This window comes from Nyctereutes procyonoides, unplaced genomic scaffold (assembly GCF_905146905.1).
Source record: "Nyctereutes procyonoides isolate TBG_1078 unplaced genomic scaffold, NYPRO_anot_genome, whole genome shotgun sequence".
NCBI classification, from domain to species: domain Eukaryota; kingdom Metazoa; phylum Chordata; class Mammalia; order Carnivora; family Canidae; genus Nyctereutes; species Nyctereutes procyonoides.
In genome coordinates, this window is record NW_026575160.1 from 12,345,823 (window position 1) to 12,417,911 (window position 72,089).

Consider the following 72,089-nt stretch of genomic DNA (forward strand, 5'->3'; position numbering starts at 1 on the left):
AAGCACTAGTTCTTCATAGGCAAGGGTCTTATAGGTGGTACCATAGTGTGACCTGGATTTAGCCTCCAGATAAATCCTTCTGGGAGGTGGAACAGTGGAGGGTTGGAGTCCGACACCTAAACTTTGCTCTCTAAGCTGCCTTTATTATTTGAGAGAGAGAGAGAGAGAGAGAGAGAATCTGAAGCAGACTGTGCTAAGTGCAACGAGGGGCTTGATCCCAGGACTGAAGATTATGACCTGAGCTGAAACCAAGAGTTGGATGCTAACCAACTGAGCCACCCAAGCATTCCTTTAAGCTGCCTTTAATGACATGGAACCATTTTGTCTTTCTTGATTAAAGATTCAGAGGTTGGCAGATTGGTATTATCCCAGTAAGTAGGGTACTAACAACTATGTCTGTCAGGATGCCAGAGAAACTGGATACCAGGGTATGAAAATTAGGTGCCCATTCAACTTTATTACATCTCAGATCTCCCTCCAAAAGCCTCTCAAGGTAAATGGATGGATGTTGGACTTCATTGATTTTTGTTCCTGGTCACTAATAAGTAGACATCACCGTTTGAGTTATCAAAATGGTGGACCAGAGTCATAGATACAAACCTCTAATCCCAGGCACTTCTCTTTCATTATACCACTTCAGTTAGAAGAGTCTTCTTGGTCTCGCTTTTGTGCAATCTGTCCAGCTATTAACAAACTGTATTGCCCACCCAGTTCAAAATTAATGTTTGAGAGTGTTTAGAGTGCCAGGCAATGTGCCAAACACATTCTCTTGTTTAATCCTTACAACGACCTTCAGGGCTATTGTAATTAATATCAAATTACAGATGAGTTAACTGTAGGCACAGAAACGTTACTGTGCAGGATTCCACTGAGCAGTGCCAGCAGAGCTCAGGTCCTACCAGTAAGAAATATAGTTTCATGTGACAATATATGTGCCAACTCAGTACAAGGGACTTAGAAAACCTACAGATTTCCCCTATCCTCCTCAAATTGTAATGATTTTTTTTTCTTAGTCCAGATGTATTACCCAGGCCCAGCTACAATTTCATTAAACTAAGAAAAGCTGTAATTTCCAGAACTTAGTGTATTTGTTCTGTTGGGAGTATGGTTCCTACATTGAAATGAAACCGTTTAGCTCTTTGAACTTCTATGGGAGAGGGAGGCAGAAGATAGGGTTGGAAATGGGTGTTATATTGACCATGCTGGAGTGACATCTGGAGCTCTTGACATAATTGAACGTTCTGAACGATATCTTAATTAACAAGGTGGGGGAAGGGCGACGACAAAACCCTTGCTTGAGAGTCAGGAATAATTCATCTCTGAAATGGGGGGCAAGGTCATACATCTACTGTGAGAAGAGGGGAGAGGAGAGGTAAGCTGGAGGAGCATGATTTTTTTAAAATTAACCATGAGGAAGACTAGGAAAAAATGGTTATATAAAAGAACAGTTGTGCAGGGTGTCTGCTGGTTCAGTTGAATCAGAGACTTTTAACAGTGCTGCCATTTGGCTGATGTAGATTTTCTCCAGTAATGATCAGATGGGGTGTGGAAGTAGACAAAGCAGACAGCTGGGCTACTCCCAGGCTGGGTGTGTGTAGAGTAGATGCCACAAAAAGGAACAGAGGTGACAAAAGTAGAGGGTGCAGGCAATACTGTGACTGAAAAGATACATGGAGAAGTTGGCTAAGGAAGGAATGCCACAAGGGAATGATCAGGGACTGGAATTCCAAGTTCAAGGAAATAGAACAGATTAAGACATGAGATAATATAAGTTAGTATAATAGGATTTCAAATTTCAGTAGAGTAGTTCTACAGCAACGACAAGTCTAAGTAGCAACCATGGGAAAGAAGCACTAAGAATTAAAATCAAGTAAAAAATTTTGAAAATTGAACACCAATAAAAAAATAAATTTATTCTTTAAAAAAAAAGTAAAAAATTTTGAGGTGATAGTAGTACTAAGGACAGGTCATTCGTTCATTTTTATGTAGCTGTTACCAGTATAATTTTTTTTTAAGTTGGAACAGGGGCACCTCAGTGGCTCAATGGTGGAGTGTCTGCCTTTGGCTCAGGTCATGGTCCTAGGGGTCCTGGCATCAAGTCATGAATCAGGCTCCCCATGGGGAGCCTGCTTTTCCCTCTGCCTCTCATGAATAAAATCTTAAAAAAAAAAAAAAGAATTGGAACAGAGTACATAAATTTTCAATAAATGTAGCGAAGGTCCACCAGTACAGAAAACTGCAAAGGATCCACAAAGATGTCATGAATCTCACACAAGTAGCTCTGCCCGTGTGAGGAAGAGCAATGACCTGGAAAATGCCAAGACCACAACGGCCTCTGCTGTGGACAGTGGGAAAGGACAAGCAGGCTCTACTTATGAGGGTTGCAGAGGTTGAGAGGTCTGGAGAACGTAGTCTTTAGCAAGAAAAGTCTGAGTTCTGTGAAGAGCCCAACAGATAACCAATTTATATGGAGTTTTAGAAGACAGTATAAAAAGGCAAGTCAGTTTATGTGATACTACTCCATAATGCCTGTGTGACCTTTGACAGCAACAACCCCTCTGAGCCTGTTTACTTTTGATATAAAAAAAAGAGACAGTAATTGTTCCATACACCTTATAAGGCAGTGGAGATAAACTGAGAAGTGAATAAACTCTATAAAGCAATCTCAGTTATAGGGCTAGAATTTGGCCAAAATGTCACGTGAAAAAAATGTATTTGGATTGGCAGATTATAGCAAAATGTGTAAGGATTCTATGACGCCTATGTGTTTTATTCCACATTGAGTGCGAAGCTGACTTAAACCAAGGGAGAATAAAATAAGAAGTCAAGGGTGCCAAAAATCCTAGGGATCATCAGAGCTAATTGAGAAAGGAAAAAAAAGAACACTAGATATGACAATTCAGTTACTTCTTTCGAAGAATTTGATGTGGTTATAAAATGAAAAATATTCCAGTGCTCACCAGTTGAGTGCTTTCTGAGATATCAATGCTCTTACAGCCATCTTATAGCCAATTATGGCTAAAATTTAGCCATGTTTCAAGGGCTTAATTGCCAAATGTGATTAGTGGCTACTGTATTGGACAGCACAAGTATAATCCATCATCACAGATTTTTCTAGGCAAAATCTAGAGTATAGGTGGCACTTGGAAGAAACACTCCTTAAAAAAAAAAACACCTCATTTGTGACAGCACCAACCCACCTATAATGGAGCAGTAGGAGTGAAGATGTCTTTTTCTTTTGGGCAGCCCGGGTGGCTTAGTGGCTTAGCGCCGCCTTCAGCCCAGGGTGTGATCCTGCAGTCCCGGGATCAAGTCCCACATCGGGCTTCCTGCATGGGGCCTGCTTTTCCCTCTGCCTGTGTCTCTGCCTCTTTCTGTGTCGCTCATGAATAAATAAGTAAAATCTTTAAAAGAAAAAAAAAGAGTGCTTTTTTTGTCTTCTTTTTTCCTGAGAGCGTATACACCTCAAAGCTGGGAATTTCACATGTTATAAGTAATGCACCGGAGGCACTTAGTGAGTACAACTGGACTGGAACACAGCAGGTACTTAGTAATTATCTCTGCCAACACAGGCTTTAGTTAACGTAGGAGGCAGAGAAGTAAATCAATTTCCTGGTCTCCATATCTTCCCATGATCATCTACAATTCTTAGAAGGTAAATCGCTATACTGTCTCTGAATACCACTATCTTCTGCAGTTACCAAGTTCTCTGTTACAAAGGCTTTTCCCTGAATTACAACAGGTTTCCTGATTTCTTTGCTTACTTACAATTCTCCAATGATCGAAAATAAGATTCACCAATTACAAACTGCTTTGTCAAGCCTACACAAGCCACCTATTACCCTCATTACCTTTGGAAGCACTGACAAGGCCTCTTCCAGTCTCCTTATTGTCCCAGGGTTGGCTCTCATCACCACCAGATTTCTTTCACTGAGAATCTCATCACCATCTCCATTAAAATTTCCAGGGCCTACTCTAAATCTTATGGCATGGACCATGTATGAAATAACTTGGCATATAAATCATACAGTTATATACCACAAAACTAGGACTAGAAGCACGTTACTCTATCTATATTTGGCATAAACACTCCACTCCTCATTCTGGCCAATAGAAATTCTAAAGATCAATGACTGAAGTGTTGTTCTAATTCACACTGTCCTAGAGGACTAAATAAACAATCAAGTACTATGGCTAGTAACACTGCTCCACCAGTGTTTAGGATCCTTGCACTCAAAATTTCGGCAGTCATTAAATCAAGCACATCAGAAAAAATCATGATCTGTGACTTTGTTTTTAATTATCTTAAACCTTATCACATAATTTACAAATTTGTGCTGATGACGGATCTCCTCTATTTTAACCTTTCTAAGGAGTTGGCAAAAGCACCATTACCAATCATACATACATGGTTAATTCCACATTTGTGTCATTGAATAGCTGTTTAGAAGACAATCCTGAATAATAACTTAGTCTTAGTCAAGAATTCACAAGCCAAGTCTGCTGCTGTATCTCCTCACACTAAATTTTAAAAGCGTCTGACCTTACAGGTGTATAAAACCTAAGTGTTAAAATTTTAATATTACGCACAAACCACACTAAAATGCCTTTCAATTAGCAAAAGGCAACATTTTAGATGCAAAGAATTTTAATTAAATTGGCATAGTTAAGACCAAAAAGATAAAGTGGACACTGCCAGCTTATCTTCAGCCATTGCCTTTAACAGGCTAGGGAACACAACTTGAAACACAGCTGAGTCTTGCTGTTCTGAGAGAGTGAAGGGATTTCCTCAGTATTTAAATATATTAATATAACCCGTTATATAAATCTAAATATAAAACCAATCTATAAATTTAGAGGTGGCATTTACCATCTCTGTGAAAAGCTACACATCTCTAATCAATTCCAATCATATTTTTTAGAAGGGGAAAACAGTGAGAGCACTTGCTGAACCAGAATTACTACCAAAGTTCAAAAAACTGATCATATTCATTTAACCACAAGCCAATCTTATTTAAATCAGGACTGTCCAAGAGAAACCTTCTATCAGCCACTCATGATCTGAATTCTGGTCAATGAGATCAATTTAAATATGGTACACATAAAAAAAAAAGTCATGAGACATTTTTGTTTTGTAATAAATAAGGCGATAGCCAACTATTACTCATTGGTAGCTTTTTTGAGATAAGCTATTAAGTCTGCTCTTTCCCCTGTCTTCTTAATGCCAGCGAAGATCATTTTTGTTCCAGGGATGTACTTCTTGGGATTCTCCAAATACTCCATCAGGGTCTCCTCTCCCCAGGTGATGCCTAAACAAGGAGGGACGTATTGTTAAGTATCTCACACTCCTGATAAAGGGCTTACCATTGGTTATATTCATGAAATTGTGCTTCTGTTATTTAATAACTGATCCCCCACCTCCCAGACCCTTACCTTTGTTCTTGTTGGCATCCGTGTAAGAAAATCCAGGGGCCTGACCGGTCTTCCGCCCAAATAAACCGTGGAGGTTTGGCCCAGTCTTGTGCTTGCCTCCCTTTTCCACAGTATGGCACTGCGCACACTTCTGAACAAAAATCTTCTTGCCCTTCTCAACATCACCCATTTTTCAATCTAAAAATGAAAGACACCATTACTTTTTTCCTCCGAGTAAAAATCCAGTGAAAACCAACCAGTGGTCGCTCCAGGGACTGAATTACTAATCCACTGCAAATCTAGAGTATTAATCACCAGGGCGAAATCTGGTTTTACTTAGTGTGCTTGCGACTGGCTCTCTAGGTACCAAAACCACTAGCTGGAACGACTTTCTTAAATATACATCTGTGTGTACTCGAGTGATAGAACTAAAGCCCAAGTAAGCAAAGTGGGATACCTAGTTCAAAAACGGCTTCAAAAGTTTGAGGTCAAGGTCACAGAAAGTCACAAATCTGAGTCAAGTCGAAAACCATGATTACATCAAACCAAAACTACCAAACTACCAAAACTTTCAGCTTTTAAGAAAGCCCATTTTAATCAGACTGCAATGTGAAGCCACCTCTGATAAGTCAAAATACATTTACAAAACCCAAGTCCTGTGGTTGCTAACAGCCTGCTCAGGCCGGTATAAACGGCCTTGCGGTGCGGGTGGGGGGTCTCCCATGCGTCCTCCAGCTCTGGGCTCTCTGGAGACGCCCACGAGGTCACCCAATCAGGCTTTCAAGGAGACTGATGACACCTGCCTTCCCGAGATGCCTAGGCAGGTTAAGGGGGGAAAAGCGACAAGTGACTCGGAAGAAAAAGGGCTCGTTTTTGCAGGAGGCCGCGAGGCGCTGAGCCGTGAGCCCCCCACATTCCCGCCCTCATCCCGGGAAGTCTGTCACTTCCACAGCCCCTGGGCCCCGGCTACGAGACCCCCGGGCCTCGGTCTGGGTTGCATCAGCATCCAAGGGCCCTGATCGAGCCCACTCCCCGTCCTAGCCGGCGTCCCGCCCCCTCCCGCCCCATCTCCAGCCGTAGCCCACCGGCTTCTGGCCGGCCCCAGGCGGGGGGGGGGTCACCCCGGGCCTTCCGGCCCCAGGTGCGCCCCACTCGCCGAACCCGGGCGCCGGCCTCGGCCAGGGCGCGCACCCCTCGACACAGTCGCGCGTCCCCGTGCTTCGGCTTCCCGCCCGCCGCGGCCTCCGCGCCCGGCGCTCACCGCCTTTCTGTCGCGCGCGCGAAACGAAGAAGCCCGCTCGCAAGCCGGACGTCCCGCTCTCTAAGTCCAAGGACACGCCGGTCCGCGCCTAAGTACCGGTGTCGGCGCAACCGAACTCGATCCGTCCCTTCGCCGCCCGCCCTGCGGCTGCGCGGCCTGCTACGCAGTGACGTCACCGCGCCTCATTGGCTTCAGTCTCCAGGGCCTGCGTTAACGAGCGGCGCGGAGGCCGGCCAGCAGGGTAGGGTGTGCCGCGCGGGTGCCCTTCTGCTCTCTCGCCGGCAGTTACGACAGGCCCCTGGATGTACGACCACGAGGCGGTGCCGGGAAGGGCTGACGTCACCGTCCTGCCTTTCTGCGCATGCGTATCCCCAAGGGGAGGGTGGAGCGGAGTCGCGTGGGGGATGGAGGGCGTTATTGTGCCAAGGTAACTGCTCTTGGGCTCGTTGACGTAATGCGCTTTGGGCGGGGGGGCGTTTTGCCTGCCCGGAGGGGAACGCCCCAACTCTGACGCACGTAGAGGTCCCCTGGCTGCTGTCGGTGCAGCTGGCGGCCTTTCCGCAGTCTCTGTCCTGCTTTCGCGGCTGCCGCCAGCCGCACCCCAAAGCATCGCCTGGAACCCGGAGTTGTGAGAGTTGGACCTGAGCTCCCGACGTGCTGTTTCGCCTTCACTCTGCTACTTCGACATCCCCCCCTTGACGGACACCCCGGGTCTGCAGCAGGGCGGAAGCTGGATTGTAGCTCTGGCCCCACACCTGCCGGCTTTTCCGCCGACACCCGTCTCTCCCTTGCGTTTCTGTGCGGAACAAGGAGGATGTGCAGGCGCTAGCGAGGAGCCTTGTCAAGTGGCTAGAGCATTGTTGGAAATCTAGAGAGGATTTGCATCTCCTCTAACCTAGGCTGAATGTACCTGTTCAAGTAAGATGTAATGCGGTTGGGGTCGTATGACAAAGGCAGGTTTGATAACCACAGCTTCCGGGGATCATCCTTTTCCTCCAGAACTAGCTCTCCTTCCAGACATGCTCAGTTCTGTCCCTGGCAAATATTTTTTTCTGGACTCCCTTGCCCCCGCTAATTCAGCCCCCGAGTTGTGAATGGGGTTTCCCCCTCCTTTCTCATGTTCTAGCACTGCCGTTATTCATTCACAAGTGTTTATTGAATGCATGTTATTTACCTGGAGTGGATCGTGGAGGACTCTTTCTCTGGTGGAGCTTACATTCTAGCCATCTTCTTCCTACTCCCAAGTTAAGCAGTAAACTTAACTGGATTACCTTACACCCCTTCCAGACCACGGGTACCATGATTTCTGCTCCAGACCATCCACCTCTCTATACGACCGGATTATTTTTTTATTGTTTTCTACGCCCTGATTTCGAGTTCCCTCTAATTGCACACACTAGGGCCACAAACGCATCCCGTGAAACAGAAATCACACCTATTATGTTTTATAATATCTATGTATTCAAGTTTGGAAGAGACACACAGTATTTACAGTTTACTCACAATACCTGAGGGAATTAGTTGAGAACAATGATGATTCTGCAGTTGTTCGGTTTTCTATTCTATTCTATTTATCTTTTTTTTTTTCTTCCCAGTTTTATGTTCTATGTTGCATCTGTTCCGTCTACCTCTTATCCCGAGGCTTGATAGTGGCTGGTAAGGGGTGTAACTATGACAAAGCAAATGCCTTAGGTTTTTCCTTCTACCAACATTATAGATGCCGTATTTTTAAAGATCCTTCTTTTTTTATTTTTTTTTATTTATGATAGAGAGAGAGAGAGAGAGAGAGAGAGAGAGAGAGAGAGGCAGAGACATAGGCAGAGGGAGAAGCAGGCTCCATGCACCGGGAGCCTGACGTGGGACTCGATCCCGGGTCTCCAGGATCGCGCCCTAAGCCAAAGGCAGGCGCCAAACCGCTGTGCCACCCAGGAATCCCTTTAAAGACCCTTCTGATGAAAAAGACCTAATGATAAAATACCCTCTTCACCCAGACCAAAACACTTAATGAGGGTCATTAAGAAAGTAAGAGAAATCTGGTTGGAGGCAGGGGTGAGGTGGGGAACAAGAACTGAAAATGAACATGGTAAGCTTAGGCTGACTTTGGGGTACCTTAGGGACTTTTGCTGAAGTAAAAGAGCTTTAGGCTTTAATAGCAGATCAGCAGAATGAAAGTAAAGCTCATAAAAGGTGAGAGGGGGAAGGGAAGGTAACCACAGCCCTTGGATCCCTTTGTTGGGTGAGACTACTGCGTAATGCTGAAACCCTTGAATCCAAAGCTAAAATACAGTCTCTTCACCGGCAGAGGGAATAACCAGGTTAGTCTTGTCTGGCTTGGCCTTGGGTACTGAGTAGAAAGAAGTATCCTTTGAGAATTCATAACTGCAGGTGGGCTCTCATACAGTGTTAGGGTTTGATTATACTTTACCTGCCCGTCTGGGAAACCTCTATCTGGAAAATTAACATAGTAGCTGTGGATGGGCAATGTGTTCTGGTGTCTGGCAGAAGCAAACATAAATCTGCAGAGGAATATTTTAACCCAGGCCTTCAGGATTCCCACACTTAAGAAATGCCAAGCATGAGATCATTACGAAAAACACAAAGAGCAAAATTATACCCGCAAAGGGCCACAGGAGTTGGAATTATTAGATATCAATGGAGAAGTAAAAATCTTAGCAGGATGGGATCCCTGGGTGGCGCAGCGGTTTGGCGCCTGCCTTTGGCTCAGGGCGCGATCCTGGAGACCCGGGATCGAATCCCATATCGGGCTCCCGGTGCATGGAGCCTGCTTCTCCCTCTGCCTGTGTCTCTGTCTCTCTCTCTCTCTCTCTCTCTCTGTGTGTGTGTGAATATCATAAATAAATAAATTAATTAAAAAAAAAACAAGCATTACCTTATAAAAAAAAAATCTTAGCAGGAAAGAGATGTCTCCTCACTTTACTATATTGCGAAAGTAAACTTGTTCATTATTGGGTAAGCACGATAAAGTGGTTGTATATAGGTAGTCTACAAGAAACTACCAAATCAGAATAAAGTCTCATGCAATTTATATAGCTAAATTAATTATAATGCTTTTCTATCATACTGGTTTTAGTTAGCACGTAATAAACGTGAGGCTTTATGATCAATAGTAGCCTATTTCCCTTTTGGCCACACAATTATTGCTTGTTATATGGATTAATGGTAACCAGTTTTCTGTAGGAGGACTTGCCATTACAGTTTGTGGCCAGATCCTTCTCAGTTGAGTTTTTTTCACTTTCTTTTACCCTGAGTTCCCTCAGGAATTGGGGTAGCCATTTGTTTAATTAGTTGTCCTCATCCAAAATAATAATAAAACTTGTTTTCCTGAGAAATAAGTAGTTGTACCTACTTTAGGCTCCTAAGGTGAAGCTCTTGTCTTCCTAGGTTCCTAGGTGTTTACATACCAAAAGGGATAAAGCCCAGACCTCTGAGAAACTTACATTCTTAAAGGCTAGAGTGAGGACTTTGGATTTTCACAGAAAACGTTCTTAAAAGGGGAAACAATGTCATTTTCCTTTATAAACAGAGAAAATTTTTATTTACCTTTCTAATGTATAATACGAAGACATTTAAAACATTTAGACAAAGAAGAAAGCAAAAGCATTTGCAACAAACAAGAGACTATAAAAAAACAGATTTTTAAAAAGAGCCAAAGCTAATTTGTAGAAATAAAAATTATGATCACTGAAATACACTGCATATAGTATGATAAGCAGACGTATTACCTTACAGCTTCTGTGGAAGCAGCTTTGCGTTTTGGTTCTGGCTCAGAGTCTCTTGTGAGTTTGCAGTCAAACTGTTGAAGAGATACAGTTATCTGAGGGCTCAGTTATCTCTAGTCTCTTGGACTAGAGAATCCAAGTCTGAGCTTACTCACATGGTTGTCAGGCCTCAGTTCCTTTTTGGCTCCTAGCTGGAGGCCTGTGAATGGGACTGCTTACCACATGGAACTTGCTTCCCCAAGACAGAGAAGCTAAGACAAATGCCAGTCTTTTATAATCTTAGAAGTGATATACCATTACTTCTGTTACTAGTCACTGATCCTGGTACAGTGTAGAAGGAAATACTAGGTGGAAATACTAGCTGCAGGGACCATTGGACACACTATTTGTCTTTAGATATATAGATATTTATATCTGTATGTAGAAATGTACGTATTTCTATTTATAATATCAGGTCAGGACTTGGAGAGGTTGAGAACCTGGTACCTGGCAAACAACCCTTGCTTTCGGTCAGCATTTCAAAGAGCTGCAGGCTGGAAGTGATAAACTGGAGGAAATACTGATCTTACAAGATCTGTGGCCTGATTTCTTTAGGGAAAATCTTAAATTTTGAACTTGGAATAGGAATTCTGTTGCCTTTAAGCACCTGGTAGAATCAAATGAAAATTCTCTCTGGAAGTAGGTAATATCAGCTTAAGTCTCAGATTATTACTACAAATAAAGTTTTTAAGGTATTCAGCAAAGGGAGAAAGATTATTAGATCCACAATATGAGTGAGAACTAGCATAAGCAACAGTCAAGTAGTAGGGATTCCAGATTTTAAAATCATCAGATAAACTATGAAATATTTATTATGTTCTGTACATAAAAGCCAGGCTTGAACATTTTAGAAGGCGACTGGAAAGTATATATGTGTAAAATAACAGGGGTGCCTAGGTGGCTCAGTCAGTTGAGCGTCTGTCTTTGGCTCAGGTCATGATCTCAGGGTCCTGGGATGGAGCCCCGCATAGGGCTCCCTGCTCGGGGGAATCTGCTTGTCCTTCCCCCTACCCCTGCTGTCTTTTTTCTCACTCTCAAATACATAAAATCTTTTTTAAAAAATAACAGATTTGAACAAGAATCAAATAGACATTCTAAAACTGAAAAATAATCAAAAAAGGATACTGAGATAATGTATAATGTACTTTTAAGTGGAGCCCCAGAAGGAGAGAAGAGAGAATAGGGTAGAAACAATATTTGGGTGGAAGATACCAGTTCATAGATTTAAGAAAATCAGTCATTCCTAACACAATAAAAAAAACTAACAATAAAGACAATGATAATGTAAAAGCAAAATGAGGAAAAATACTGATATTCAAAGAACTCTTGAACTGACCACTGAGTTCTCTACATCAACAGTAGAAGCCAGAGGACAGTATATGGATGTGCTGGAAGAAAATAACTGTCAAATTAAATTCTTTATCTGGCAAAATATTTCTTAAGAAAGGAAGACATTTCAAAAACTGAGTTTGTCACCAGCATATCCACAAGGAAGAAAATTCTAAAGGGTGTTCTTATACAAAAGAATTATTACAGATTAAGAGATCAAAGATAAAGGAAAAATCAAGAGCAACAACATAGATAAATATGTCATTGAATCTAAGTGGACATTGTTCAAATAATGTTTTTTGTAGCTGAAATATATACAAAGTGACACAAGATGGCAGCCACCATGGGCTCAGGAGTAAAAGTCCCTTGCAATTTTTGACTTGGAAGAACTAGAAGGAGGCCAGAAAGGAGTAGGAGATGGTAGTTAGCTGGGTCTAGAAGATGATGAAGACATGACACTTATAAGATGGACAAGGATGATAATTAGGCCTCTAGGAACAATTTATGAAAATCTCATATACAGCCTTAAAATAGAATGTGGAGCTAAATACCCAGAAGATTCCCTTTTGTAAGATTTGTAACAAAAATTAATATGAATGGAGTTAATAGTTCTAATGGAGTGGTGGACCCAAGAACCATGCCAGTGCTAGCAAAATGGCAGGATTCATATAGCATTAAAGTTGTCCTGCAAGAGCTGTGGAGCCTGATGATGGCTAAAGAAAACATGAAACTCCCTCAGCCACTGGAAGGACAGTGTTATAGCAATTGATCAAAAAGAAACTACAGGACCTCTCCCCTCCAGCCTTTGATTTAAGAAGCCCTTATTTTCCATAGTAGTAAATTTTCTAGCTATGTCTTATAGACCTAGAAGTACTGGAAAGGAAGCTCCCCTTCAAAAGCAATTTAAGATACTGTAAATGATACTAATTTTTTGTCCATTTGAAATACATAAGTTGTGCTATAACAAATCCTGTCAAGTGTAATCACTGTCTACATAGTTGAACTTGTGGGATCAAGAAAGTATAAATAGATTGCCATCGAAACCAGTGGGGCACACCTAACTCAACTATGAAAAGACAAATCACACAGTCACCTTGCTGCTGATTACATGGTCTGGGGTCTCTGCCTTCTCCCCTTCTCGTCCCTCACCCCACCCTCAATTCCTTTCTCCCTTCTTCTCTTCATCCCCCCTCCCTGCAACAGCCCTCTAGCTTGGGGTGGCTTGCTAGAGTAGGTGTGAAGGTTTTGGGTCACAGCCTGTGGAGCTATAGCTGCGTGTGTGTGGAGTACTCCATCTGCACTCCGGGTTTCCTTTTTAGTCTTAAATGATGCCCTCCCACTTCCAAGCCATTGTCCTTTCTTCACTTCCCACTACCACCCTTGGCCAAAGCATAGATTGTGACCTCCTCTGCTCCCCTCTGAAGTTGGCCTTTGGTGAGGAATTCAGGGTTTTCTCCATAGCTTTCCCCCTACCTTAATGGTGCTGCTCTTTCTTTCCTTCTCCTCAAGTCCCTTTTTGTACCATTATCACTTAGCACTTTCCATGACACTTCCTTGCTTTGGCTAAAAGCCATCAGGTAAGGTTGGAAAGAGTTTCTGACTTCCCTTATTTAGTTTTGGAATCAATTTACTCATTCTCCAGCAGCCTGGGAATGAATATTAGATCCTTAGCGCTGCCACTCTTTGCTGTCATCATCAGCTGATGGCAGTTTTTCAGCTCAGGTTTTGCTAAAATGAAAAGAACAGCCACCAGAGGCACTCAGACCTGCCAGCTCTCAAAGTTCTTGGTGGTAAAACATGGAGAAAGGCCACAGAAGACATTTGTAAGCACACGTAATTCCTCTGAATGAATTGTTTTCTTTTCCTGTAATTGCTTTTGCTTTTAAAACTTGAGATTTTAAACAGAGTTCTCATTAGGTCATCTTGGAATCCACATGGGTCTCGTTTGGAATCTGACAACTGGAACAAAAAGAACGTTGAATTTGGTGCATTTTTTGTTTTTGATGCTGCTGCTTTATGATCATGGTCCTCAGCAGAGATTAAGAAAGAACTCGGTGTGCACCGCAGATCCCTGAAATTGGTGGGCTTAACTTCCTGGCAAATTGCTGCATTTTTCCACTTTTCTGTGCAGGACCACTAAATGCTGAGATGTGGAAGCATACTGAAATAAAAGTGTTAATTGTGTTCTGAAGTTTTTTTGTTTGTTTTTATTCAGGTTTTATTTGTTTTATTCAGGTAAAACCACCTTTTGAAGCAGTGACTATCAAATCTGAAAAGCAATCACTGTTTTCATTAATCTTTTTCTGGGGAAAACCTTAATTCTAAGGATTTAACATCCTGTAAGTAAAGTTTAACCTAACAGTATTCTATAAGCAGCCTTTTTATTGCCAGACTATTTTAATATAATAAAAAGTATGCATTAATATTAATATATATGGCAACAACTGTAGCATATAAATCACAATAGTAGAGTTAAAATATTCTATCTATATATTGTGCTATTCAGGAAGAGAGTATATTGTAGTTTCTAGGGAAACTAAGAGAATAATAGAAAAGTTCTGTATGTTTTTTCAAAGTAATGGAAAAAATGGAATGTGATTAGTTTTTTAAAAAGGCAAGAAAAGGAAAAACAGGAAGGATAACACACTGTAAGATGGTAGGTTTAAACCCAGAGAGATCAGTTACTACATAAAATGAACTAAATTCTGTTGTTATAACACAGAGATTTTCAAATTGGATTTTTCAAAAACTGAAATATTTGCTCTTTACAAAAGAAGATACATCTAAAACACAAGAATACAAACGGTTTGAAAGTAAGAGAATAGACTAATACAAGAGATAAGTGATAAGAAGGATCAAGAGAAAAGGTACTAAAAATCCATATGAAAAATGACAAATCTTAAAGACATTGTAAAGAAAATAAGCATTACTTTATTAAATATGTAGGAGTGTGTGGGCAGCACAGTCAGTTGAGCCGCTCACTCTTGGTTTTGGCTCAGGTTGTGATCTCGGTATCATGAGATTAAGCCCCAGTGGAGCTCCTTGCCATGCATCAGGCTCAGTGCTCAGCAGGAATTTGCTTAAGACTTTCTCCCTCTCCTTCTACACCTTCCCCCATGCTCATGCACTTTTATGATGTGCAGCGTGTGCCCTCTCCCTCTCTTCAATAAATAAATCTTTAAAAGAGAAAGAAAATGTAGGTCAAATGAAAAGTTCCTTGAAAAATATTATTTATCAAAATTTAGGCAAGGATATCTGAGTGGCTCAGTTGGTTAAGCATTTGATTCTTGATCTCTTGATCTTGGCTCAGGTCTTGGTCTTAGGGTTATGGGTTGAAACCCCACATTGGGCTCCATGTTGGGTGTGGAGCCTACTTAAAAAAAATAAGAATAAATTAAAAAAAAACCCTTAGGGATAAGGAGCAAATGAATAGTATAACTGTTAAAGAAATGGAATTCATAACTTAAAATCTCACATAGAAAACTCTAGATGCTCAGGGCTTCAGTGGTAAATTATACCAAATATTTAAATAAGAGATAATCCCAGTAATTTTAAATTTTCTAGAGGACATAAAAATAGTATATTCTTACTAGATACGGAATAGTAGTTTTATTTAGCATTATCACATTTTAAATTTAAAATAATGTATCTTTATTCTCCCAAATTCATGTATCTTGTGAATAGTCCAAATAGGTGATTTAAGTCGGATAAGAAAAATCACTCCTGGATTTTTCAAGTCTTTGATGGTGGGATTGATACCTTTCTGCTCTCTTTACCTCCTTCCCCTAGATGTGTTATTAACTTTATTTTGCAGGGGTGGGGAACACATGGGGGAAGGTGCTCAGATACTTCCACTGGGCTTTTTCTTATTTAGTGGGTTAGGGAGCCGCAGCAATGTTGTGCCAGTTGCTAAGTGTATCTGTTCCAAGGATACACTCAAGAACTGAGGAAATAGCTATAGCATGTCTGTGTTCCTTTGGCTCCACCAGGAGGCAAACTGGGGTAAAGCTGGCCGAACCTCTCTCCTCTGACCAGTGGATCATGGTGGTCTTCTGGGTCCCAAGGGATTAGTGTTAGGTAAGAACAAATCCTTAACAGTATTAAAATGTGCAGGCATTTTCTTTCTGCAGTGTATAGTTACCCCTTGGATCCCTTTGTGAAAAGCTAGGTGGAAGATTTAGAATGGATCCTTGTTATTTGCAGGTTCTTACCTTATTAATTAATCAGTTTCACCCTCATTAATTGTACTTAAGAATCGTGACTTAAATCAAGTCTGAGTTTTGGCAAGAGATTTTGTCTCTTTTGGTGACTGGTTGGATTATTTTGGGTTATTGTAACTTTTTTTTTGGTTATGCAGATCGTACAGACCTTATCTGTCCTGCTTATCTGTTTTGGTCATAAGTATCCCAAGAACAGTTAGCCACTGCCAAATATCCCTCTGTATCAAACTGCTCTGATTACCCTACCTATTATAATAGTCATTCCCACTTTGCCTCTGACCATTAGGGGTGAGTTTGGCCTTTGCCAGTCAGGTATTCTCTTATTCCCTTTATAACTGGGGGGGGGGGGGTGCCCAGGGACACCTGGTGGCTCAGTTGATTGTCTAACTTTTGCTTTCGGCTCAGGTCCTGATCTCATGGGTTGTGGGGTTGAGCCCCACGTCAGCAGGAGTCTGCTTGCATATTCTTTCCCTCTTGCCTCTTCCCCAGGTCATGCATGTGGGTGCGTTCTCTCTCTCTCAAGTAAATAAATAACTCTTAAAGAAATTAGGGAGCCCATTTCAATGCAGTCTCTCCCTTTAGAGAACAGTTGTTTCACTGTTTCAAAGGAGTTTGTGTTCCTTTCACAAATTTCTTTTTTAATCTTTTTGTTGAGTTATAATTCACATACCATAAGTTTACCCATTTAAAGTGTACAATTTAGTTTTAGTTAGGTTTTTAGTATAGTCACAGATATGTACAATCTTCACAATCTTTTTTATTTTTAAAGATTTTATTCATGATAGACACACACACACACGGAGGCAGAGACATAGACAGAGGGAGAAGCAGGCTACCCACTGGAGCCTGACGTGGGACTCGAACACAGGACTCCAGGACCACAACCTGAGCCAAAGGCAGATGCTTAACCACTGAGCCACCCTGGTGCCCTAATCTTCACAATCATTAGCTTTAGAACATTTTCATCATGTCAAGAAAAAAACCTTTATCTTTAATTATCATCCTTCTATCTCCCCCTGTCCCAACCCCAGCCCTGAACAGCCACTAATCTACTTTCCATAGATTAACCTTAGATTTTTGTATGAATGGAATCACATAGTATGTGGTCTTTTGTGTCTTAATATAATGTTTTCAAGGCTCATCCATATTATAACATGTTTTAGAACTTCGTTTTTTTAAATGACAAAATAATATTTCATCGTATTGATGTACTACATTTTGTTTATTCATTCATCCATTGAAGGACATCTGTGTTTCCAGTTTGGAGCTATTATGAATAAGGCTACTATAAATATTCATATGCTGCTTTTGGTGTGAATAGAAGTCTTCATTTCTGTGAGATAAATGTCTGGGAGTGCAGTTTGTGGATTATATAGAAGTTGCATATTTAGTTTTTACAATACTGCCAAACTGTCTTTTAGAGCTCACTAGTAATGTATGAATGATTTAGTTTCTCCACATCTTCACCAGCATTTGGTGTTTTCTTATTTAGTCATTTTAACAGGTGTGTAGTGATATCTCATTGTGGTTTTAATTTGTACTTTCCTAATGGCTAATGGTGTTGAACATCCTCCTTGTGTTTATTTGCCGTCAGTATATCTTCCTTTGTGGTGAAATGTTTGTCTTTTATCCATTTTCTGATGGGATTTTTTAAACTATTGAATTTTAGATTTGTTGACATATTCTAGATGTTTGTCCTTTGTTAGATATGTGGTTTTTAAAATGTTTTCTTGCAGTCCGTAGCGTAGCTTTTCATCCTCTTAACAAGATCTCTCACACAGCAAAATTTTTAACTTTTAATGAAGTCCATATCATCAGTTTTTTCTTTTATGCATCACACTTTTGGTGTCAAGTGTAAGAACTCATGTCTGAATGAAACACACTTAAACATTTTCTCTGTAAGGTATATCAAAGACTTCTTGCACTTAGGGACATTAAATAGCGCTTCAGGACTGTGCTTGGGGGCCATCTGAAATAGCAAAATCACCAACAAAAGATACAGAAATGTGAACAACGTGGCATGAAGTAGATCGTGAAAAGGACACTTTTTAATATGAGAGCTAAAATAAGAGGGCAGTGTGTGGCCTTGTTCAACCCAGCTGTGAATTCTCTTCTCTCCTGGAGAGTTGATGTATGTCGGTTTTCTGGTAGCCTAGAGTGGAAGAAAGCTATGCCACTTAGCACTGAGGAGTTGGCATTTATAAGATCACTGCTGCTTATTTTCTTCTTGCCTGTCTACATCCATTTTTCACCTTTTTTTGGCCTTAGTACATTAGTATCTAAGAACTACATCACCTGAGCCCCCTAGCTCTCTGGCTTCTGGTTGGGTATGTCAATGGGAAGCACTGTAACACTGGACCCTTTCCTCTCCTAAGGGGTTGGGAGTGGTAAGGCTTCTTGCTGCTGCTGGTTCCTGGCTGCCCCACTATTGGAGGTTCCCTTAACCCTGCCCATATATCTTTGTAAATTGTTCCTTTACTGAACTCCCCTCAGTGGAATCCTTTGAGGGTCTGTTTCCTGCTGGGACCTGATTGATCCAAGTACTTATTCCTCCTGGTTTCAGAACAGCACCCAGGTCTCAGCTATGCCTGGTATTCTCCATGCCAGAAATCCTATTTTATCTTTCGTCAGAAAATTATCCTCTGGACTTCTGCCAGGGTGAGGGAAGGCAGTTGTCTAGCGCTGTGGAGTGAGGCAGGGCAGGGCAGAGAGAGGGTGTAGGGAGCCAGTTGTCTTAGCTCTCAAATAGTCTTCCTTATTCAGCAACCTCCCACCTCCTGCCTTTACTACCAGACCCAAAAGCTCTAGGTATTGAGATCCTGAACCTTTTGAGAAATCTACTATGTAAATCAGGCTGTTTTCCCCACTGCCAGTTTAGGGTTCTTAGTGTCTTCAGTCAGTTAGGATCTATCTTTCATTTATCTCATTTCCAAAATGTTCCTGATGTCTTGGCTCTGTTTCCACTATGACCTGGCTGGTTTATGCTTTTGTGTGTAGGATAAAACAAACAAAAAATACAATAAGAAAAACAAAATAAGTCACCAAGTTTTTTTTTTTTAAGTCACCAAGTTTTAATGTGCTTTTTAGAGTAAATGAAATTAGATGGATAGATTTGGTATATCTTAATCTGGAAGACTCCATAAATATTTTTCAAAATTAAGCTTATGATGAGCATACTTGGAGTATAGGTATTTGCTGTCACCTAGTAAGGCCTTAACAGAGAATTAGATCTGACATCCTGTTAGGAGTATTGAAGAGGGTGACTAAGATCAATGTGTGGAGAGAAGGCTGTGTTACTTCTGCATATAGGTGGGTGGAGTGAATGCTCATAGTCCTAATGCAATTCTGTGTCCCTGCAACCCAGGAGAAAATGTGCAATTAGAACCCCCAATTCCTATACTGCAGACTTGCATTTTCCAGAATTCTTTAGAATTGTAGTCTGATGATAACCTCTATGATAAAAGGATCAGATTTGTTTGAGAAATGAGTATATCCTCCCTACCCCACCCACCTCACATTCCCAAATATGTTTCATATAAAAGGCTAAGGAGAATCCTGTGATTAAATAATGTGATTGGCTTTGCTGCTCCCTGTTTTGTCCAATGTTATTTTACCATGTAAGTTTTTGTATTCCATAATACCTAACATAATATAAAGTAATGCTCTAAAATAGAGATTGGAAAGAATTCCATAATTTTAGTCCAGAATAGTTTTATAGAAGTTATAGTTAAATGAAAATGAACATGGTCATGAAACATAAAAATTAAAAGAAATCTCAAAAAAAAAAAAAAAAAAGGAAAAAAAGAAAAAAAAAAGGGCAGTCCCGGCCCTTCGGCCTAGGGCGGGATCCTGGGGACCCGGGATCCGGTCCCGGTCAGGCTCCCTGTACAGAGCCTTCTTCTCCCTCTGCCTGTGTCTCTGCCCCTCTGTGTCTCTCATGAATAAATAAGTAAAATCTTTAAAAAAAATTAAAAAGAAATCTCAACAAAACACTCCTTATAAATTCCTTATGAACTTTCCATGATAAATTATGTCTAAAATGTGCCTTTTGGCACATTAAATGAGTTGACTTGCATTTGAAGGTTAGCTAAACTCTTGGTAGCCACCTTCCAAAAATGATATTTGGCTTTAGAATAATTGATATCAGGCATCTGCTTTGATTTGAAGGTTTATGTCCCCCCAAATTCATATGTTAAAATCCTAACCCCTGAAGTTTATTAGGAGCTACGTAGGATCTTTGGGAGGTGATTAGTTCATGAAGGTGGATTCCTTATGAATGAGATTAGTGCACTTATAAAAGAGGCCCCAGAGAGATCCGTTGCCCCTTCCACCATGTGAGGTTATAGTTGTCAGTGAGGAAGCGGACATGAAATCTGTCAGTGCTATGACTTTGGACTTCCTAAACTTGAAATGTTATTAGTAAACCAGCTAGTTTATGGTATTTTGTTTTAGCAGCCCAAAGAAGATTAACATCCTTTCTTGCCACAATTAGAACTCAGCAGTTATTAATTAAAGCCATTGCTAGATCTTCACAATAAAATCTTTTTTTTCCTGCATAAAATAAATGGTTATGTTTCTCTATTAGAGGGTTAAAGGAAAAGAAACATCCAACTTTGATGCATGCATGCAAAGCATTTTGGGTTTCATTTTTTCTACTAGCTTTTGCCCACATGTTTACATAAAAAAAAAAACAGGTCCTATATATTTAATTTCTTAAGTTAATGTTTATAAAGCTGTCTCTCAGTTAACTGGGCATGTGGATTTTGTCTTTAGTATTTGATGTTATTTTGTACAAACATTTACAGAAGGAGACAGTGTTCACATACTTATTAAAGTACTGTATTTTGTATAGACATCCACCAATTATTTGGCATATGAATTTCTAATACTCATTTTTATAAAACAGTGATGTAAACTTTGTCAAACATTGTCTTTTAAGATTTTGGAGAACTTCCTTGGAGTATAATATGAAAATGAGATTAAAGACTATAAATTTTTCTGGTTCTAATATTTTATTGAAATTCTTAAACTTATCAAGAACAACATCCTCAGACAAGATCCTAATTTAAATTCCCGAAAACATAAATTTCATTAACAAGATTATTATGGCTCTTCTAGAAAAGAGAATCCAACAACATGGAAGAAATTCTGTTATATTTTTACTTTCCTTACAAGAGGCTGGGTTTTGAAGGAAAGGATGAATATCAATTATAGAAATAATAGGAATTATGGCCATAGAATTGGTGTTTCATCCCTGAATGCACTTTATCCCTGAGGTCTTTATGGTCTTCAAGAATTGATTTATGGAAACGTTTTTGTGCACCAGTTTTTGAAAAAGAGTTCTTAAGCCCCAGCAGGTCAGTCTGAGGCTTGGCCACTCCAGCTCTAGGAATCCAACCCAGAATAGGTCTTGTTTCCTCATTTTCTGTGTTCAAGGACGACTGTTCTTCTGGCTTACTTAAAAAATGTTCTAAATCAAAAGCTCCCAAGTCTCGTTTACTTTCTAAAATACTAGGCTTACTAAGGCTAAGAGAGTTTTGACACATAGTATACTGGTCACCTATGACACATTTAAATCGCTCATATGGAATGTAATGGTTCGGGTTGCAGTAAGGTGTATGTTGGGGTTTTAATGCCAGCTGTCTCCAGTACAAATCTTCTATCTTTTTAGTATCTGTGATTTTTGGAAACGTTTTTATGTCACAAGTGTTATTCAGATCTTTTGTTGGATAACAAGGTGGGGATGCATAGGTAGATAGCAAGCTTTGTTCTTGCTTAATCTTGTCTTCAATTTCCTGCTTTTTATGGGTGACACCTGCCAGTGTGTTATCACAAAGTGCCATCATTTCTGTAGAACTGGGTACAAAGGTATGAAAAGTACACAAAACTCTAGGGGTACAATCTGGACAGGAGGGCTGTCTTTGCTGGACAATAGCCTCTAGAGGACGTCGGTTCTGAATCAGTCGAGCAGTTCGTCCTTCCAAGGGCCTGGAAGGTTTTAAGACAGGATGGAATTTTTCTTGCTGTAGTGGTGGGATAAAAAGGAGAAAATCAGTTAATAAATCTGGCATTGCAAGTTTATTGCTACAAATGGCAGGTTAAATTCATACCCATTTTCACTGAGGAAACACAGGATGGGTGTAGGAGTGCATACTGCAATGTTTGTTTGTTTATAGACCTTGACATTTGTGCTGTAATAAACACGTTTTTCTCTTTGACTGGCTTTTGCTAATATGGAAAGGGGATAGATATTTTTACTGTCTATAGAAATATTCCTCTATATAGGAACTCTTTGCTTTAAAACTTTCAGAGATAAAAAAAATCTCTGAAGCAAAACTGTCATCCCCAATGGATGATGTTAATGGTTATGTGCAGTTGCTTAAATGTCATGAAAGTCTTTTTTATTCGGCCAACCAAGGGGTTCTTAAACCTTGGTTGAATCAGAGTCAGCTTCGGAGAAAATGACATTCTTAAGCTTGATCCTTCGCGATTGTGATTCAGAGGTTTTGCAATGGAACTCATGAATCTGCTTTTTTAACAAGCATCTCAGATGGTGCTGAGGCCACAGATGTGCTATGCTTAGAGACTGGTCTGTGGGGAGCTTGTCATATATGTGTTTTTTGAGATGTTTGACAAATATTGTGAATCCTGCCTGGTAACTGCAAAAGTAATAAGTCTATTTAAAAGGTTATTAATAGATATATGTCTGGAGAGGGGGTCAGGAGGAAGAGGGAGGAGTTGAGCATATGGAAACTTTCTGGGATGGCAGTAATATTCAATAATTCCATAGGTGGTTGGCTTACAAAAGTGTGTGCATTTGTCAAAACTCATTGAATGTATACTTATATTTGTGTCATTCCATTGGGTATGTATTTTGCCTTAAAAGAAAAACTGCAACAAATTGAACTGTTCGATGCTATGCACGCCTAATGTTTAAGGCTGAAGTATCCCGTTGTCAGCAATTTACTCTGAAATGCGTGAAACAGAATAAAGTATTGATGGATGGTTGGAGGGATGGAAAAATGGATAGATTATGTGATAAAAGAAGTATACCAAAAGGCTAATGGTAGAATCTAGGTGGTTAGTCTATGGATGTTAATTGCAAAATTATTTCAACCTTCCATATGTTTGAAAATTTTTATGACAATATGTTGAAGAAAAACTAAAAAAGAATGGGTGGATGGTAAGGATGGAATTGATAGCAGAGATAATACAAATGAGAATGGTGAGAAAATCATAACTGTAGTTTGGATTTAGGAAATAAAATGGACTTAGGAGTGTCTTCTTGGATCCTAATTTGCTCAGGCTTGGAGGAATTAACATCTGTATGAATATGTTTTAACCTTTAGCTAACAAGTTTGAGTAGATACTATAAAGAAAAAAAGAAACCTCAGCTCTCTGAAATACTATGTTAAGTTTGTCACAAACAAAAGTCTAGGGTGTATCATATCCTACTTTACAGTATCCTTTTATGCAAGAAGCAGTTTTTAGTATCCTTATTTCATTCTACTATAAGAAAATATTTAATCGTATTACCACTAAAACATGCCTTCCCAGAGTCTGTTATTTGTGTTTTAGAGACCAGCAAGATTCACTAAAACTTACTTTTAAATCATTTTAGGCTAGTGAAGCTTGCAAATTCCAAAGATAAAGAGAAGATCCTTAAAGCAGCAAGAGACAAGAAGTCCCTGACTTTCATGGGGAGGAATATTAGGGTAACAGCAGACCTCTCCACAGAGACCTGGCAGGCCAGAAAGGGCTGGCAGGATATATTCAGGGTCCTAAATGAGAAGAACATGCAACCAAGAATACTCTATCCAGCAAGGCTCTCATTCAAAATGGAAGGAGAGATAAAGAGCTTCCAAGACAGGCAGGAACTGAAAGAATATGTGACCTCCAAACCAGCTCTGCAAGAAATTTTAAGGGGGACTCTTAAAACTCCCCTTTAAGAAGAAGTTCAGTGGAACAATCCACAAAAACAAGGACTAAATAGATATCATGATGACACTAAACTCATATCTGTCAATAGTAACTCTGAACGTGAATGGGCTTAATGACCCCATCAAAAGGCGCAGGGTTTCAGACTGGATAAAAAAGCAGGACCCACCTATTTGCTGTCTACAAGAGACTCATTTTAGACAGAAGGACACCTACAACCTGAAAATAAAAGGTTGGAGAACCATTTACCATTCAAATGGTTCTCAAAATATACCCTAAAAACTACAGAACACTTCTGAAAGAAATTGAGGAAGACACAAAGAGATGGAAAAATATTCCATGCTCATGGATTGGCAGAATTAATATTGTGAAAATGTCAATGTTACCCAGGGCAATTTACACGTATAATGCAATCCCTATCAAAATACCATGGACTTTCTTCAGAGACTTAGAACAAATTATTTTAAGATCTGTGTGGAATCAGAAAAGACCCCAAACAGCCAGGGGAATTTTAAAAAAGAAAACCATATCTGGGGGCATCACAATGCCAGATTTCAGGTTGTACTACAAAGCTGTGGTCATCAAGACAGTGTGGTACTGGCACAAAAACAGACATATAGATCAATGGAACAGAACAGAGAACCCAGAAGTGGACCCTGAACTTTATGGTCAACTAATATACGATAAAGGAGGAAAGACGATCCACTGGAAGAAAGACACTCTCTTCAATAAATGGTGCTGGGAAAATTGGACATCCACATGCAGAAGAATGAAACTGGACCACTCTCTTGCACCATACACAAAGATAAACTCAAAATAGATGAAAGATCTAAATGTGAGACAAGATTCCATCAAAATCCCAGAGGAGAACTCAGGCAACACCCTTTTTGAACTTGGCCACAGTAACCGGAGAAGGACAAACAGTGTATGTTCTCATTCATTTGGGGAATATGAATAATAGTGAAAGGGAATATAAGGGAAGGGAGAAGAAATGTGTGAGAAATATCAGAAAGGGAGAAAGAACATAAAGACTTCTAACTCTGGGAAATGAACTAGGGGTGGTGGAGGGGGAGGAGGGCGGGGGGTGGGGGTGAATGGGTGACGGGCACTGAGGGGGACACTTGACGGGATGAGCACTGGGTGTTATTCTGTATGTTGGTAAATTGAACACCAATAAAAATTAATTTATAAAAAAATAAATCATTTTAGGCATGTTTTATCTTGTTATTAATAAAAATTCGTTGATTTATTTGCAGAATAATTTTGTTTATAATATACTTGACAGGTATACTTTGTATTACTGTACATGTACTTTTTTGTAAAAATGGTAAAGCTGCTTCTTGAGGGGCTGGACCCTACAGGATCAAATCTGTGGAAATCTGGACAGCTACTGAACATGCTCGACAATATAAGTATATGTATAGTGTTTTCTAGTCTTAGAGAATATTTGCTGCAAGTGAAACAAAGGAAAAACCCTTCAGTAAGTGATAAAGTACAGTCTGTGGAACTACTTAAGGTACTATGATATATATATATTTTTTATCACCTTGGGAAATACTGAAGCCAATGTAAAATAAATGTGTTCAGTCTAAAAAGAGTTCATACTGAAATATCCTACAGTCACTTTTTATGGGTCTTTCTACAGTTCATATCTTTGAAAATACTAGTTTTGTTTTTAAAGACTTTGTAGTTTTATAGGATAAAATCTAGGCCCTAAATAATACGTATACTGTTACATTATTTTATTTCATGTTTGAAGTGAGCCAACAGAAGGGCTTGATCATTTCTTTCAGTGAAAGAATGACATAACCAATTAAGAAATCTGTATTGATATTTGTAGAGAATTTATTGGCTTTCCACTGTAATTCAGTCAACTCTCAATTATGGTAGATATCAGGAAGAAGACTTTATCTCTTCAAAAGCAGTGAAAATGTACAAGATATACAAATCTATAAAGATTTCATAGTTTGTTAAGAATCTCATTAAACTAAAGCATTTCTAAAATGACTCCTTTGTAAATTTTAGAAGAGTAGCCTAGTAGAAAATCTGTTCAAAAAAACCCACAAAACACCAGTGCTGTGAATAGGAAAAGAAACCCTGCCTGTTCTTTGAAATAGTGGACAAGTGTATTCAAACTGATTAAAATCAATTCAGAATTAACTTCTAAGATAAGTTAAATTTTCCCTTTGCTAACCTGGTCACCAGTTCTCATGAAGCAAAGAAAAAGTGGGCAAAGCAAGAAGGAGCCTAACACCTGGATACCTTCCCCCTAAATAACTGAGAGTTAACTGCAATTACTTACAGGCTCTGGGTCAAATCCTATCTGTCCAGTTAACTCTGCTACCTCCTTTTCATGGTAATCATCCAGTTCAAGGGGGTTCATGGGCCCCAGACCTTAATGGAAACATCACATCTTGTTACTTTGTTAGAGCAAATGATGGTTGACACTTAAATGATCTTTTATAGAAAAACTCTTACCCATTTCCCTTTGTAATATAATTAGAATGAATAAACTGAAAACAAATTTTACCTCCCAGTTTCTTACTAGGAGAAGCTTAAGACCCACCCTTATTTGTATTAGTACTTAGATTAAAGAAACAGGGAAAAACACTAGAAGATGCAAGCTTGTAACAGCATTTGCCAAGTATTCCAATTTAGTTCTTTTTATTCATATTAAAGTAAACTCATACCTGTAAAATCATGAGTGTATGAAGGGATCCAGTGGGACCTTTCAAGATTTCTTTGTATGTTGGCTTCTTTTAGAGAGCTAATAGGGTCCCACGAATTTAAAGAAGTGTTAGGAGCGAAGGTTTTAGGAGGTTTTGGGTAGAATACAGGCTTATTTTTCTCAACACATTCAGGAAACTAGAACATAAACACAAGAGTTTGTTGTTAATGTCATCCAGTAGAGTAAGGGCTGATTCACTATGTCAGCAGGAAGAAGGGTAAAGGAAATTCCAAGCTGAAGTCAGATACTATTTTTTTCTTCATTAATTACTAGTATTCTGCAACTTAGCCATATTTAAACACAATATTTTATCAAAGAAATGGTGAGGTCTTTTCTAAAGTTTTTTTGCTTTAGCAGGCACTTTGTCTATAGTGTACATTGGAGAAATGTCCCTCGGAATACTCTACCTCCAACAACATTTTATTAAAGATATAAAGGGCTCTAAGGTACTCTAAGGAGGAAGAGTTTGATTCCATCTGAACAGGGAAGTAGGGCTCAGAACAGAGAAGAAGGGAGGAGACAAGAGGCCATATTATGTCATACTACAGAAATAGGCCTTTAGGACATGCAGAGATGGGGAGGCCAAAGGAACAGTAAGAGCAGGGATATGGATGGCAGTGGAAAGTATGGAATTAACTTTCTTGAACACTATGCACTTGTCCTGACGGTCAGGCCCACCCTTAACATTTGCAGGTCCTGGGGCTAGAGTATAGCGGGAGAACCCACCTTCCATTAGTCTAACTAGTTTAATTTATGAATCAAGGAAATAAGCTGTTAAAGGAATAAAATGTGTTTCATCCTCCTACTTCGATGAAATACCTTCATGAAAACTTGGAAGACCAGGTTCAAATTTAGACTTCTTAGACTATCCTAATTGTGTATTGGGATATGGTAGTTCACAAAGAGCTAGTTGCTGGCCCTTGGCCTCAACATTCCTTACTGCTTTCTTCCTACCCCCAATTCCATCTCAAATGATGAAGTGTCTTGGATATGAGGGTACCCTGGTCCTCAGTTTCAAGATCTATTGTACCTATTACCTCTGCTTCCAGCAAACAGCCATCACTTGGCCATCCCTTTGGCCTAAAGGTAGCTTGGAAGCAGTGTCAACCTCTAGGAGGATGGACCTAGAAAGATACCCTACAAGGGCCTGAGTACTGGGTTCAGAGCCATTTTGTAAAGATTTTCTGCAGTTCGACATCAGGCTGGAGTTGGGAGACTGGGGAGCATGGGTTCTAGATGGACATATCCTCTTGTTCCCATAAACATCCTGCGCCATGGGGAGGGGCACAGCCAGAGGAAGCTAGAGCTGAGCCCTAAGGCATGGGGCCTTCAAATGTTTCTGGATCTCAGGGTGATGCTGAATATAGCAACCCTATGAAGTTTGAATGATCCCCATTTTCCATATATAGGATAGTCATGGTAAAAGACCCTTGACAGAAGACTGTTTTGTGTATTAAGTAACCACCTCTATAAACCTTTAACAAATACGTGGCTTGCTTATTCTTTGTTCTTATCTTTTTTTTTTTAAGATTTTATTTATTCATGATAGTCACACAGAGAGAGAGGCAGAGACACAGGCAGAGGGAGAAGCAGGCTCCATGCAGGGAGCCCGATGTGGGACTTGATCCCGGGTCTCCAGGATCGCGCCCTGGGCCAAAGGCAGGCGCCAAACCGCTGTGCCACCCAGGGATCCCTGTTCTCCTTATCTTGATCATGATTTGCAAAGATAGTTTAGAAATAAGGACTTTTTTTTCCCCCCAAATACTGTTTCAACGGGCTGGGTTAATCCTGTGTCTTAATCTAGCTTAAATAACAGCAGTGACCTACTGAAATGCAGAGGAAGAAAATGGGAGATTTGAGATTTTACTGTAACCTCTGGTGTCTTGAGAAGAATTTAAAGAGTCAGGAATATTTGAGAGTGGAGAGCTGGCTAATTTTCAGTATGTTAAGGTAATGCTATTCTAAGAGGACAATGAGAGAGGGGCTGCTGGTGATCATCCACTCAATAGGAATTCATTGGTTAAATGTACTATTCACAGGGTGACATTTCTGTCTGATATGCAATAGAAGTACAAAAGTAGGAAGGAATTCCGGTTCCTGAGATGTTACTATTTAGGCAGACACTCCAATCTACAGTGATATTAGTTGTTTTAAATTTGAAATACATTTTCAGAGTAGTACCATATAAATTATAATTATACTCCTAGGTAGCCCATAAAATCTATATAACTCATAAGTTGCTTAGTAAACGTTTACTGAATAACTATTACATGCAAAGTATGTGCAAATTTCTAAGGGCCCCGTGATAACTACCAAAACTCTGTAAGTTGCCACAAAATAACAGAGATTAATATTGTTGTAACACATTAAAAAAAAAACCAAGAAATTAAATATAGTTTTTTTTTGTTTTTGTTTTTAGTCTTGAATGATGGGGCTTAATCAGGTTTAATAGGAAAACAAGAACAGGTTTATTTTGGAGACCCCTTTGCCCTTTTGGAGAGCTTAGTACTAGGAACACTGGTTCCTTAGTGGGTCGTGTTTCACTTAATTCTTTTGTATCAGCATCATTTTTACATTAAGAAGTTGCGATTAAGAATTTTTTTTCATTTACATATGAAACATAGCACAAAGGAGAGAGGGTGTAAATAAGAAATGAAAGACTGGCAGAGATATTTTCCTTTGGTATCTAGTTAGGTCTTGGGAAGAAAGAGTTCAAGGGAGAAGAGGATGCACAATGGGAGGAAAGGCTGCCTGAGGTGGAGGAGGAAAAGTGGAGGGGTGGGTGAGACCATAAATGGGGAAACATGCAGGGTAGAGCAGAAACCCACCAGTTTATTTCTCATTCTGGATACGTTAGTTGTTGCTGGAGATGAGCAGGTAGGGGGTGGGGTCCAGGGTGCTGGTGGTGAAGGAGAGGTGAACTGTGGGCAGCCAATTATTTGATAAGATGTTACATTTCTAAAGAAGGTACCTGTGTCCTTGCCAAATTCATTGTGGTTAGTTGAGGGTGAATGTGGATTATGGATTATGGATGCTTTTGTGCAGAGACAGAACTGTTTTAGGAATGAGGAATGTATCTCTAGGAGGGGGATGGAGACTGTACATTAGAAATATGGCAGATAGTTCAAGAAAGAAACCACACTCCTCTGTAAGGATGATATGAGTGGATGCTCTTTCCAAGGGAACCCAAAGTTCTTTCCAAATATTTACAGTTAAGGAAAATTGGATAGTAGGTTCAGTTAGGCTCTGAAAATGGTTTGTTAAAATACTCTAGTCAAAGGTAGAGGTTTATGGCATTTAACCTCTGTGGTTATTATAGCTCATCTTACTCAAAAGATGATTACAAGGGGCACCTGAGTGGCTCAGTTGTTTAAGCATCTGACTCTTTTTTTTTAATTATCAAAAAATTTTTAAGCATCTGATTCTTGATTTTGGCTCAGGTCATGAGATTGAGCCCCTGTGTTGGGCTCTGAGTTGAGCCTGCTCAAGGTTGTCTCTTTTTCTCTGCAAACCCCCGACTCCCTCACACTCTTTCAAAAAATAAGATGATTTAGATTTTATCCTAAAGAGTATTTTCATATTGCAAAAACTAAGAGTTGAGTTCTTGAGAAATAGAATAAAAATCTTAAATAGTTCCAAAAATATATCTCCTGGCTATTAGACAGAAAACCTTTTTAAAAATCTTTGGCCACTTGGGGAGGTAATGACAAAAACAGCCAAAGTATTTTAATCAATTTGTTTGCCAATTATAAAAGGAAAAGGAATGTTCTCATTGGCTTGGTAATGACTAGAAATAGCCAGTGAGAAGAGGTTCCTGAGGGGACCTGTGTATATTTGTAGTTAATATACTATGAATTATAAGAATAGAGTTGGGGGATACATAGTGAAATGCAGCCCTCCACCTTCTTTCAGTGTGGGAACCTTTTTTGTTATAGTTGTGGAAATGTTACATAACTGCCAAAGTATGTGAAATCAACTAAGAAAACAAAAACATGTGAATTATGGTCAAAACCTCAAGATTTTTTTAACCAGATAGAAAATAAAACAATCCATCTTTGGGGTTTTTATAAATGTATAGTGTGAAAACATTTTAAAACTTTGTTTTAAAAACGCAGTTTAAAAGATACTTACATCATAATATACACCCTGACCTGGCCAAGTCAAGGCTTTCTTTTTTGAATCCATTGGAAAATCAAGCAGTTCATATCTGTAAGGATTACCTGAAATTTTCAGGAAAAGCACTGTTATCTGTAATATGCAAGAATAGTTTTCTATGAATAGAGTTCTGGGGTGCAAGAAATAGAAATAAGATGCTAGCCCTGTACTGCACCTCTCTGATTAATGAAAGGGATTCTTAGGTAAGTCATCACTTTTAAATTTAAATTTTCCTGGATCCTCTTTCTGGTCTCTGAAGGCTTGGCAAATACATTTCTATACTACTTGATTTGGGCTTTCTCTGACTAAATATCAAGAAATGGAATTAACACTTGCTTACCAAAAAGGCACTGAAGGAGAACATTTTAAAGATTATACCGTCTTAGGTATTAGTGGTAGTTTGATAAGCTTTATCAAACAGAGCATGGCCTCCTTGGGCCCTATAATAAGTTCCACATTAAATAATGCTCTGTACATCCATCCTTATATGTAATAAGAACAAAGGCTGGCATTTATTGAACATTTACCATATGCCAGTGCTGTACTATGTATTTTATATACATCATCACATTACAATGAGGAAAGTACTACAATTTCCACTTTAATGAATGAAACTGAAGCACAAAGAAAGTAAGCAATTTGCCCAAGATCACACAGCTAGTTAAGTGGAATAATTCAAACTCAGGCAATCTGGTACTAGACCTGCACTCTTAATCCACATACTATCAATTTCTGTTAAAGAAGAGTTAAAGTAAGTGTAAAAAAAAAAGAGTAGAAATACTAATGCAGTAGTAGTTTTTGGAAAGATATTTTTTAAGGGTTATTACAACAAACTTATCCTTTTAAAGTCCTCTAAGAGGGACTTTGCTATGGTTCACGGTGAGTGGTAGAGTGAGAATCCTACCCATGCAGTCTGATTCCATAGTTCTTAAACACTCCATGATTATGTCTCTCAAATTGTTACTGTTTCCTAATAAGGTACTGAAGCTGATGTTGATGATGGCAAACATTTGGGTCCAAATATTTATATACCGAGAAACTGCATTTATAGGACAGTTCTTGGGTCTTACCTACCTCACAGCTTAAATTCATTCAACAGATGGTTTTCTCTACCTACCATGCACCTGTTCTGTCACCTTCAGTTACCTTTTCTCTAGGACCTTCAATCTGTCTCCATAGGTTTCTCCTCTGTTTTAAGGTATCTAGTGTGGGAGAGTCTTGATGATTAGTGTATGGCCTAATAAAACACATCTGGACAGACTCCAAGGCGTGCATCTGAAGAAGATGCCCCAAGTGTTAAGGGGACCTAAACAAACTGTTTCCATTATCTTCTGAGTCTTATTTCAATGACAGTCTTTCAATTTCATCACAACTACTATACCCATATCTAGACCCTGATGCTCTGAACCAAATATCATTGTTGTGCTGATCACCTGAGCTAGGGTGAAATCTTTAAAAGCTAAACCATAAGAGAGAACAGGAAGGAAATGAAAATAGACAATACAGGAAGAATAAACATAATTCTACAATACCTGGTTTCTGATTCTACCATGGGAGAGACTCTATATAAAGAAGAAAAGCTAAGTGCACATGCAGAGAATCTGATTTACTTAGTCTGTGGTTAGGGCCCTGGATGATTCTAAAGTGTGGCCACAGTTAAGAACAACTTTCATAATCTACTGGTGGGTCACACTTTTGTGACTTGAGTTCTCTGCCCTACTTTCTTTAATTTTATTATTCAATAAAATTCAAATATGAGAAGAATCAATACTGTTCTGATATCAAATCACATTTTACCTCTTGTTTTCAAAATCGTTGTATCATAAGCCTTTGTTGGCACAGTGGGAGGAAATGGCTGTTGGTTTCGGGCTTTAATGCCGGTGTAGAGATCCTTAGGTGAGGTAAAGGTCGGGAACATGGCACCACGTGAGATGTGTGTGTGGTACGGGTGTTCAATTGGATATGAAGAACAGATTTCTCTGAGATTTAGTTGAGCAAACAAAAGAGAATAGAAAGAAGTGCAATTGAAAAAAATTAATCATCAGGTATTTATTGGGATTCTTCTTTGTGGCAGGTACTGTTCTAATCCCTGAGGATATGACAGTGAAACAAAGTCCCTATACTCATGGAGTTAGCTTTCTGGTAGAATGTATTCCGTTAAACGTGAAATTTTCTTAACTTTGCTAGACAAATTAATTTTTAAAATAAATCATGCTGAATTCTTTATCTGTGAATAATTTTCACAACATGAAATGTATAGTTTTTAGAATGCTATAGGAAGAATTTCTAGTTGCTTTCACTTCCTACCTCTTATTTTAAGAGGATCCCTGTACTTTATTTTATGGGATCATTTTGGGCATTCAGTACGCAAAGTGATCTCTAACCATCTTGCATTGAACTTTTCAACCCAGGCCATTTGTTTCTTTTAAGCAGTCAACAAAATATACTGCCCGTTTATGTACACAGTACTCTTTGGAAATCAAAAAGCCAAAAATAGCTAGTATGCTAGCTGATGGAAAAAAAAAAGGTTAAAAAAACCCCACAGGGATATAATTTTCCTATGATGTGAAAAACTAACAGAGTTCTTAAAAGAACTAGCAGAGGTTTAAAAAAATTGTGAGTGCTGGCCCAGATCTGGGCCTCTACTGCTTACTTGGCACACTGATGCAAATCTGTACTGAATTCAGCAGCCTTGGCATCTTGATGGGCTCTCTGAAATACCTAGCAGTATAAGATTCATAACAAATTCCTTGTCTCTCATAGATACCACAAGAAGGTTGATTTGTAAGAGAAAAAGTTGACTCCAAGCAAAAGTCATTTATGAGGCCAGCTAATTCATTTGGTTTTTGTGTAAAGTGATTTGGTTTTCCTGCCTTTGTCACACACTCTCTCAGTTGAACACATTTTTTTTTTTTTTGCATTGGGTATAGCATCATTTTATTGCTAATCACTAAACACTTCTCTGATTTATTTACTTTGCTTAAAAAGTACCACATCAATTACTACATGGCTTGGTACAAGGCACAAAGTTGTCAACTCTGTGATGACATGAGAACACAGAATCAAGACATTCATTCCTCAAATCTGACTGCTGTCCCTCATAGTCATAAAAACACTAGCCTAGTAACTACTTTCAGTGAAGAAATACTGGCTGTACCTCATTTTATAGAAGACACAATGATTTCTACTTATTCTAAATATATATTTCCATTGTCTAATTTGATGGATTCCATAGTTAACTATCTTCCTTGAATTAACTTCCCCTTACAAATCCGCTTAAAAATAAGTGATCATTTATAGTTTGAGCAAACTATTTGTGTGAATAAAACAGGAATGAACACATTTTTGCTCATGGAAACATGTCCAGTCTACGTCGGGAAAGGATGGAGTTTACTGAGGTCTAGTAAAAAGCCCGTGTTCTAGAGGAAGTTCTTATACTTTCAGAGCCTTGGGGGCTTGCCTCATTCACTTTCATGAGACTAGACAAGAACAATAGAAACTCTGGGAATAATGAAGAATGGAATGAGAAAGGCAGGGGTTCAAATATTGTCCAACAGTCAGAGAGATTTAGTCACAAAACATACCGGAAAGAATGACCTAGTAAATAGAGTCTAATGATTGTCTCAGTATGTGCTAATTAACTTATCTGGGAAGAAGATTCATCCTGGTTCTCTTGAATTTTTCCCAGTATGTATCAGATTGAGCAAAGATGTAAGAATCAGTGGGAATGAGAAATCAATAAGGGATTAATTTTTAAACTTCCAATACCATTTCCCACAGACTTGATGCAGTTAAAGGAAATGTGGTATGGAGATTTCACAAAATAGTCACCTTTGTCTAATGTTCCCTACAAAATACCTCAGTGGGAGGTTCTGAGACATTGTAACTACTACATGAATAGGAATTCTACTCCAAGGAGGTTGCCTTGAAATATTGTTAACCCCAACAACAAATACAACAACAACAAAGCATTTATGTGCCAGGTCTCTGCTAACTGCTTTATCTGTAATCTTTTTCAGAGGATCATTCAACAAGCTAAATGCTACTAGCATGTTCCCAGAGGTCAGGGCAGGGTGGCCCCATCTTCTAATAATCTGATGTTGGTAAGGACTTCCTGACAAAGGCCATTACATTGGTTTTCATTGTATCTTGTTCTCATCACAAAGACATGACCAGAGAGTAGAGATTGACTTCTTAATTTAGAAGACAAATTCTAAAGGCCAAGATCATGTTAAATCACAAAAAAAGAACAACAAAAATTTTAAAAGCCATTTTTTTACCCCCTAGGGATTGGTCCCCTTGATAGGAAGTCAATTTGCAAAATGACTTTATTGGATCCTTCTGATTTTGTAAACCTGTAGTCAGGATTTTGGCTTTGTGAAGACGGGATAAAAGGTAGAAGTTAGGAAGGCATGGAGAGGCCCTGATTAATTCTGATCATTTGGGATTGAGGCAGAAATATTTTTCCCCTCAGATTCTAGAAACTATTTCCTGGTTAATAATATTAAGTTATATCTGGCAATGATTTAGCAAAGCATATTTTACTTGAAGACCTGTGAGCTATGGACTCTGTCTTGAGGAATCTCATATGAGATTTCATTAAAAATTTTGTATGTATTACAAAGGTTATTTTTGTTAAAACCTGAATAAAGTATAGATTTTAGTTAAAAGTAATGCATCAGTATTGGCTCATGAATTGTGACAAATATACCATACTAATATAGGATGTTAATAGGGAGATTGGGTATGAGGTATATAGGAACTCTGTACTATTTTTCAAATAATTCTGTAAATTTAAACTGTACTTAATTTAAAAAATTTATTTAAAAAAAGGCTAGCAAGGTATTATATAATTAACCAGGCTCCTCCCCCCACTTGTTAAAAATAAAAATCTTTCATAAAAAGGCACATTTATCCTCACACTGAGACATACATATTGCCAATATTTCTTTTCTTGATTATAACAGGGAAGGAAAATGTAAGTATATACTTACCCTACTGTTGAATTAGGTGGTTTGGGCATCCTAGAATAAAAACAGGAAATAAATCCCCGTTTATATTAAAGATTTTTTAAAGCATATGTTCCTATTAGAAGAATAGTGATGTATCTCATTTTCAAACTACAGTGTCTTTAAGATAATATTCTCAATTGATGTTCTGGAACACTGAATATTGACCGGATAGAGAGATAGGATGTCCTCACATCTCAGTTCTAGCGACCAATCTAACTTCAGTCCCATTCAGCACCCATTTTGCATTTCCTACTTGCAGCGCATGTGCAGAACTGACTGTTTCTAACAATACCATGGTTTTGGTTCTGACATTCATCCTCGTAATCAGGCAATAGCCAAAGTTCTCTGTGGCAGCCTGACACCATGCATGTGGTGCAATTACATGACCTAAGGTGACCCGAGTGTGTCTTGATGGGACAAGATATATAAGTACTACGTGTGCTTTGTCCCTTTGCTCAGGATTGCTGATCTCTTGTGATAGTAAATACTGTCCAGATGCCAGAAAGGCTAGAACAAAACTGAACAAGTTCCTGGAGGCCTGGCTTTTCTGAATCAGCTCATTTGAAAGTTGTATACTTACTAATTACTCTGAGCCCTGCCTGCCAAGAAATAATACTGAAGCTGGGGAACAAAGTCCACATGCGAGAAGGACTGTCACCTACTTTTGTTGGATTCAACACTTAGTTTCAGCTGATGCAGACATTTCTGAAATATTTCAGGCATGAAAAATAAATACAATGATATCTGTTGATAGCAAAAATCTATAAAAAGGATTATAAGGTTTAATTTGTACATGTTTATTCAGAAAGTGGTATATAAGCCTTATAATTTTCTGAGTCTACAGTGTATTATAAACACATAATTCGCATTAATTTTAAGTTTTATATATTTATTTGGACTCCCAAGTTTGTAGGCTTGGAATTAAAAAACAAAAACACAAACATGTCTTCCAGTTATATTTGTGGTTGAGTTGGGGAAGGAGGTGGGGGGCAATGAATATGAAGAATCCAGGGGGTCTTGAGTTACTAGATTGGCTATGAAATATGAAATCAGCATCTGAAATTTTTCTCATGTGACAAATTAAGCTATGATATTGACAAGTAATACCTAAAATTTGATTCAAAATAAAAAAAAATTAAATAATTTTTAAAAAAATTGAGCGTTTGAAAGGTTGAATGAAAATTAAAAATGCTCATTGAGACCAGTTCCTTGATGTGAACGAGTCCATTATTTTACTGCTGCACTCTGCAGTTACTTTTCCAAGTTTACTGATCCCAAAGGAATAAACAAACAGGGCCTCACAACTACAAAATTCATGTCTTTTGGGCTCCCTCTCGTGGCTGAACTCTATATTAACATCCTTCCTAAAAGCAGATTCCTGACCGTTCTAATAGTTAAAGAGGTGATATTTTCATTGTTACTTCCGTGTTGTCAGTATTTTATTTTTATCTGAAAATTAAAAAGTATGCTTTTGTAATTATACAAATTGTTTCAAAGAAGAAAAAATAATTTATTATACTAGAAAATAATTCCTCTAAGCAAAGGATAAATTAAAAAGTATTCCTTATCTAAAAAGGAGACTTAGTAATTTTAGCACAAATTATTTGTAGATTGTCATAATGAACCACTGTCCTCATAAATCTTGATGAAAAAATTATGCAGAGCTGCTGGAGCATTTCCTATGAACCTTTTAAGAAATTTAATGGATTCTTACTAGACTAGGTCAGAGGCAGAGAAATGGTCCCAGGTGACTTGTGTGAATTCCTTTGAACATTGCTATTCCGTATTTTGTATTTTTTTCTTTTTAAATGTCACAAACGGTTAGTGGGTTTTGGTTTATTGTTTTATTTTTGTTTCTTTGGTCTTGGTTCCTATTATTAATGATCCCTGTTAAAGAATACTTGTTTTTCTAAAAGTTCCCATTTTGGGGATTTTATATTTCTCATACAACTCATTTTTACTTAAGAAAGTTATTTGGTCCAATATAAGAAAAAGAAATCCCAAACTTACAAAGAATCATTTCCATAGACGTCACTTTTTTTATTCTGCGTCAAATAATAGTATTGTTCAATAGGAAGTTTTCTGTAAAGAAAAGATTAAATTGAACATCTTTTCAAATTAACATAGTTATGAGCAGATAGTAAGAGACAAATAGACTAATACAATCATGTATATATGGAAATTTAGCATATGAAAAGGTGGCATTTTAAATTAGTGGAAAAGGATTTATTTTTCAATAAACAATGCAGGAAAGATTCACTAGCCATTTAAGAAAAGTAGATTTCTATTTCATCCTATGTTTAAAGATAATTTCAGATCGATTAAAAATGTAAAGAATTGAGAAAAACATACAAATATCAAAAGAAAATATACAAGAATTATGTTTTTTTTCTTCATGGTAGGGAAAACTTTTTTTTTCTTAAGCAGGCTCTATGCCCAGGGCAGAGCCCGATTCAGGCTCAATCTCACAATCCTGAGATCATGATCTGAACTGAAATAGTCTGATGTGTAACAGATTGAGCCACACAGGTGCGTCCCATGTGGTGGGGAAAACATTTTAACTTAGATTTTTCTTTTAAACTCAAAATCCAAAAGGAAATTTGATAACATCAGAAGAAAAACTTTTGAAGATAGGATGGAATAAAAAAGCTCAAAGCAAAGTTTGGAAGAAATTTAGCAATAAAGATATATAAAGGATTATCTAGAATATAACTAATAATCTATAACTAAAAGATAATAAAAATGGGCAAAAAATAAGAACAGAAAAGAGAATGTGAATGTCTTATGTATATTTTCCATGCATAAGAAAACATAAACATAAGTACTCAACCAGAGAAATGCATTCTGATAACCAAGATAACCTTTATACTTATTAGGTGAGCAAAAATTATAGTTTGATAATATAACAAAGTTGGCCAAGAGTATCGGGAAATGGATACTTTTACATTCTACCATGAGAATATAAAGCATTTGGGCTATTGTTCTAGAATTGAAAATATTCATATATTATGATCCATAACTTTCACTTAGGATTTTCCCTAGAGAAACATTTGTGTATGAGCTCAAGGAGGCCCATACAAGAATATTCATTACATATAGTTAATGCCAAAAAGTAAAGGAAAACAATATGAAAATGGCTAAATAGTTTATGATGCATCTATATTGTTGAACACAAAGAGAATTAGATAGATCTGTGTTTACAGTCTCTAGATTATACAGAGAAAAAAAAGAACCAAGTTGCCTACAACTATATATCCAGTGATTCCACACATAAACAATATAATACATTTATTTCCAGTGGGTACATGAATAATTATGTAATTGTGTAACAAAAGGTATGAAAGTAGACATACCAAAGTGGTAGCTGTGATTCCCTTTAGGAAGGAAACTGGGATTGGTGGGGTAGTGGTCAAACGAAACTAGACCTTGTGTTTGGTTTCTTTTTAGAAAGACTTATTTTTCTTCGAGCAGTTTTAGGTTCACAGCAAAGTTGAGAGAAGGTAGAGAGATTTCCCGTGTACCCTTTATCCCCACACATGCTTAGCCTCCCTCATTATTAACATCTCACACCGGACTGGTAAATTTGCTACAACTGATGAACCTACATCATTTTCACCTAAAGTTCATAGCTTACATTAGCCTTCACTTTTGGTGCTTGTAATGTTTTAATATACATTGTAGGACTCAACTGTCACTTGGGGCTCCTAGTATCTTTTAAATACCTATCTTTTATCTCATCAACCCAAGATAGATTCTAGAAAACTTGCTTTCTCACCCTCTGAGAATGGTCCTAGAGTGTGAAGGTTATTTTTACAAGAATGCTAACCAAGAGAGCCCTATAGTTGAGGATGTGTTTCGTAATTAGGTAGATTAAGTGACCAACAGTCTGGCTTTCTTCAGTTACTCCAGTGCTTGCTCCGTGGCTTCATAAACTAAGTTATCATGGAGGCAGGGCAGAAATTATGGATAGATTCAGCAACATGAACTTCTCATCAAACTGACCTGGCCACATCTGAGTTTGCCAGCAGAAGTTACTAAACCTACGTATTTCATAGAGAAAAATCTCCCTGGGTGTACTAGTGAGCCAGTTGGTGGGAGGCTGATTACACTGGACCCCTTCCATCATGAAAGAGATTATTTATCCCCACATGAGTAGATACTTAGAAAGATGGATTTCCCTTTCCTTCTCACTCTACATCTGCCACTTACTTCACCAGTGGACTTACTGAATACCTTATGCACTGCATGCCATCTGAAAAAATACAACTTTTGACTAAGGAACTCAATTTACCAAAAAGATGGCACTGACTGGATTTAAAGGATACTCTGGTCTTATCATATTTACAGAATGTAGACCAGCCTAATAAAGATTCATTTGTGGCTGAAGCTGTTCTCAAGAGTGTGGCACATGCTCTGAACCAGTGACCAATAAATGGTTTCTCCCACAGTTGGAATGGATGGTTTAAAAAATGAAAAAAATTTTACTTCCTTCTCAACCACTTGAGTTTTGCTGGTTTTGATGTCAAGGGAGAAATGCTTCATCAGGAAACACACTGGCTCCATTGAATTGGAAGCTGAACTGATGATGTGGTCATTGGGGCTCCTTATGATTGGGGAAAACAGGCAAGAAAAGATTATACCAAGTGGCCTGGGATGATTGATCCTGAATGTCAAGAGTAAGAAGACTGCTGTTATTCAATGATGGGGAAAAGGAGTATTTCTAGACTCTAAAGAATTTTTTGGACACCTCCTAGTATTGTTTCTAGTGGCATAAAGTTAATAGAATACTGGAGCAGCCATACAAAGGCAAAACCACTGACTGCTAGATCTCTCAGGAAGAAAACTGGTGGGGGGGGGAGCTCTATCAGGTAATGAACTCCTACCAGCTCAGGTGCTGGTTGAGGGCAAGGGAACTTGGATGTATATATAATTATATTAACATATATAGTATGTTTTAATATACTATAATATATAATTATATAAAGATCATAACACATTGATTATATTTCTATGTATTAACTAGTTTAATTCTTTTCATTCATCCTTTTCCCTTATTTCCTTATTACTCTATATAGGATATTGGTGATGGTTTACTTCATTAAGTGCACAGCTGAGGGCTATGAGGACAAGCTTAGGACTGAACTAGAGAGGAGAACATCACCCAGAGATCTTGGACTTGGAGCTGGATGCAGGACCTAATGCATCTAAACTCTTGAGTTTCCCCTTTTGGGGGAGGTGAGTGCATTTTCATTTATATGAAAAAGGCTTGCATTTTCTTATATTGGCAGCGATTCTCAAACTTTGCTACATGTTAGAATTACCTTAGGGATTTTCTTGAAATGCAGATTCTGTCTCAGTCAATCTGGGGTGGGGTCCAAGATTTTGCATTCACCATTTCCTAGATGCTGCTTGTCCATGGAACTCATGTTGAATAGAAAAGTGTATTATTTTTGTTGCTGCTGTTATTTAGCATGGCAGTCGACTGGCACAGATGGCTTATATCTTCATCATACCCTCTCTACATTTTGTTAGTTTCTCATACTTCATTTGCCCAGGAAGAATCCAGAAAACCTGCTTTCCAGCCTCCTGAGCAATCAGGGTGCAAATGTGTGCCCTAACCTAAGTTTTGTCAGTCATCCATATCTGCACTAGACTTTGATTTGAATGTGAGTAGCCTAAGAACACAGGCTTCTTTCTTTAAGAATAAAATAATATAACCAAGTTGTATCTCAATTTCAGTAGTTTCACTCCAATTTTTTTCTGTTACATTGTACGTCCTTTTGATTTTCAGATTCAGCTCTTAATTTCAAGGGAATACTAATAATATTAATACTGTGTATAGATACTTGTGTATCTCTGAATACCTTTTCTGTTAGATTAACTTGTTACTTGTTTTACTTGTTACATGCTCTTCCCTTGGGACATAAATTTTCCTTATGATAATTATGCTTGTTCTTAATAGCCATCACTTTTTTTTTTGAATATTTTATTTATTAAATAAAGAGGGCAGAGACACAGGCAGAGGGAGAAGCAGGCTCCATGCAGGGAACCCGACATGGGACTGATCCCAATCCCAAGGTCTCCAGGATCACACCCTGGGCTGAAGACTGTGCTAAACCGCTGAGCCACCCAGGCTGCCCAATAGCCATCACTTTTTAACTCTTTAATATCCATAACTTTTTTTCTCTGTCTTCTCTGTGATTTATTGTCTTTAGCCCATTATATCAATTTTCAGTGACATCTGTTCTGTTTCTTGCTGCTTCTTTTTGTACTAGATCTGTGAGTGCTTTTGTGTAGTTGTTTTTCTCATTTTTCCCCTTAGCCCTGTGATCTTCCCTTTTATAATGTTCTATTATTTAATCATCTCATTTTTTTATTGGATCACATACTTATTTTGTCCTTTTGTAGAGAATCTACTTATGTTTCCTGGGCTGTGTTTTTTCTCAGACTAGTTTCTTCATGTGTTTTATATATTAAAAAATATATTTTTATATATAGATATAATTTCATATTATATAGATATAATTTTATTATATATAATATAAAATATATTTATATATATAAAACATATTACATATGTAATATATATAATATATATGTGTGTCATATTTTTTCTTTTGTCTTCCTGGTTACAAAATCGCCTTACCACATGTTCTGTATTATGTGTGTTTACTTGGACAGCTCTGTCTAAACCCAGTTATTTGCTATGATATAGTGTGAGTGAATTCTTGATTATGTCATCTGAAATAAGTTTGCCTTTCTTCTGTGCTAAAAGCTTGATGACTGAATATTGTTGTTTTCATGTTTCTTTAGCTTGATGGCATGGAGGTGGCAGAGAGTAAGTGCTGAAACTCTATCAGATAGAATGCAAGCATTTTGGGTATACTCCCATCTAAGATCCTGTTAAATGTCCTCTGTAAAGCTCTTTCCTTTAAGTTAGGGAAGTAGCCATACCCTTGGGCTTCTGCTCATTCCCTCAAGTCAACACAGTATTCCAGAAGAGTACACGTTCTGTACAACTTTATCTCTCTTGAGATCTCGATGTTTTAAAATAGGGACTTCTACTCTTGAGTCTTTTTTCTATTCTAATAGGATTGCCTACACAGTTTAACCTTCTCTTCAAATTGGAGAATTATCAGGATTTTGTTGATTTACCTTGTCTCTGTATGCATTTGGAATATTGGAATGGGGTTAGATGTAGCAGCTCTCAACCAAAAATGTGGCTTTCCTCTATACCTCCAGCAGAGAGTCTGGGAGAGTCTGGAAATAGGCATGGCCAGTTTTATTTTGGTTGTCACAATGAATGAGACTGGTATTTATAGGGCAAGGGCCAGAGATGTTAAATATCTTGCAACGTATAGAACAAAGAACTGCCCTGCTCCAAATGCCCTCTTGAGAAGCAGTTAGGAGCTGAAATAAACTACACAGAAATTTCTTTCCTTGGCACATTTAAAACGAATGGCTTTAAGGTTGTTCTCCTTTTACTATTTGGGGGCTGCTGATAATTTCCTATTTATTTCACTTTTAGGTAACAGGAGAGGGATATTCTGTGATTTTGTTTCATAAGCATTGACCTTCAAGCATTACCACCACCATCACCACTACTACTATCATTTTTCAAAATATTCTTTAGTTCACAGGACACTATATAATCTATTTAGCAGCTCTTTAACATTTGCCAAACATGTTAGAGGAAGATCTAGTTCCCTTTTATTTTCTTTAAATTTTATTCATTTATTTCAGAGAGAGCACAAGCAGGCAGAGGGGCAGAAGGGCAGAGAGAGAGGGAGAAGCAGACTCTGCTGAGCAGGGAACCCAATGCTGGACTGGATTTCAGGACCCTGGGATCATATCTAAAGGCAGACATTTAGTCGACTAAACCACCCAGGTGCCCCTCATTTCCTTTTCCTTTTTATTTTTTTAAAGATTTTATTTATTCATGAGAGACACACAGAGAGAGGCAGAGACACAGGCAGAGAGAGAAGCAGGCTCCATGCAGGGAGCCTGATGTGGGACTTGTACCCGGGACTCCAGGATCACGCCCTGAGCCGAAGGCAGATGCTCAACCACTGAGCCATCCAAGTGTCCCTCATTTCCTTTATCTTAAAGTAAAAACTATGCTACTTTACCAAGCTCAGTAGTATTTATAGGAGTACCTGGATGGTTAAGCACCTGACTCTTGATTTCAGCTCTGGTCATGATCTCAGGGTCCTGAGATTGTACCCCATGTGGGCTCCAAGTTCAGTGTACAGTTAGTCTGAGATTCTCTCTCCCTCTGCCCCTGCCCTGGTTTTCACACTTGCTTGCATTCTCTCTTTCTGTCTCAATAAATAAATAAAATATTAAAGTGTTTATGGAAGTGCAAAGAGTTATAAATTATTACTTTGTAACTTCATTCTTCAAAGCAAATGTATGCTGGTTTAGGTGATGAAAACTTTGCTTGGAATTTCTGAAACTTGCACCTATTGTTAAGTAGATACTGTTAAAGTTCCTTCAAAAGAGTTTTTCTTAGAGAATGTCATAAAGTGTCAGAAGGAAGAGTGATGTTGGAAGGGGTACGCTGCATTGGAACATGTGTATATAAATGTATGTGATTATATTTCCATTAGTAAGCCATGTTCTTTTATGTTCTTAACATCAGATGACATATTGTAAGACATCTCACTAGACATTTAACTTAGAAGTAGGTACTTTCAGTTTACCGAGTCCTTTGACTGAGGGGTTGGTGAGGCACAGGAGTGATCCTGTTCCCCATGCATACAGTGGTGTATGTGTGGCGCCACAATACCCCACTGCACATGCCCTCCATGGAAAGTGGTAGGGCACGACTATCAGCACAAGCTTTTGTATGGATCAGATGAGGCCTGACCCCACAGACAGATGGAGAATAATCTGCTATTCTGTTTAAAAAGGCTCTTTTTGGGGAGAAAAGAAAAATACTGTGACAGACGTTATTTCCTAATAGGAAATAAGTAAAACCCTATCCTGTAGCTGTTTGTCAAGGGATATACTTTGTATCAGAAAGTAGGACTTTGCCTTAAATAAATTTTTAAGAGATAAATATGCCAAAACAGTAATATTTAACATAAAAGGCTGTGAAGAGAACAGAACACAGGAACCTGCATTTCTGAGGTGTGGATGATGGGTGTTCTAACTGGAACAACTACTTCATCTCCCAGTGGCCTTAGGCTGCATTCAATGAGGCACGAAACACAAACCTCCCATTTCAACCTGGGTTTCCCTTAAGAAACTCATCTTTGGCTCTCTTTTTTGCTCTCTGGAGTTCCATGAATACAATTCTGATCCTTTTAGGATGTTGTGCATTTTTTTAATACCTAAATTTTGAAGATAATAGATGTAACCTCTGTAAGGAGTCATACCTCTAGTATCTAGAACAATGCTTGCTGTACTCAAATTATTGAACAAATGAATATTTTTATTTTTAAGTAACATTTTGAATATTATTATTGAGTAAACAATGAATGGAATGGACAGATGAAAAGAACTTGCTTGAGCTTTGGAATCCAAGAAACGTGGACTCCAATTCCCGTTCCACAACTTCACAGTTGTCTGATCCAGGGAAAGGTACTGAATCTTCCAGGTGTCTCTCTGTATTGTAAAACCAGGATAACAATAGTCTCTTCACAAAAGTATTATAAATCTATTTATGTTATATTATAAAGTAAGTTCCATGAGAGTGGGGACTTAAAAAAAATCTGTTGGATGAAGCCATGATCTTGAGGCCCTTGCTATCTATAGTGTGTCAATATTTGCATCTTTCCAATTGGATTGACAGGCCTTTTCATTTGTCTGCTTCTTATTTCTTCATTGAGGCTTCAGGAAGGTTGTTGACTGCCATCTGTCATTATTTTGGCTGTTGCTCTTTTTTTTTTTTTAAAGATTTTATTTATTTATTCATGAGAATACACAGAGAGGAGAGAGAGAAGCAGAGACACAGGCAGAGGGAGAAGCAGGCTCCATGCAGGGAGCCTGATGTGGGACTCGATCCCGGGTCTCCAGGATCACACCCCAGGTTGAAGGCGGTGCTAAACCGCTAAGCCACTGGGGGCTGCCCGGCTGTTGCTCTTTCTATGGGCAGCTTGTCTTTCCTAATTTATTTTTTTTTAAATTGCTTTAGAACAAAAAACTAGTTAGCTAGATTGTTAGTATACTAGGTAAGCAGGATTGTTAGATAAAGCAGGAGCAGTAGGCTCTGTATGAAGGTGTGATAGATTGTATTTGAGTAAATTTCATAGTTTTTAAAAAATTTCATATTTTTAGTGAACAATTAATGTGACAATCTGCTGCTCAGATTTTTTTTGCTTTCTCCTCAGTTTTAATGTGTTTTGAATAAACTTGCTGAGTGACTTTTAAGAGTTACAAATGATTATTGAAATATTTTAATATTTGAAAATGGTGCCCAGCAGATTCTAATGACTAGAGATTGATGAACAAATTAGAAATCAAAAGTTCCAAAAACCAACCACATCTGTACAAATTAGGCCAGCTATTTGCGCAAGCAAAACATTTTTAATTTAATGTCTCTCAGGAATAGTCCCATTTAGTTTTAGATAAAATGTGATTAGCAAGGGAATTAATCAAAATTTCTGATTGCAATACTTAAACATCTCTAAGGATACCAAAGACATCCATAAATTCAGATTTTTAAAAAATTATTTCACAATTAGAAGTTATGTAATTAGTTTTTCCATCTGCATCTTGTCATAAACAGTAAAAGTAGTAAGTGTGGAGGTAGATTTAATTTAACAAAGGACTTACCATACAAAGAAAGAAAAATGAAAAATAAAGACCTCTCTGTAAAGGGCAGAAAGTTACTTACCTCGGCCAGGTTTCTCCACCAAATCCGTAATGTTGATGTCCTTTGCCCATGAAACGATATTTTGGCCTGTGTTCCTCTGGGAGTGAAATGGGTATTATCCCACCATATTCCCTTTCAGCACCCCACGGAAGTCTACATTGTTGAAGTGACTCCCTTAATTCCTGATACCTGTGAAGAAGGAGACTTTTGAAATCATTTCAACACGGAATGCTGTGGTCAGAATATTTTTGTATCCAAAATTCATATACTTAAGTCCTAATGCTCAATGTGGTGATACAAGAAAGTGGGGCCTTTACTCAGTGCCTAGGTCAAGAGAGTGGAGTGTTCATGAATGGGACTAATGCTCTTATAAAAGAGACCCCAGAGGGTCTCTGGGTGGTTCCGTGGTTGAGGGTCTGCTTTTGGCTCAGGGCATGATCCTGGGGTCCTGGGGTTGAGCCCCACATCAGGCTCCCTGCAGAGAGCCTGCTTCTCCCTCTGCCTATCTCTCTGCCTCTTTCTGTGTCTTTCATGAATAAATAAAAAAAAAAAAAAGAGAGAGACCCCAGAGAGCTCGCTAGCCCCTCCTGCCATATGAGGACACAGCAAGAAGGTGCCAGCTTTGAACCAGGAAGAAGGCTTTCATCAGAATGGGACCATGCTGGCATCATGATCTTGGACTTCAAGCCTCCAGAACTGTGAGAAATAATGTTGTTTATAAGAAGCCACCCACTCTGTGGTATTTTGTTATAGCACCCCAAACAGATTAAGACAAACAACTAAAATTCCTACAGCTTCAGTATTATTTTTAGATTGCATTTTTAAAACAGAATTCTCAGTGCCGAGTAGATTATGAGAAACACTGGTTATTTAGGCATCATCAGATTGCTGAAGGAACAAGGTTAAATTCTTGAGGGCTTAGAGATACCCCCCCCCTTTTTTTTTACAGTTGGAGTCCATGTGCTTATTTCTTTTAAACATCTTTATTGAGATATAATTTACATGCCATACCATTCATCTACTTAAAGTGTACAATTAAGTGGTTTTTAGTATATTCACAAATATGTACAACTACCATCATAATTTTAGAACATTTTCATCACCTCAAGAAGAAACCTTATACTCTGTTTGCCTTCATTTCCCCACTTGCCCTTCCCCCAAAGCCCAAAGCCACCACTAATCTACTTTCTTTTTTCATATAAGCCTTCCTAGTACATTTGTAGTAGTAGCTCTTTATGGTTTTGATTTGCATTTTCCTAATGACTAATGCTGTTGAGCATCTTTTTGCTTATTGGCCATTTGTACATATTTTTTGGACAAATGTCTATTATTCAGATCCTTTGCCATTTTTAAATTGGGTTCTCTTTTTATTACTGAGTTGTAACGCTTCTAGATACAAGTCTCTTCTCAGATATATTATTTGCAAATATTTTCTTCTACTTTATATGTTGTCTTTTCATTTTCTTGGTAGTGTCCTTCGAAGCACAAAAGTTTTTAATTTTGATGAAGTTCAGTTTATCTATTTTTTATTTTGTTTCTTATGCTTTTACTGTCAAGAATATAGTGCTGAATCCAAGATCATGAAGATTTACCCATATGTTTTCTTTTAATAGTTTTTATAGTTTTAGCTCTTACACATTTAAGTCTCTGATCCATGTTGATTTGTTGGTGTGAGATAAGGATACAATTCGTTCTTTTAACCAGCTGTTCTAGCACTATTTGTTGAAAAGAATATTCTTTCTCCATTGAGTAGTCTTGGCTAGAGATTTTTTTAAAATTTAAATTCAATTTAATTAACATGTAGTGTATTATTATTTTCAGAGGTAGAATTTAGTGATTCATCAGTTGCATATAACACCCCATGCTCATTCCATCAAGTGCACCCTCCAGCAACCCTCTGTTTCCTATCTTTAAGAATCTCCTATGATTGTCTTCCTCTGTTTTCATCTTATTTTTCCTTCCCTTTCCCTATATTCATGTTTTGTTTCCTAAATTCCACATAGGAGTGAAATCATATATTTGTCTTTCTCTGACTTACTTTGCTTAGCATAATATCCTCTAGTTCCATCCATATGGTTGCAAATGGCAAGAGTTGATTCTTTTTGATGGTTGAGTATTTTCAATATCCATTCATCTGTTGATGGACATAGAGATTGTCTTTTGATTTTTTAAAAATGGAGAGTCCTGTAAAGGAGCAGAAGCACTTGCTCCTAAGCTTTATCTAGAGATCCTGTAATGGTTCTCAAAGTGTGGATCATGGACCAGCAGCATCAGCATCTCTCTCTCTCTCTCTCTTTTTTTTTTTTTAAAGATTTTATTTACTCATGAGAGACACACAGAGAGAGAGAGGCAGAGACACAGGCAGAGGGAGAAGCAGACTCCATGCTGGGAGCCCGACATGGGACTTGATCCTGGGTTCCCAGGATCATGTCCCAGGCCAAAGGCAGTGCTAAACCGCTGAGCCACCTGGGCTGCCCTCTCTCTCTCTCTTTTTAAGATTTATTTATTTGAGAGAAAGAGAGCACACCAGGGAGTGAGGGGGTTGAAGAAGAGGGAGAGATAGAATCCTCCAGCAGACACCCTGCTGAGTATGGAGCCTGATGCTGGCCTAGATCCCAGCACCCTGAGATTATGACCTGAGTAGAAACCAAGAGTCAGACCCTTAACCAACTAGCCACCCAGGTGCCCCAACGTTGACATCTCTTAAAAGCTTACCAAAGGGGCACCTGGGTGGCTCAGTGGTTGAGTGTCTGCCTTAGGCTGAGGCTGTGATCCCAGGGTCCTGGGACCAAGTTCTGCATCAGGCTCCCAATGGGAAGCCTGCTTCTCCCTCTGCCTATGTCTCTGCTTCTCTCTCTGTGTCTCTCATAAATAAATAAATAAATAAATAAATAAATAAATAAATAAATAAATAAATAAGTAAGTAAGTAAATAAATAAAATCTTAAAAAAAAAAAGAAGCTTACTAGAAATATAAATTCTCAGGCTCTCCCTCATAGCTAGGAATCAGAATGTTTGGGGGTGGGCCCCAGTAATATGTTTTAATAAGCCCTCTAGATGATTGTTATGCATGCTAAAGTTTTATAAAAGCATTGCTCCATTCCACAGTTACCTTTCCTAGGAATCAGGTCTCATCCCTTACAACTGTACCATTCAGTGGACTGGAGATGTGGAAATTTCATAAATTGGCTGGTAGGCCTTAGTTTGATCTTGAAAACTGGTAATTCAGATGACTTTCTCTGGTCTTTCTTAAGAGGGTGGAAGGCAGGGAGTCTAACCGGTTCACTGTTGTAAACATGCTTTGTAGGAAGTAGTGATTGGAGTATGTTGAATGAGTGAAGCCAAAGAGATGGTTTGTTTCCTGGACCATAGCCTGTCACACAGGAATGAAAGCTTCTTCCTTAGAAGGAGGTCTCACAAAACACTTAAGAATATGTGGAAATGTGCTTCCTAATTAGCAACGAAAAATGACAAAAAATGACTCCCAGTTTCCAGTAATGACAGTCTAGATTATTTGGACTATCCTTTCCACTGAAAACAACCAAAAGTGCTGAAAAGGGAGCTTCAGGTTTGGTAAATAATACATGGAGATGTGGAAGAGAGTAGTACATTTAGAGAGCATGGAAGCACCATGCGTATTTCAACATACCTTGCCCTATGCATCTTTTCCACCTAGCTGTTTCTGTGTTACATCCTTTTACAATAAACTGGTAATCTATCACCAAGAGATGAACAATATAATACTGTACAGAACAAAGAAAAATTGATTCGTCACAGTTTCCATAGCACAGCAGAAAGGGCAAGTCACCATAGACAAGGACTCTGTCATACTCACTACAGAATCCTCAGGATATAGCATAGTGTCTTGCAAATATATAATGCCTAACAAATATTTATTGACTAGGTTATTTTCCTTGAGAGCAGACAATGAGATGAAAATCTTAAAAAGGGGATTAATTACTTTGGATTAACTTTTCTTGGAGAAGTATAATTCTATTTCTGTTTGACCTTATTGATTTACCTGGAGAAGACAGACCAAAAGCATGCAAAAAGGAAAAAAGAGAAACATCTTTTAAAAAGCAACTCGTTGTTAATAAGACTAGAAAGAGTTACCAGAGCTCCATAAGAGGAATATAGGACTCCAGAGAGGTAAACAAAAAAAAGGAGCCACTTTTGCCATTAGGGCAGTGTCAACTCTTGGAAATTTCATTTCTGCTGTAAGAGGTCGCTGGGTGAAGGGTACAGAAATCAGCCAGGTGAGAAATCTAAAGGAGACTATCTCCACAATAAGCTCCAAAAGGTTACTCTTCCATATTAAAGATAAGTTAGAAGTAGACCACCTCTCTTGTCTTTTGCCCAGATTTGTGTCAGCCATGACTTGACCTTGGTTTTAAGTGGTCCAAGATAGGTAGTATACCACGAGGCACCTTGTAGAACCAACAAGATTCCTTTCTGGAGGAAGGACTCTTGGGGGAAATCACTGTTTACGATGAGTTCTAAAGAATGAGTAGGACATCTAGGTGGGGGAATAACATGTCAAAGGCATAGAGGTTAGAAAGGTTATGGAATTGAAAAAATTCCTGACAGTGTTGGCTCCAGAACCCTTCTTTAGAAAGGATCTGTTTTGTTTTATAAAATATTTTGTTAGGCCACTTGGTATAGAGATTGAGAGTCTGCAAGTATGGGTGTTGGTAAGACAGCGAGCAACCTAAGATTGACTAAGCTGCCTTGCAGTGGGAAGGATTTAGTTTTTTGCTCTTGTGAGAGGAAAATGAAAGAAAAGTACAGTAAAGGGAGATGAAGAAGGGACAAGTCAGCAAGATATTAGGAGGCTGGGTACTGCACTGAGTGAAAAGCTAGTGAGGAACCCTGGTGACAGCTGGGCTCAAGAAATTTTGAGAATACACAAGTGATGGCTAAGAAGGGGCCTTAAGTTATGTGTTATACAGTGTCATGTGATTCTTCCTTTTGACCCCTAACTGATCAGGGAAGTTTAGCAGGCTCACAAATGCTGTGTGGATAAGGTCTTTGGAGGAAACTGGAGGATGACTGTGTTTCACAGCTGGGTCAAAGTGTCATTGAACAGAAGCAGCATAAGTGAAACCAAAGGAAACCAAAACAAGGTTATTAATGCCTACCCCCACCCCTATCCTAGGAATGTGGAAAGTTTTGAGGAAGGCTTTAGACTTCCAGAAGGTACAGAATAAAGATTTGAGTGGAACTTATCTAGATCTTAAGGGCTAAGAAAATGGGGTTGAATTTTGGACTAAATCCATAGAGATGATACAGAATTCAGGAATTTGCAGTAGCAGAGAAGAGCTCTGTCTGGTAAGGGGTGAAGCAAGAGAGGAGAACAACAACAATAGCTGAGAACCTTAAGAGCCCTTTGGATTATAACGTCTGTGCAGTAGGGAGCCAATTAGAAACATGGGAGAGGAGTGCAGAGAGAGGGGTGGTATGGACTGTGGAACATCTTAGTACCAACAGAGCACTTGGTTTAATGTAATCCTTCTGTAAATATCTGCTGAATGGAATAAAGAACTAACACTGTCTTATAAACGGAATGCTTTATCATAGGAAGTCACTAATTAGGAGTTGGCAAACTATGGCTCATAGGCCAAATCCAACCTGTTGCCTGTCTTTGTAAGAAAAATTCTATTGGAATATAACCACTGTCATTCATTACGTATTATCTATTGTCTATGGCTGCTTTTTGCTGTGCAATAGTAGAGTTGAGTAGTTTGACAGAGACCAGCCTAACATACAGTTGACTCTTGAATGATGTGGGAGTTAGGGGTGCCAACCCTTCATGCAGGTGAAAATCAGCATATAACTCTGGACTCACCCAAAACTTAACTATTAATTGCCTCCTGTTGATCAGAAGCCTTACAGATAACATAAATAGTTGATTATACTATTTTGTAATAGTGTACACACATGTGAACACAGATATTTTGTATGTTATGTGTATCATATACTGTATTCTTACAATAAAGTGAGCTAAAGAAAATGCATTTATATTACTGTACTGTATTTGTCAACACAAATCTACATGTAAGTGAATCCATGCAGTTCAAACCTGTGTTGTTCAATGGTCAACTGCATTTGCTATCTGGCCCTTTATAGAAGTTTACCAAGCTCTGCACTTGCTAGTCAAGGACAATCTGGGTGACCATTGATTTAGGGTGCTGTAGAAGGGATGGCAGTATTCAACTCTTAGACCTCTGAGGTCTTCACCAGCTTTATGGCGATGATCAGTAGACATGGTATGAAGGGCATGACAAGTGAAAAATACTTAAACACATTTGATTTATGACAAGCTAAGCTTTAATATCTACGTTTTAAAAAGTTATATTTAAATTAGATGAGTCAATTTCTCAACATCTGACCTCCATATATTACATTGTCCTAGGAAGATGAGCCAGTAGATAATGTTAATCAATCATTTGGGTTGGCATCCATCTAAAGCTAGTAAGTTGCAGGAAACCATTTAAAATAAAAGGCAAAAGCATAAAGAAGTCCTATTTCTCCTTTATTTTAGTGTCTCCCATACCTCCCCCCTTAGCTTTAATACTAATAGCATCTTATAAAGGGAATGAATTGAAATAAATATTGAAGTTTTAGAATTAAATGACTTGAAAGCTTAAATAATGCAGGTCTCCATAACAAAGGAAATAACAAATTGTTAGTACTGCAATTTCTAGCCATACAAAATTATTGTTACTTGTTTTTGTGATAGTTTTCCTATAGATGAACAAGCATCTTGCTCTGGAGTCACTATGGAACATTACATTCTACTTGGGGGGCTGAATTTAGCCAGTAATTATTGGAAGGCATGATTAAAGAAAAGCTCTGAACAAATATATTCTCATTTTTAGTTGGCAGAGGACTTGTAATAAAAAGAAATTCAAGAATCTGAAAGCAATGGAATGAATCCAGAAACCAAATGGGAATGTTTGATGAAATCTTAAGCAATTCTTAGGGCACTTCCTTAATTGATGTTTGTTTGCTTAATAAGCTAGAGAACTTGCTAGAGGTAATGACTTCCATGTCAACCGAATGGAAAACAGAGATAGACATCTGTCATGATTTTGAATAGCCGTGCCAGCCATTCTTAAATTTTCAATGGAAGAAATACAAAAGAATACCACTTACTTATTAATATTTTTAAAGAAGATCAAGTCAGAGTATATATAATAGTGACTACTATAATTGCTCCAAAATACACCAGTGAAGAAAGAAACTACAGTAAAAAGAATAACTGCCCTTTGGCCAATGGGTGAAAGCCAGAACTTTAATCCTGGCTTTGTTACTGTTTTCAATGCTTTCTGCTGGTCCAGTGGTTCTCAAAGTAAGCTGAAAACCTGAAAGTCCAGATTTCCTGGACCCGCCTCAGACCTTATGAGCCAGAATATCTCCAGATTGAGGCTAGGAATCTCTATTTTTAGAAAGCTGCTCATGTGGTTCTGAATGTGTCCTGTCTGCACACCTGTGCTGGGTAACAGTGGAGCTAGACTGCCTATTCTGAAAAGAAAGAGGTATGCTGATGTGAGGAAGTTATTTTGCATTGCAGTTAAAATGGCCTTCAGAATACCTATGATATTTTAAAAAAGGCATCTCCATAAGTACGGCCAAGTTTAAGAGAAGTAAATTGTTCTGTTACCAAAATGGAAAATTTGTTTTCTTTATGGATGTCCATGACTTCTAAATTATTTAGAGCTAATATACACTAGGATTCACATTCATCCTTACCACTATGAAGAGCAACCCCTAAAGGCCAGGAGCTTTTTGTCTTGTTTTGCTTCTTAAAATACCTTGAGGCTTGAATTGGGAGCTACAGCCTGACCTTGCTCTGAAGGTGAACCTCAGTACACACAGAGTAGGGGTACCAGTGTTACCCTGATGACCACTTTTCAGAGCAGTTCAGAAGAAAAAGAGAACTTCTATTTTTGTAAGCTGCCCAGCTGCTTTTTAAGAGGGAGTTAAAAGGAGGGGTTGTGAGAGTGCATGATCATCCTGGCTTTCCCTTTTGGGGACTAGGATAGGAAAAAATTCACATGGAATAAAAGGGAAAGCAAGTTTTAGTTATTAAGAATCAGGAACATGGCTGAACCTGCCTTTTGCTTGAAGTAGTTAGTACCTTATTGTAATTTATAGGTAACTGAACATGTGTTTAATTTTATAATCAGTTAATAAAACAATAAAATATTTTCTCAAAGATGCTTCTCTTAAATTTCATGCCATTTAAAAGGTTTTAGAGCCAATTATTAACCAACCATAGGACTATTTAGGTAGGAGAGATAAAAATTTCAGTGAAAAGCCTTACATAGTACTTTTGAGAGGATAGTGAATTTAATCAGAGAGAACGGCCTTAAATTCCTACTCAGATCCCTTTCGGCCAAATATAAAATCTTACAATGCTTTTGAACCAGGGACAGTTGCCTATCCCCAGATCAGGCATGGTCTGCTAAGAGTTCCCTTTGACTCAGGTAGGAATTTAAGTACTCAAGTAGACTACTTTAAGTAGTCAGTTTTGGGAATCAGGTAACAGAAGAGCATGTGCAGCATGGGCTGACTCAGAAATGTCCTCTTTCCCACAAATATGCAAATATTCCTTTCATTGAGGGAAAATATCAGTTTACAAAAAATATGTTAAATATGATCTTTATATTTTCAAAAATGGGGAAGACACATGTCGAGATGTTAACGGTGGTTATTCTGGATAAAGGAAGTACAGAGGTTTTCTTCCTTGTGGTTTAATTTCATGCTTTTTCTTCTGTTACAAAAATGGAAAATTGGTTTTCTTTATGGATGTCCGTGACTTCTAAATTATTTATAGGGAACATGTATTAATTTTATAATTATGGGAAAAAAACTTTCTTCTTTTTTCATATAAAGAGCATGTTTACAAACTGGATTAGATCCATGGAAGTCTGATCAAGATATTTGTGAAAGCCTACATTTAAGAAAGTGTGAAGTCTGCAGAGAACCACTGTTTAGTCAAAGGATCTTCAAACTCTTGTTGAAGGGCTGCTGTCATGGAGGTGATAGATTATTCTTATTCCGCATGACTTTGGAGAGAAGAACTATGATCAGCAGGTAGAAATTAGGAAGAGGAAAAACTGTTCTCAGTAGAAAGAAAACTACCTAACAATCAATAGCATTCAAAATTGGGATGGATTGCCTGTGTGGTAGTGACACCCCCATTCTGGAAGTGTAAACTGAGTCTGGGTGGCTTCCTTAGTGATTTCTTAAAGAAGGAACTCTTAAACAAGAGGTTTGGCCATGTGAAATGATTAACAAAACAACCACATGGGCTATTTTTTCACTGTCCAAGTGTTTTGAGATAATTTTTTGCTTCAAAATTATTCAAGGAAGCTAGCACTAAGATCTTGGAAAATTACTTGCTTGTATCTGTTACTTCATTTGTAAAATGGGGATAATAATAGTATTATCTCATAGGGTTGTTGTGAGGATTAAAAGAATTGCTACATTCAAAGCATTTGGTTCAGGGCCCAGTCACAGTAATCACTCAATATCTGTTAGGTGCAGTTTTAATAATAATTTGTAATTAATGTGTTACAGGAAATTTGGTAAAGCAAAAATTTAGATAGCAACTATGAACAACAGATTCCAGGAGTGTTTTTGAACAGATGGTGTTAGGGGACGATAGAGAACCACTCTGCTACTCTTTATAAAATAAAAAGTTTGACTGAAACAGATGAATTTTCAAATGATGGAAGTGATCATTTTGGAGTTCTGGAATGTAGTGGATGAAACTGATGTCTGCCTTGTAAAAATACACACCCTCTTACTTTTGATCAAGTTCCTAACATATGTGGACAGTTTACAGGTGAGTTAATTGTCATGTTGTGCCATCCCTCTGATGTGATAAACGGAAGAGCCCCGTTTTTCCCACATATAAAAATAAAGGAATACATTAAAGCCCCTTTTAATGATTTATGTTCTCTAGTGTTTGTTTTACCTGTCCTCTGAGGCAGTTGGGCGAGCAGCTGTTTGTAGCGGGGTGTGCAATTCATTAGAGTAGAAGGTGTTGGACAGTAGGTCAGCCCCTTCAAGCTCTCTGCAACAATAGGGCCTGCTGTGAATGACCTCCATGGTTCTTTATATTAAGAAGGCACAGGCTGGAAGAGAAAAGGAGGCCACCCTTGGTTCAGTAGTCAACTTGCCTGGATCACTATCACAATGACCCTCCCTCAAGGAAGGCGGGAAACATCCTTTATGCTGCTAAATTTGTTCAACTCAACACTGCATAGAAATCCCTTCCTTCCTCACCTAGAGGCTGTCTATGGACCCTCAGATGATCACATCAGTAATAAGCAGCAACTTAAATTCTATGGAAATGAGCTTCAACCGAAAGAAATCCACAAAGCAGAAGATGATGTTCCTAAGTACAACCTAAACACCAGGTGGAGGACATGTAGGTTCACGTCCATAAAAGGCCACTCACTACTGCATGGACATCGACTGAAATTAGATTTTTGCTTCAAATTTTACCATAACTATTAAAGTTCTGCTGATTCCCACCCCCTCCCCCCAACTCGCTCCCTACTCCATCCAACAGAATCAGCAGCTGTGCTTCTCAAGGTGTCGGGGACCCGGAATGAGAGAAGCCTTTTGCAGAGAGGTGGAGAAGCGGCGGCCTAGCCCCAGGGGGATCCCAGAGGGCTGAGAATCCACCCCCCCCCCTCCCGGCCCTCGGGCTTGGAGGGGGGAGCCAAGGAGGCGCCCCGGTGGGGCCGCGAGCCCCGGGCCATCAGCGCGCGTCCTGCCAAGCGGTGACTCCGGGCTTCGGCAGCACCTGGACATTGGCCTGGGAGCGGCCCGGGACCGCGTCTCCCCTGCGTTCCCCAGAGCTGGTGGCCTCTGCGGGGGCCTCTGCGGGGGATCCCGCGGTCGTCCGCCCCTGCGGCCCGGGAGCAGGCGAGCGGGGGCAGGTGCGGGGGAGGGAGCGGGGCGCCGCGGGCCGGCGGGGGTGGGGTTGGGGTGCCTGTGACGGCAGCCGTGACCGTGGCACCAGGTAACGCATTTCTGGCGGGGGGCGGGGGGCGGGGGGCGCTCCGGGAGCCCTCGGCCGCAGCGACCCCGGGTCCTCGAACCGCCCGAGGTGCGCCCCCTGCTCTAGCGCTTTCCCCTCGTCCGGCCGGGCGCCGGGCCGGGATGGGGGCCAGCGGAGACCCTGGTGGCCGTCCTCCCCGCTCGCCCCCCCACCCCCCGCCGGCGCGGGCCAGGTGCGGCAGCACCCGGGGCGGCCTCGGAGGATGCTGCGCGCGCTGCGCCCGGGATGCGCCCCGGGAGACCCTGGGTGCTTCCTCCCCTGGGCGGGTGCGGAGCCGCGACCCGGCAGGTGGGCCACGGAGTCCCGAGGACCCCGCCCCACCTGGATGACCTCAGATTACCCGCACTCCTACTGCCCGCCTCGCCCCTTTCCCCCAGGAGCAAATGCGAACCCCGTTTCTGCACCTGCAGGGCCACAGTTTCGGGGGCGACTGAGGACTCGGCTCCCCAGAAGGATGGGGGTGTGGGGAGCTCAGGTTTTGGGTGAGGCTAGAACTGAGCCTGCAGGAGCACGGAAGGTTATGGGGCTAAGAGGGATTACCACCCTTGAGATGGGAGGTGTGACAGTGTCCTCATTCTCTGACTTGTTTGTTTGGGTTTTTTTTACAACTTTTAAGTCAGCTGACCAGTGGGTATTTATTTTGTGCTTGTGCCTTCTAGGTGAATATTAGCCGACATGAGGGAAAGAAAGGTGCATTGGAGTAGGCAAGGTAGTAGTTTTGTGTTCTTGGATCAGCTTCTTAGTCCCTACACCTGTCCCATGACTCCACTAAGTTTGCAAGAATAAATACTGCTGGAAACAGAGCTGTGAATTAGCCTTTATCTTTCACCCCTTTATATATCCCCCCTCCCCTCCCCCCCCAAAAAAAACCTTGTGGAAGTCCATCCTAATTTTTTTTTTTTTTTTTTGCCTTTTTGTTGCTCTGGGGTTTTCAGGATTTCCCTTTAAATTCCTTCTCATTAAATTCCCTATCAGCTCAGCCTATTTCCTGTGCTCAGCCTTGCAGTAAATTCCATATTCCACCTTTCTCTTGTGCTTGACCTTTGTCCCTCTTCCTTACGGTTTGATTCTTCCTGGGAAGTAATGAGCATAATAGATTTACTCAGGCATATCTGCTGAACCTGCATCACTAGCCATGTGCTTATATGTACGTGGACGGTTGGGATACCAGGGAAGTTAGGGCAACAGTGGGTCAATTGGCCGGGATATGTGGTGATCATCTCCAGGTTCTAGTGGGCTTGAAATTTTATTTTCTGTCAAATGGAAGTAAAGGGTAGGAGAATATAATTACTTATTTTTAACTTTGCTATTCCCAAATAAAATTTATAGGCAAGAAAAAGATTCATTGTCAGATCTTTGTAAAACAAGTGTTTTCTTTGGAAATCCTTTCCTATCTGGAAGGTTTTTGAGGATGTCAGGACTGGGTGTACTTGACCATGTCCTTTATTCTAGGCTTTCTTGACTTAGCTCACACTGCCTCAGCCATCAGGTAATATATGTATGTGACCTCAACAACACAAACTAGACACCTACCTAGAGGTGCTCAAAATAAATTTGAGATTCCTTAAGGTATGTCAGTACCACCAGGGGAGTCACTAAGGTCAGATAACCTACGTTTTGACATGTTAATCTCTCCTTCATCACCCCATTTACCTTAATGTATTCTTTGAGTCACCAGTAATCCTTCCAGCAGGGAAAATGAAATTTGGGAATGAAAAAAAAATATGCGTAGAATATTGTATCTGAGTTGACAAAAATTTCAAACACTAAAGATAGACCTTTAACCTTCAAGGAAATAATATACAGGAAGTATATGATCATGTATACTATCAGTTATACTCTATAACCTTTATTTTAAATGTTATAGAGGTTTTTTAACTAAATGGTATTTGATTATGAACCAAATATGGTTTTGAGGGATCTGGTACTTCTTGGCAGATAGGAGTATTTAAAAAAACTACCCCCGCTCAGTTTTGAAATAATTGACATAATATTGTATAAGTTTAAGGTGTACAACATAATGACTTCATATATGTATATATTAGGAAGTGATTATCGCAGTAATTTTAGTTGTTAGCATCTATCACCGCATATAGTTACAAAAAAGACTTTTTTCTCTTGTGATGAAATCTTTTAGGATTTGCTCTCCTAGCAACTTCAGATATACCATACAGCATTAACTAGTCATCCTGTTGTGCATTACATGCTAGTACTTGTTTATTTCATAACTGAAAATTTGTAATTTTTGATCACTTTCACTTGATTCTCTTATTTCTTACCTCCTGCCCATGGCTGCTACAAATCTGATCTCTTTTTCCATGGGTTTTGTTTTGTTTTTTTGTTTTTTGTTTTGATTCCACATATAAATGAGATCTTACGGTATTTATCTTTCTCTGTCTTATTTTACTTAACATAATGCCCTCAAGATGCATACATGTCGTCATGAATGCGGGATGTCTTTCTTTTTTATGACTGAATAGTTTTCCTGTGTGTATGCATGTGCCACATTTTCTTCATCAATTCATCTGTAAATGGACACTTAAGTTGTTCCCATGTCTTGGCTGTTACAAGTAGTGCTGCAGTGAACACGGGGGTACAGATATCTTTTTGATATATGATTTCATGAGTATTTTTTATTTTATTATTTTTTAAGATTTTATTTATTTACTTATTTATTTACTTATTTATGAGAGACAGAGAGAGAGAAAGAGAGAGGCAGAGACACAGGCAGAGGAAGAAGCAGGCTCCATGCTGGAAGCCCGATGCGGGACTCCATCCCAGGACTCCAGGATCATGCCCTGAGCCAATGGCAGGTGCTAAATCGCTGAGCCACCCAGGGATCCCCTCATGAGTATTTTTTAAATGGAAAAAGTTTGACTCCTATTCCTTTCCTAGAAGATGGGTTGGGAAGTCTCTTTCAGTGGCTGTAAAATATAAGTTAAAAAAAAAATCACAAAACTTGAAAACCTCATTGTATATATCCTACTTATTAGGATGACAATTAAAAATACATCTTTCACTGGCTTTAAAATTAAAGTGATTACAATTGAATTTAGTGACGCTTTAATTAATAGTAAATTGAGTTTTTTGCCTTGAGTAGCTAAGGAACTATGTAGTCATTGAAATGACATAGATGCAGACATTTGTAAAATATGCTTATTTAGTAAATAATCCCTAGTTGGCTGGAATGTGTCAGGGATTGTCCCAGGGCCTGTGGTCTCTTGGGGATATGGAACCAGGGACCAGTTAAAATCCAAGGTGGTAGGTGGAGCATTGAGAGGCAAATACTCTTGCGCTTCTAGCCCTAAGAATTATGGAAATGAGGACTGTAGTAATGCTGTATGTTTTTTTTTCCTAGCCTAGTGGGGCTAGGTTCCAAAGATGGCCCCCAGTGAACCACAGCTCCTGCTATTAATGCTCATGTGTCCTTCCCACATATCTGTATGGGTTGATCTGTGACTCATGTTGACCACTTGAATGCAGTGAAAATGGTGCCATAACAATTCTAGACCCAGTCGTTAAGAGGGCTAGCAGCTTCCTATTTATCCTTCTTGAGACATTTGCTTTTGGGAACCCTGAACCACCATGAAGTAGGCCTGACTACCTTACCGGGGGGACCCTGTGAAAAGATTACATGAAGAGGGAGACCCTGTTGTCATAATGTCCCTGTTATCTGAAGAGATGACTCCAACCCCACCCGTAATCTGACGGCATCCACATGAGAGGCCCCAGATGAGACCAGCAGAAGAACTGCCCACATGATCTCAGTCAATGCACAGAATCACAGGGCAATAAAACAGTTGTCTTTGGGATCCCTGGGTGGCACAGCGGTTTGGCACCTGCCTTTGGCCCAGGGCGTGATCCTGGAGACCTGGGATCGAATCCCACGTCGGGCTCCCAGTGCATGGAGCCTGCTTCTCCCTCAGCCTGTGTCTCTGCCTCTCTCTCTCTCTCTCTCTGTGTGTGTGACTATCATAAATAAATAAAAATTTAAAAAAAGATGATTTCCTAAAGAAAATTATAAAAACAAAAAACAAAACAAAAAAAACAGTTGCCTTTAAAACCACCAAGTCCTAGGACGGCTTATCATTACATAACAAACACTTGTTATGTAATGTTGTACATATTATGTAGTTTGCTTTTTTCTGGGATCCCTGGGTGGCGCAGCGGTTTAGCGCCTGCCTTTGGCCCAGGGCGCGATCCTGGAGACCCAGGATCGAATCCCACGTCGGGCTCCCGGTGCATGGAGCTTGCTTCTACCTCTGCCTGTGTCTCTGCCTCTCTCTCTGTGACTATCATAAATAAAAAAAAAAAAAAAAATTTAAAAAAAAATAAAACTGTTAAAAGAAAATTATAAAAACAAAAAACAAAACAAAAAAAACAGTTGCCTTTAAAACCACCAAGTCCTAGGACGGCTTATCATTACATAACAAACACTTGTTATGTAATGTTGTACATATTATGTAGTTTGCTTTTTTCTTAACTTTTTAAATATTAGAATGTTTTAATATTTTAATGTTAATTAGGGTGTTTGTTGGTGGTTGACTTTACAATGTAGTATTTAGGATGCAGAATATTTTAATGGCTTTGTAACTAAACGAGGAGAGGAAGTTAACATCATCCAGAAATAGACATGGTGATTATTAGGACCTTCTGGGGAGTGAGTGATAGGATATTCATTTGTATGAAAAATAATATCATTTTAGATGGAAGCATGCTGTATTATTGTTGCATTGATGTTTAAATATGGGTAGCAATGTGTCTGCGGGTACTGAAGAGCCAAAGGAGTAGACCCTAGGCTAGTTCATGCCACATTAACATATAACCCCCAAATCTAAGTGGCCTCACATCACAGTGGCTTGTTTCTCCTTGCGATCCCTAAACCAGTACTGCAGGGGGCCTCTGTGCCTTGCCATTCAGGGCTTATGTTGATGGAGAACCCCCTGTCTCATAACTCTGTCATCTCAACATGGGGCCTAAGGTTTGCATCAGCAGAAGGGAGTGTAGATAATTAAGCACCAGCTCTTAACTATAGTTTTCTGCTCACAAGTGATTCACACCAGTTTCTAAACATTTCAGTGGCCATCAGAAGTTACAGGGCATGGCCTGGGATATGTCATGTCCCTGTGTACTTAGAAAAAAAGGGACCTGGAAATGTGAGTTCTAGTAACGTCAGTCATAGTGTTCTTCTACTTTGCCTCCCTCCAAGTTTTTAGCTTCATCGTATTGTTCTCTACACTGCCATCTGGGAGATTTTTGTAAAATGCGAATCTGACATGTTTCTTACTTGAAGTCCACCGTGGATCCCTGTTATTCACACAATGAAGACTAACTTCTTAATCTGAAAAAAATTTTCATAATCTGATCTTTCTCAATCTTGCCCCGCAGGCAGCCCACTCTTTGTACTAAGCTACTTGAAATTTCTTGACTTAGCCTTTTTCTGGTCTCCATACGTTTCCACCTGCCATTCCCTTAAATCATGTTTCATTCTTTTTTGATAAACTGTGTCTATGAGTCAGGGTTCATTAAGGAGCAGAAACCATACCCATTACTTGAGCAGGACAAATTTAATATAAAGGATTATTAGCTAGTAGAAGCTGGTTCACTACTAAAAAAGGGAGATTTAAACTTCTTGGAAGATAGTGTGCCTATCATAGATACACACAGCCTTCAGATGGAGAAAAAACTTGCCAGAGGTGTAGGTTGGCACTGTTCTCTAGAAATGGTCTGGTCTTGGAGGATGTGAGTTTGCCAGAACTGGCTTGCCATTGCTGGAGGGTATGGCTGGATACAGCTGCTGGTGGAGAGAGAGTGATCTAATGGCACAGCTGGAACTCTTCTATGCGGCTACTGGGCTCTGGTGGTTAATAATAATAATAGAAGATCAGTACCTGAAATAGAAGTGTCTTACTGTTATCATTGCCTTGCAGGGTCATTCCAGTGCCCTCTCTTGATGAAGCTTGAGATTCTGCCCCCGACAAAGGAGAAGCTTCCACTATCACAAAATGCAGGGCAAAGAAGAGTGAATCTACAATAGAAAACCAATAAATTGATAACTTGCACACCTTAGCAATGATAGTTTATTTAACATAGTGACAGGCGCTATGATAGAATGTGTGTGTGTGTGTGTGTGTGTGTGTGTATGTAGGTGTGTATCATCTTATTTTATTTTATTTTATTATTTATTTTTTTGGTGTACATTATTTTAAATCCCACAGCAGCCCTGTGGAGTAGATAGTATCCTTATTTGACATATATGAAAAATGATCCATGTTCTTCTGGACATCAAAGCTATGCTCCTCTCTGCTATCCTGATATTCCTTTATTCTCTGTGGAAAGTTAAATGTACCCTCTTGTCTTCCCCCTCAGTGCTTGTCTCTGTATTACAGCACTTATATTGCAGTACCTATTGGCTTAAATGTCTACCTCTCTCAGTAATATGAGTTCCTGAAAAGCAGGAATCATATTTTTTCTATTCATTTTGGGTTCCCAATGCATATCTTTTTTACTTAGTACCTAACAGGTACCTAAGTGCTCATGAAAATAATAATTGTTTGGGTATTCTCTCCTTGAAACCAATGCCAGTGGGCTAAATAATTCCGGAAACACCTACATAGGTGCCAAGTAAGTCTGTTGAATTGGGTTGAATATTTGGCATTGGATTAAGCTAGTTGGTCTGGTTGAGTCTTGAGAATAGGGAAAGCCTTTTTTACTTTTTATTTTATACTTTGATTTATTTATTAATACTATAAAATGTGGTGGGAAGCTGTCAATTCAAAATCTCTTTGATATGTCTTCATGCCTAGAAAAGCTTTGATTCCTAAAAAAAAAAAAAAAAAATCCACTTGGCCCATAGTATAATGGTATAATTTTACTTCACATTCATGGACAGGTTCTGATATTGGCCATTCCATTAAATTTCCTTTAGGTTCACATTCTGTCTCTGTCACTTTTTCAAGTAAGGAACTTTGGACTCATCCTTTGGATTATGTTATAGGTATTTAAAGAATGTTAAATGTTATAGGTATTTAAAGAATGTTTTGTTCTGGCAGGCAGTTAAATTACCAGCATATATGAGGCTTGTTTTTAGGCTTTGTTAGGGTGGGTCTATTTCAACTTCGCTCCTGACTTTTTGCCTCTTTACCAAAGGGCCTTAGCTGAATGGCAAGAATGTTCACCAAAGTCCCTCCATTCTCACTAGGCCTAAACCCCAGTGTGTCCCCAGCACTGTTCAGTGTCCAGAATCGTTGTTCAGCTCTCATGTTCCAGCAGCTACTCTAGTTATTCTGGATTTTGCTGTGTGTTTGAGGCCCTCCCTCATAGATCTGAGTTCAAGATTCATGAGCTTCCAGGACTTGATAACCCCTAATTTTTCCTCTGTTTCCTCAGCTTATTGTTATTTTTTTCTATTCTTGTTTTGCTCTTTCAGGCCTCTAACATCTGTGTGATCACTTTTCTGTAATTCCCTCTGCTGCAATGCCTAGTTTGGTTTCCTTTTTCCTAACTATACATATTGTATCACATATAGAAAAGAAAAACTGTTGAATAACAAAGAAACAGAATGAGATCTAAAGCACCATAGCATTTGTTTAAATTAAACATAGAAAAGGTGACAATCAATATGGTGACATAGGTGACATTCTGAACTTCAGTTCCCCTATATAAGAAGACCAACCAGTGACTATCCATAGACAAGACACCATTGTGAAAATCACAGAAACCAGGGGTGAGGCTGAAGCACCTCCATGTCCACAGAGATTGAGAAGAACCTCATTAGGAGAGTAGGAGTGACTGTATCTGATTGTATTGCCCCTCTGGCTGGCTGTGCTAATGTCCTCTCAGGACTTATGGTTTCTCCAGCGGGGAAAAATATAGAGCCCAAGGTGGACATCCAGCCTCTGAGTATTGTGGGATGCTTCCCAGTAAGCCCTCTTGGGTCTCTCCTCACAGAGATCACTGGAGAATCTGTGAGGCTTAACCACTGGGTTTAAGATAGAGATGGGGAAGAGGGTGGGGCTTACAGCAAGCAAAGCTCAGAACTTGGCAAATCACATTTTGCAGCGGTGCCTGAACAGGGAACTTGGTTGGCAGTTCTGCTTGATTTGGGTCCCTAGCCAACAGGCTTTACTGGCTGTTGAGCATGTTCTATGTTGCCTCACCCTCCCAGTAGGGAAGCAAATTTGCATTCCCACCCAGTTGCTGAGTATAGCTTGCAATCCTGTCTGATCAGGAAATCCAGGAGCCACAGAGTCCATCCTATAGCCTTTCACAGGCAGGGAGCCAAGTCAGCAGTTTTGCCCAACTATTTAGTATAATCTGGCCCAATATAACTAGAGAGTGTAAACAGTGAACCTAGGAAAGCATGGAGTCAAGCCTACATTCTTGCCCAGCTGTGGAGCCCAGCCTACAGCCCAACCCTATTACTGAGCCCAGTCCATGGCCTTGCCCAACAGGGAACCCAGTGACCCTGCCAGACCTCAGCATATACTATCTAGCCCCACCAAACTGCAGGATACAGCTGGGAGGCCTCTCTTGACCAGAGAGCATAGCCAGCAGCCTACCTAATCATGAAGCAGAGCCTGTAGGGCCTGTTGCCTTGCCTGATCATAGGAACCAGTCTGAGGCCTGCCTAACCATGATGTTCTGCCTGCAGTCCTACTTGAGCGCAGAGTCCAGTCCAGTTGGAGAACACAGTCTGAGATCCAATCTGACCAGGGGCAGTTGCAGAGCTCAGCCCATACCCTGCCCAGATATGGAGTCACTCACTATGGAACACAGCCTGTGACTTTGCCTGACCAGAGATGATTACAGAGCCTGGCTAGTAGCCACATTTGACTGTGAAGCACAGCCAATATCTCCACCCAATGAGAGAGTCCACCCAACAACCCTGTTTGGCATATAGCCCAGCCAGGAGGACTACCCTGGTGCATCATTTACTTACAACTCTCATTTAAAAGTTCAAAAACAAATGTATTAAAAATAACCATAACTACAATAATATGTTATTGGATACATTATATAAAAAGATGTACATTGTATCATCAATAACCTAAAATGTGAAAGTGGGAGAAATAAAAGTATAAAGTTTCTGTATGCTACCAAAATCAAGTTGCTATTAGCTTAAAATAGAATGTTGTAAATATATTTTGTGCAAGCCTCATGGCAACCACAAAAGACAATTGGATTAGATGCATAAAAGATCATGATAAAAGAGTCAAAGTATACTACCACAAAAAGTTATCATCAAGTAACAAAGGAAGATAGTGAGAAGAAGTAGGAACAATAATATCTACAAAGCATTCAGAAAAAAATGAACAAAATGACAATAGTAAGTCATCAAGAAGATATAACAATTATAAATATTTATGCAACTAATATCAGAGCCCCTAAATACATAAAGCAAATACTAACAGAACTAAAAGAAGAAATAAACAACAATGTAATAATAGCTGGGGACTTTAATACACCTCTCTCAGCAATGGTTATATCGTCCAGACAGAGAATCAATAAGGAAACAATGATTTGAACAATACTATAGACCAAATGGATCTAACAGATGTATAGAGAGCATCCCAACCAACATCAGCAAAATACACATTTTTCTCAAGTGCACACAGGACATTTTCTAGAATGGATCATGTGTTCACAAAAGAGGTCTTTAAGAAGTTGAATCATTGAGTATCTTTTCTGATAACGATAGTATGAAACTAGAAATTAATAATAGAAGGAAAATTGGAAAATTCATAAGTGTGAAAATTACACAGTATACTTCTGAGCAATTAATGGGTCAAAGAAGAAATAAAAAAAAGAAATAAGAAATGCCTTGATGTAAGTGAAAATGAGAACACAGGATATGCAGCAAAAGCAGTTCTAAGAGTTTATAGTGATAAATGCATCAAGAAAAAAGCAAGACCTCAAATGAACAACTTAACTAGTCCCCAAGGAATAAGAAAAAGAAGAACAAACTAAACCCAAAGTAATCAGGAGGATGGAAATAACAAAGATTAGAGCAGAAATAAACCAGAGAATAGAAAAACAATAGAAAAGATTAACAGAACTAAGAGTTGGTTCTTTGAAAAGATGAACAAAAATTTTTTAAAGATTTTATATATTTATTCATGAGAGGGAGAGGCAGAGACATGGGCAGAAGGAGAAGCAGGCTCACTGTGGAAAGCCTGATACGGCACTCAATCCCAGGACCTCGGGATCATGACCTAAGCCAAAGGCAGATACTCAACCACTGAGCCACCTAGGTGCCCCCCCAAAATGAACAAAATTGACTAACCTTTAGCTAGACCAAGGAAAAAAGAGGACCCAAGTTAATAAAATTATGAATGAAAAAAGGAGGTATTATAATAGATACCACAGAAATACAAAGGATCATAAGAAATTGTAATGAATAATTATACACCAACAAGGTGGACAACCTAGAAGAAATGGATGAATTCCTAGAAACATGCAACTTACCAAGACTGAATCAGAAAGAAATACGATATCTGAACAGATCAATAATGAGTAAAGAGATTGAATCAGTAATCAAAAACCTCACAACACTCTACTGAAGAGTTGTTAGGACCAATAAAAAAAAACTTTAGTAAAGTTACAGGAAGCAAAATCAACATACAAAAGTATCTGCATTTCTATACACTAAAAATAAATTATTTAAAAAGAAAGAAAATGATCACATTTACAATAACATCAAAACCAATAAAATACATAGGAATAAATTTAACCAACCAAGTGAAAAATCTGTATACTGAAAACTATGAGACAATGATGAAAAATTGAAGAGGATGCAAATAATGGAAAGATATCCTATCTATACTCATGGACTGGAAGAATTAATATTGTTAAAATGTCCATACTACCAAAGCCATGTATAGATTCAATGCAGTCTCTATCGAAATTCCAATGGCATTTTTTACAGAAATAGAAAAAGCAATCCTAAAATTTGCATGGGAGCACAAAAGAACCTGATTAGCTGTAGCGATTCTGAAAAGTAGAAAGCTAGAGGCATCACATATCTTGATTTTTTTTTTCAAGATTTCATTTATTTATTCATGAGAGACACAGAGGGAGGCAGAGACACAGGCAGAGGGAGAAGCAGGCTCCATGTAGGGAACCCGATGCGCAACTCGATCCTGGGACTCCGGGATTACGCCCCGGGCCGAAGGCAGGCGCGCAACTGCTGAGCCACCCAGGTGTCCCACATGTCTTGATTTTTTAACTATATTACAAAGCTATAATCAAATAATCAAATATATCAGAACAGTATGGTATAGACATAAAAACAGATACATTGACCAACAGAACAGATGCATGTATGTCAGCTAATATTTGACAAAGGAGCCAAGAATAATCAGTTGGGAAAAGACAGTCTCTTCAATAAATGGTGCTGGGAAAACTGGATATTCACAAACAAAGGATATAGAAGCTGGACCCTTATACTACTCACAAAAATGAACTGGAAATGGATTGATGACTTAAGACTTGAAACCATGAAACTCCTAAAAGCAAACATTGGTTTTGGCAACAGTTTTGTGGATATGACATCAAAAGTGCAAAGCAACGAAAGCAGAAATAAATAAGTGGGACTATATTAAACTAAAAAGCTGCACAGCAAAAGGAATGATCAAGAAAATGAAAGGCAACCTATGGAATGGTAGAAAACATTTGTAAACTACATATCTGATAAAAGGTTAATATCCTATATATATGAGTAACTCACATAACCCAATAGCAAATAAAAACAAAAACAAAGAAATGAAAAACCCCAAATAATCTGATTAAAATGGGGGAAGAGGTCTGAATAGACATTTTTTCCGAAGGAGACATTCAAATGAACAATAGGTACATGAAAAGTGGTTAAGATCACTAATCATCAGGGAAATGCAAATCAAAACCACAGTGAGAAGTGTTCTCACACCCATTAGAATGGCTATTATCAAAGAAACAAGAGATAACATGTGCTAGTGAGGATGGAGAAAAGGGAACCCTCATGCACTTTGGCACTTTGATGGGAATGCAAACTGGTGCAGCTGTTATGGAAAATACCATGGAGGTTCCTCAAAAAATTAAAAATGTAACTATCATATGATCCAGCATTCCACTTTTGAATATATTTTCAAAGGATATGAAATCATAATCTCAAAGAGATATCTAGACTCCCATGTTCGTGCAGCAGTATTTATAAGAGGCAGGACATGGAAACAACATAAGTGTCCATTGATGAATAGATAAAGTGTGTGTGTGTGTGTGTGTGTGTATAAAATGGAATTATTAAAAAGAATTTTGAGTATTTTGGTCATATACATGTGTCATACACATACACATACACTTTACCAGCATATTCTACAGTTGACCCTTGAACAACATGGATTTGAACTGTGTGGGCCCACTTATATGTGGATGTTTCACAGTACACTACAGTATTTTCTTATGGTTTTCTTAATAACATTTTCTTTTCTGTAGCTTGTTTAAGAATATAGTATATAATAAAAACAACAAATAAAATGCCTGTTAATTGATTGTTTATGTTACCTGTAAGGCTTCTGGTCAACAGTAGGTTATAGTAGTTAAGTTCTGGAGGAGTAAAAAGTAATACTTGGGTTTTTGCCTGCATAGGGGTTGGTGCCTGTAGCCCCTGTGTTATTCAGTAGTGAACTGTGTATATATATTTGTACACAACTCTCAAACATATTGGTGGTAAAATAGGCACATTGAAATGAGAGATTTTATAGGCTTATGTATATTGCTTACCAGGTTTATTCTCATTTTTCCATTACTTCATGTATTCTATAAATGTTAATTGAACTACAGTGTGTTCAACATAGGGGATGCAAAATTGAAAATGTCTGATCCATATTACAGAAAGCTCTGTAGTTTGGTAACCTGTTGAATTCCAAAGTGAGGTGAAATGTCACCAAGGTGGCACAAGATGATCCAATAGGGCATGAAAAGGTATTAGAACCTCTGTATTTTTTATCCCAACATTTAAAATTTCTATTTTATTTATATATTATGCTGGACTTCATTAATTCTGTGATACACATAAAGTAAATGGGAGAAATAGCCTCTCATTTATTTTTGGGGTAATGTAAATTGGTACAATATAAATGGAAGGCAATATAATGGAATATATTGGGAGACAATGTATAATATAAATGGAATTCTCCAACATCTATTAAAATTGTGACTGGATAGCATTTTGATCTAGGAATTCCTTTCCTAGGAATTTTCTCTGCACACATGCATGCCCACAGGGCTTAAGCAGTACAGCATTGTCTGTAACAGGAAAGGATTTGATATCACCCAAATGTCCATCGACTAAGTTATATTACATCCATACAATGCAGGCATTAAAAAAGAGTGGTAAGAGTGATGATACTTTTTTTTTTAAAGATTTTATTTATTTATTCATGAGAGAGATAGAGAAACAGAGACACAGGCAGAGGGAAAAGCAGGCTCCCTATGGGGAGCCTGATGTGGGACTTGATCCCAGGACCCCGGAATCATGACCTGAGCCAAAGGCAGATGCTCAACCACTGAACCACCCAGGCGTCCCTGATGATACTTTTTATTTATTGTCTTCAAACAACCTCTGAGATATATCTGAAGGGAAGAAAAATCAAAGTATAGAACAGTTGTAGGCTATGTTAACTATTTGTTAATAAATGAAAGAAATTTACATATTTTCTTATTAATTATGTGTTTGTACATACAGGTATACACTCAACATTTCTTACATATGCTTAGAATATTTCTAGAAATATGCACAAGAACCTGGCCACATTACATTGATTGACCTCATCAGGAAGGGGACCTAGTAACTAGAACTCAGTGGAGGGTGGGAGGTAGCTGACCATATTCCCTTTTTGCACCTTTTGAATTTTGAACTATATTACTATTTGCTGTGGATGAGGTTTTCTGGAAGCAGATGCTGAGATGGAGTTTGGGGTATAAGATGTTTGTTGAAGATCAACACCCGTGGAAGGGAGGAAAGGAAGCAAGACTGGGCAGAGGGACAAGTCTATCTGTGTCTTGAGCCTAACAGAAATTTGACCAACTCTCTGAGGTGCTTTGGAGCACAAATGGCCTGTCATTACTTCTCTTACCCCTACACTTTGATAAGAATTTGGGTGGATATAAAATCCCAACACTGTGAAGAAAGAGAAATTATTCTTAGATTAGCAAGTCTTTGAACAATGTTCCTTCCAGGAATCTCTTTCAATTTGTGTAAGTCAGTGATCCCCCCTACCACCTCACCCCTGTCTTTAAATTCAAAGATGAATTTTAACTGATACAAATGGATAATCATGCTTTTTTGTTTAGAAATTTGACATCATATAGAAAAAAAT

The 72,089-nt window shown here is 38.8% G+C and overlaps 2 protein-coding genes and 1 pseudogene across 2 annotated transcripts; 1 reads left to right on the forward strand and 2 right to left on the reverse strand.

Moving 5' to 3' along the window:
* Positions 1-4,278: 4,278 nt before the first annotated feature.
* Positions 4,279-6,826, reverse strand: LOC129502969 (cytochrome c). Its single transcript, XM_055314868.1, has 3 exons — positions 6,674-6,826; positions 5,434-5,610; positions 4,279-5,309 (listed from the first exon to the last, which is right to left on the reverse strand). The coding sequence occupies exons 2-3, from the start codon at positions 5,600-5,602 to the stop codon at positions 5,161-5,163; spliced, it is 318 nt and encodes a 105-aa protein (XP_055170843.1). The 5' UTR covers positions 5,603-5,610; positions 6,674-6,826; the 3' UTR covers positions 4,279-5,160.
* A 5,237-nt stretch (positions 6,827-12,063) lies between these two features.
* On the forward strand, positions 12,064-12,578 carry LOC129502970 (ubiquitin-conjugating enzyme E2 variant 1-like; annotated as a pseudogene).
* An 8,627-nt stretch (positions 12,579-21,205) lies between these two features.
* On the reverse strand, positions 21,206-56,771 carry CUNH7orf31 (chromosome unknown C7orf31 homolog). Its single transcript, XM_055314483.1, has 9 exons — positions 56,638-56,771; positions 46,675-46,842; positions 37,845-37,916; positions 35,817-35,846; positions 32,620-32,801; positions 30,799-30,887; positions 26,630-26,804; positions 26,242-26,333; positions 21,206-22,024 (listed from the first exon to the last, which is right to left on the reverse strand). Exons 1-9 carry the CDS (start codon positions 56,769-56,771, stop codon positions 21,206-21,208), a joined length of 1,761 nt encoding a protein of 586 aa, XP_055170458.1.
* Between the last annotated feature and the right edge of the window lie 15,318 nt (positions 56,772-72,089).

Excerpts from the sequence above, each read along its gene's own strand:
- LOC129502969 (XM_055314868.1), bottom strand. The coding sequence starts at position 5,602 with ATGGGTGATGTTGAGAAGGGCAAGAAGATTTTTGTTCAGAAGTGTGCG. Across the intron at positions 5,310-5,433 it reads GGATGCCAACAAGAACAAAG|GCATCACCTGGGGAGAGGAG; the intron begins GTAAGGGTCTGG and ends CTCCTTGTTTAG.
- CUNH7orf31 (XM_055314483.1), bottom strand. The coding sequence starts at position 56,771 with ATGGAGGTCATTCACAGCAGGCCCTATTGTTGCAGAGAGCTTGAAGGG. Across the intron at positions 46,843-56,637 it reads CCAACTGCCTCAGAGGACAG|GTATCAGGAATTAAGGGAGT; the intron begins GTAAAACAAACA and ends CCTTCTTCACAG. Across the intron at positions 26,805-30,798 it reads GTCAGGGTGTATATTATGAT|TTTCCTGAATGTGTTGAGAA; the intron begins GTAAGTATCTTT and ends TTTATGTTCTAG.